The sequence below is a fragment of the Monodelphis domestica genome, chromosome 1 (genome assembly GCF_027887165.1).
Source record: "Monodelphis domestica isolate mMonDom1 chromosome 1, mMonDom1.pri, whole genome shotgun sequence".
NCBI lineage: Eukaryota > Metazoa > Chordata > Mammalia > Didelphimorphia > Didelphidae > Monodelphis > Monodelphis domestica.
Window position 1 is genome coordinate 537,438,328 of NC_077227.1, and position 72,089 is coordinate 537,510,416.

The 72,089-nt window shown below is 38.3% G+C and overlaps 1 protein-coding gene and 1 long non-coding RNA gene across 2 annotated transcripts; one reads left to right on the top strand and one right to left on the bottom strand.

Annotated features, from left to right (window-relative positions):
• Positions 1-5,648: 5,648 nt before the first annotated feature.
• RRM2 (ribonucleotide reductase regulatory subunit M2) lies at positions 5,649-14,726 on the bottom strand. Its single transcript, XM_007476140.3, has 10 exons — positions 14,505-14,726; positions 13,999-14,073; positions 13,441-13,599; positions 12,734-12,850; positions 12,266-12,399; positions 11,180-11,274; positions 10,291-10,424; positions 6,637-6,741; positions 6,426-6,539; positions 5,649-6,332 (listed from the first exon to the last, which is right to left on the bottom strand). Exons 1-10 carry the CDS (start codon positions 14,601-14,603, stop codon positions 6,180-6,182), a joined length of 1,185 nt encoding a protein of 394 aa, XP_007476202.1. The 5' UTR covers positions 14,604-14,726; the 3' UTR covers positions 5,649-6,179.
• Positions 14,727-14,838: 112 nt separating this feature from the next.
• Positions 14,839-32,459, top strand: LOC130456511 (uncharacterized). Its single transcript, XR_008915497.1, has 2 exons — positions 14,839-15,163; positions 26,656-32,459. It is a non-coding gene; the product is annotated as an uncharacterized LOC130456511 (long non-coding RNA).
• Positions 32,460-72,089: the final 39,630 nt, after the last annotated feature.

Genomic DNA, 72,089 nt, shown 5'->3' on the forward strand with positions numbered 1-72,089 from the left:
CATTTTTTTTTAAGTACATAGATTCCAAGAGGGTGGAAGAGATAAGTAAATTACTAGGGTCTCTAAAATGATTCCAAGCTGATTTCAAGTTTTCAAAGCACTTCCCTTTTTGCAGATAGAGTTCCTTGGCCTCAGTTTCCTATCAGTTAAGTTAGGAAGTAGTGGAATCTGTAAGGTCCCAATCCTTAGATATTCATGATTACATAGCTAGTAAGTGGCATTGCTTATACTAGAACTTAGACTTTCTGAGATGTAGTTTAGGGACCCTTCTCCTGTAACACCCAGACACTTAAACTCTCCACAAACATGTTAATATTAAAAATATTTTATTGTATTGACATGTAGATTCCAAATAGGAGCCTTTGATTAATAAGTAATTTAATTAAAAGGTAAAGGTTGTAGGGTCACAATTTGGAACAACTCACCATGTGTGTTGCCATACATAGCTCAGTGGAAAGAGTGCTGGACCTGGAGTCAGGATATATCTTTGATACTTATTAGCTATAGGTCCACAGGAAAGCAGACGTCAATAAAATGGATGGGTTGGACTGGATGGCCTTAAGGTTGTGAAATTAGAATCTGCTACCCTAAAAACTATGATTCACAGCAAAACTAAGATCCCCAGCAAAAACTACAATTCCCAGAACCCCACTCATTTCCTGTCCTTATGTGCTGACATAGAGAGGATATAAATTGGGTGGTTTCCTGTCTAGCCCTCTTTCCTTCCTGTGGCAGCTTTGGTGGAGGAGGCATTTTGAGCAGGCAGAAAATTTAGTCATGTAGTTCTATTTTGTCACATAATAAACTTTATAAAAATAATACTTGAAGTATTGAATATTAATTTAACTCTTACAAGGTCCCTTCCAGTTCTAAATCTATTATCACAAATCACACATAACATATCATCATTACTTCAGGAATCTTGAGAAAATCCCAAGGATCCTGAATTTTCTTTTTCTATTTCTTGATGCTACAATACTATGCGCTGATAACCACAAAGTTCCCTTCCTACTTCACAAGGTAATAATAATTTTAAAAATACTCAAAACAAGATTTTTTTAAGCCTTGAAGTGACTGGGTTGTTTCTTTTCAGTTTCTTTTCCAACAAACCTTTGCCCCTCAGTGGAATCTAGCCTACGATCCCATTTTGAGTGCTCTCAGGCACAGCAACAAGGGGTCTTTGCTTTCCAATTTGTATGACAAAACTCAGACACAATGAAATCTTAGCTGAACTGAGTTTTCAAGGTGCCAAATCAGCCTTTCTCCTGTTAAGAAAACTTTTTCCCTTTGACCCCATGGTGTTCCTTCATATAGATCTCTCTTCACAAAATGACCCAAACCTCAGGGCTATGCAAACATGGAAATATCAATCAACATCTTCAGGGAACATTTACTGGCTTGAAGGAACCTCAAAATTTAGTCAAATCCCCTCTTTTACTGAAGATTACAGAGGGGAAGTAGCTTGTCCCAAGATCAGTCAGTAAATGGTAGAGCCTAAAATGAAAAGACAAGTTTTCTGATTTCACTATAGTACTTTCTACACCAATTGTCCTTTATTAGAATTTTGTAACTTTAGACATTTTTCAATTCTGTAAAATGGGAAATCTCTGGACTATCTACTTCACTGATTTATAATTGTGTTGTCAGCTTTGTGAACCCTTAAAGTCCCATAAAAATAGTTTGACCTAAAATGAAAATCCCAGGCCCCTGACCCAAGAAGGACTCTAAATTTAGATGATTACTCCAAGGTCCTTTCCAGTTCTGAATTCTCTATATGGTAATATAAATTTAATAGAAGAGGTAGAATAAAGGTACCAAGTCTGTGTGCAAATAATTAACTCTTTTTCCAGAACTCCATAAGTTTCCAATGTTAGTAGGATCTATATTTATTATAGTATATATATCCTACTATATTATAGTAGGAAATATATATCTTTACTTGTACAGTACATCTAATGAAATAAGACACAAATACAGTATTTCAAGTCTGATCAGGATCAATGTAAGTGAAAATGAGTTCAGTAGCATTTTTGGACTTATCTCAGATCAAGCAGACAGGTTACTTGAATTAGTCTCCTGGTACAGTGGACCTGGCACAAAACGGAAATGGGGAAATATCCAAAATCCAGTCTCTTTATGCTCTCATTTGCTTGCAAGGTTCTAAGACTTCAGATCTAACCAAGTTACCTAGCATTAACCAGATCTGTGTCTAAGTCAGGGTTTCAGAACCCATAAAGGGTTTTCCTTAAAAAGAGAAAACAAATATTGATTTTATTTGATAGAAATTGATATGCCTCGATGCTTAATTTAAATTTTGCATCCTTTGTATGAACCATGGAAATGCTATTACTAGTTACTATTTATGTTTAGAGATATGTGATCTGCCATGAACTCCAGTTCATTTCAATCCCCTTAAAGATAAGGAAGCCAGAGATGGGAAGGACTTAATAACAAGTGATTTACCAGAACATTTCTAGCCAACTTTGCTAAGACCTAGGCAGGACCAATTGACAAAGAACCTTGATTTAGAGACCAACTTTCCTAATGTAAAGAGAGGAAAAGAAGCACAGCCCATGAAGCACTAGGGTGACACAATGGTGTGAGGAGAGATTTTTGGGAAGGACATGAGGTAACAGTGTGGATATGCAGAGTTGAATGGAATGCTGTGAACCAGGAAAGGCAGGAGTCACCCTTAGAAACTGGGGGGCGAGAATCCTGGGAAAGCAACTGCCATCTAGGAGTTGGGTAAGGACTGAGCTAAAATCATCTCCAGATCCCAGCTCTGACCTCCTGTGGACTTGCAACTTATACCAGTGGAAAATCCAGCTATATCCTGAAGATCAATTAAATCCTTTACTCTGCTGCTACTCAGTGGAAACCTGAATCTCGAGGGGTTGGCCAGAACTCCTTAGTTTGTCTTAGAGGCGGCTTAGGCCCCACCAGGGTAGGCTTGGTCACACCCTGTATCTGACTCCATCACTATTTTGTTCTTATTCTAGAGACTATTTCCTTTGTGGGCTTAGCCTAGGATTGGATCAGATAGTAGGGGACATTAAGGTAGAGAGTATAGACAGAATAGCTTTGGCCTGGCTGAGTACTGAAGAGACTCTGAAGAATCAGATGGTGGGGAAAAGGTAGTTTATTAGTGTTAGGGAATACTCTCAGCTGACTTTCTTAATCCCATTCTCACCTTGTTACATTTAGAAGTGGTCAGATTCAGCTATGGAAAGTAATGAATGCTGGAGGGGATGTGACAAAGTGGGGACACTAATTCATTGCTGGTGGAGTTGTGAATTGATCCAGCCATTCTGGAGGGCAATTTGGAGCTATGCCCAAAGGGCGACAAAAGAATGTCTGCCCTTTGATCCAGCCATAGCACTGCTGGGTCTGTACCCCAAAGAGATAATAAGGAAAAAGACTTGTACAAGAATATTCATAGCTGTGCTCTTTGTGGTGGCCAAAAATTGGAAAAGGAGGGGATGCCCATCAATTGGGGAATGGCTGAACAAACTGTGGTATATGTTGGTGATGGAATACTATTGTGCTAAAAGGAATAATAAAGTGGAGGAATTCCATGGAGACTGGAACAACCTCCAGGAAGTGATGCAGAGCGAAAGGAGCAGAACCAGGAAAACATTGTACACAGAGATACACTGTGGTATAATCGAAGGTGATGGACTTCTCCATTAGGATCAATGCAATGTCCCTGAACAATCTGCAGGGATCTAAAAAATACTATCCACAAGCAGAGGATAAACTGGGAGTAAAAACACCAATGAAAAGCAACTGCTTGACTACAGGGGTTGAGGGGATATGAATGAGAGACTCTAAATGAACACTCTAATGCAAATACCAACAACAGGGAAATGAGTCAAGAACACATGTGATAACCAGTGGAATTGTGTGTCGGCTATGGGAGAAGGAAAGGCGGGGGGGGGCGGGGGGGGGGGGGAGAGGGGAGGAAAAGAAAATGATCTTTGTTTCCAGTGAATAATGTTTGGAAATGACCAAATAAAATGTTTAAAATTTTAAAAAAAAAAAGTGGTCAGATTAATTATCTACAGGCCTGAGCCAGAGAGCAGCCATTTTGACTCTCAGACCCCAAGATCATCTTGTCTGACTGGGTTTAATAAAATCCGTCAACCATTTATATCTGTCTTTACAAAGGATAGCATTGGCTGGGGAGTCAAAGATCTGACTTCATTCCCCATCCTATCATTTAATTTCTATACTTCAGTTTCCGCATCTGTAAAATAGGGATGTGTACCTACCTTCGGGGATTTAATGTCTGTAAAAACTAAAGAAATTCTAGTTACTACTTCCAGAAAACATATGGCTCAACACAACATTTGAGTGATTCAGCCAACCCAGGGTGCTTGGTTCTCGGCAATTGCTCACTTTATGTCATTTACCAGATTACCCTCTCCTCTCCTTTAGAAGGGGGGAGAAACTGTCCTTTCAAGCCCCTATCTGTGGGTTACAATACACTGGGGGTTTCTGCTGACTCTCAAGCATTCACCTCCAGTGTCCACTATCTGTCAGATAAAATACCAAACCCTAGTCATTCCATGTATAACAATTATTCCCAACCCCTCTCCTAGCAGTCTAGACCTAATGGCTGCCAAATCTGCTATCCACCCTTGTGCACTTTTAAAACTACTCAAATTCTAAAGGTGGCACATTCTCTTTACCCTATCATTTTTTTTTAAATGATCTTGTCATAAAACCAACTATCAGTTTCAAGGCAGGAAAGCAGTGAGGACTAGGTGATGGGGGTCAAGTGAATTGCCCAGGATGACACAGCTAGGAAGTGTCGGAGTCCAGATTTGAACCAGGACCTCCTGTCTCCCAGCCTGACTATCTACTAAGCCACCTAGCTGCCCCATATCCTATCAATTTCAAAGTTTGTTTTTTCTTATTCTAGCTAGAAAATATTTAACTTTAGCAATATTAATTTGGGTTCCATCATTTAAGATCCTAAGTGTTTCAATTCTTAAATCTTTTTAGTAGTCAATTAGCTAAATATATAAAATTAAGTTCATTATGGAAAGTATAGTCTAGATTTTGTTAAGATACATACATTTATTTATCACACACACAACTGATCTTTGGACATTTGTCTCCTCACTTGTATGACTTGAGATTATCTAGGTCCTTTTTGCCTAGATGTTACAATCTCAGTTTTTAAATCACTCAACACCTTTTTAATCTTATACTGAATTTTAAGATTTTATATTATTTGGCAACTAACTAGGCTTGTCTTAACACTAAATTAAAGAGAAGTCAACTGAACTTGCAACAGTTTCCAAGAGGGAATTTCCTAACAAAATTACAGATGTACCAGTAGCATCCTCTGGTAAAGTCCTGCTCAGATGCCTAACTAGGGAATAAGGGGAGCCTGGGTTCTTGAAGTGTATTACAAGAGAATAAATTGTAGATGCTACAAAGTTATAAAGGTATATAAGCAATTATCTATTTTCTAAGAACTTGCCTAAATAATGAAAGGCTCTTCATTCCATTGGCCATAGGATAAAGATTTTTTGCATCCATAAAGTGGTTATAATCTTGTATCATGAAGAACAGCCACAAGTAAAATCATATCCTTTATGTGGCCGTAGCCTGAAGTAATGACAACTTAATAACTCAGATTTCCACTTTTCAACAGTACAAATGTGGTTTTATTTTTATGTAAAGTGCCAGCTTTATGTACAAACTATTTAAAAAAGAATAAAGTAAACTTTTAAAACTTGCTTTGCAGCAAGCAGTGAGGCCTGCCATTCTCCAACTATGGATGGAACTGCCTAGAAAAAAAGGGTTCAATCTTGATGCATTAAACTAGCTTAAGGGGGAGGGGGGGGGGGTCCTTCCCCATTCTAAAGCCAAAACGGCTAAGACATTAAAGCTACAGAAAGCCACCTAAAATCAGTCTTTTTGCAAAAGCTTTAACACTTTCATTTTCAGATCTTTCACAAAAATCTGAGTAGCTTATGTCAAGTACCACGGCACCCCAAGCAACACCACTTGCAACTTTAAACAAGATTTTCTGAGGTAGCTACACAACAGTCTCAAATGCCAATAATGGCCATTTCTTAGTACAGTCATTTTACTGTGTAGCATTAAAAGTTCCAGATTTTCCTGGTGGGGCAAAAAAGTCAAATTATTGCAAGTCTTCAATTCATCTAGAAGTCTGCATCCAAGGTAAAAGAATTCTCAGTTGGACTTGACATCACTCCCATTCTCTGATATTCTCCTACTCTCTTCTCGAAGAAGTTAGTTTTTCCTTCCAAAGAGATATTCTCCATAAAATCAAATGGATTTTCTACTCTAAAAATCTGAAAGAGACAAAATTCAAATCAGTACAAATTCAGAACAACCTTCCTTGTGTACAATATTTAACACTATAAAAACTATTTAAAACATCTTACCTTGCTAAAACCTAGTTCCAACATAAGTCTGTCTGCTACAAATTCGATGTATTGCTTCATTAAAGTGCAATTCATTCCAATCAATTTTACAGGCAATGCTTCAGTCAAAAACTCCTATAAGGAAAAAAAAAACTTACGAGTTTTAAGGGCTATAACCTCAAAAAAATTTTTACATTTTGAAACAGAAGTTAAAAATGGTTGTATTACCCACCTGTTCTATTCTAACAGCATTGATGATAATTTCTTTCACTTTTTCCTCTGAAGGCTTGTGTACCAGGTGTTTGAACATTAAGCAGGCAAAATCACAATGTAAACCCTAGAAGAACATTTAAAGGGATATTAATAAAAATAATCATTAAGTCAACAAATTTTTCTTTCAGTCAAGATTTAGGGCATAAAAATTACTTTATTGCCTTTGTTATATTCTACTTAAGTACATTTTCCACAGAAGCCTACCTTGATACCTCCAGTGTATGAAATTGCCTCTGGGTGGGTTCTCTGGTAGTGCCAGTAATGAAACAAGTTTTGGGAGTGTCTACACAATCCTGGAAATGTTTTTGAGTATAAGTTTTGTAACAGACATCTATTTTCTGATCAATCCAGTTAATTCTAAAGGCATTCATTCATCATTAATACGAAATTAATTCTTTGGCCAAATAAAGCAACACATGAAACAAATCAAAATAAAATGGCTCAGTTCCCCATGGTTCCCTTCTGCTTTTGCAGAAGCAATAGCAAAATGGATTAACAGGGCCAACACTGCTAAAAACCAGTGTTTGGGCTATTAACATTAACTATTGGTAAGTACTCTTAACATGTGAGATTTTAGTTCACTGACCAAGTAGACTCAACTATGGGGAGAAATAAACAGATATTCTTATAATGCTTATGTACTAATAACTGGCATAGAGGACAAGGAAAGGTAGGGAAATTTCTATAAAAACACTAGTTCATCATAAAACTGGTTTTGATAAGGCCTCAAATCAAAAACCAATATACAGCTTAATACTCAGTAACTTTAATGAAAATGTGGACATGAAAGTAGCTATGGTGAAAATGGCTCAGGATCAGGCTGAGGCTTGATAAACCACCAGCTTCACAACTTTACTTTGCAAGAATCAGGAAGCATTTGCTGGACATGGCCACATTCAAACTCAAGTTTTCCTAACAGTGAAATTTCTTGACAAAATACTACTATGGATGACATTTCTAAATTGTCTTTATTCTTTTTAATCTGACTAAACAAAGGGAAAAAACAGGAAATGGATAAAGGGACATATATACAGGATATCACCATTACCTACGAAAGTATAACCAATGTAATGCATACACAAAGCAAAAGAAAATTTGAAATTGCCCCAGCCAACAAACACCTCATCTCCCAAGCAGAGCTTCAGTAGCCAAAGGCAACACTAGTTTAAAATAGAAACTGATTTCAGTCTAACTATACAAAGGAAAAAACAAGTGCATAAAGAATGCCTCTCATCCAATGATAGACTTTGATGGATAGCCCATAGATCTAGGTCATAAGCATATATATCCTAGACAAATAATGGATAATAAACTCAATCTAGACCTGAATGAGAAAAGGGAAAGCTAAAAGGCACTAGGGAGAAAATTGTGATTTGCTTTCAATGACCTTTTCTGAAATAAAAATCACGTATTTTAAACATCAAGTCTTCCAGGGATACAACTAAATATCACTAAATGCCACAATTTCAGAATAATCAAAATCAGGTCACATGTTTCTGGACATGAAACTCAAAGAGATCTTTGGACAGAATCCAAATCCCTCATAGGCTATAAACTCTAACAGCTGGGACTGGTTATTGGGGGGTTTTCTTTTGAGAAGAATGGTTCTTTTTACACTTTCAAATGCACAGTGCTTAACATATGGTAGGCACTTAAATGTTTTTGTTAGGTGCAAAGGGGTGAGATGACTTGCTTAAGATCACAAGTTATAAGTGGCAGAGCTGAGCTGGAGTTTAGACCTAGGTGCTCTGCCTGGCAAATCCAGGGTTCTTTTCCCCTGATACCTGTTGCCTCTAATCAAAGGGCAAATGATTGTAACTAGCTCAAGGTTATGTTCAGAGGTAGAGGCAGGTTTTGAGCCCAGGCCCTTTGATTCCAAGTTGAGTGTTCTCACTAAAAATATTAAATAGATGACCATAAAATGAAGAGAAGAGTCTTGTACTTAAACACTTTAGGGCTACTAACATGAGTTCCACAAATGCCTTTCTCCCCACTGTAGTAGGTGGACAACAGCATCATTCAGAAGCTCATATCGATTTTCAAGAAAACTGACCTAAAGATGTCATAACAATATTTCACTCATTTAAGAAATGCAAAGATTGCATTTTTCAGGGTAGTAAGGTTTTTTTCATATTTCTTGCAAACAAAGCAAAATGAAAGTCATCACATTTATTTAACTGCTCCCAGAGCTCTATCCTTGACTACCAAAAAAAAAAAATCATCTAAGTTTAAGAGTTGCATCAAACCACACCTTGCAAATGCTGGGTAGTTCAGTGGATTGAGAGCCAGGCTTATAGACAGTAGGTCCTAGGTTTAAATCCAGCCTCAGACATTCCTAGCTGTGTGACCTTAACTTACATTGCCTAGCCCTTACTGCTCTTCTGCATAGTAGGCACTCAATAAATCCTTGCTTGTTATTGTTATCAGATAGACATACTTAGTATCAATTCTAAGACAGAAGGCATAGGTTAAAAAACACAATTGACCTCACCCACTGAAAGTTCATAGAGAAACAATTTCTCATGGACTTAGGGTCACAGCTGCTATATTGGAAAAAAAAAATCACTTAAAACTTAATCATCTTATTTAATATCTCATCATTCAATTCAAGAAGCAACTAGGGCAACTAGATGGCTCAGTGCAATGAGAACCAGGCCTAGAGATAGGAGGTTCTGGGTTCAAATGTGAACTCGGTCACTTCCTAGCTGTGTGATGCCCTAATTGCCTAGACTTTACTACTCTTCTGCTTTGGAAATAATACTTAGTAGCAATTCTAAAGTTAATTGCTTGGTTTTTTTTTTAAAGAAAAAAGTTTCATTCTACCATTGCCAAATCTAAATGTATTCATTAGATATACTAGGACCAATCAAGGCTATGTTAACCATTCAATAATACTGAAAAGAAAATTCTTCAAGAATCTGTAAAATATCAAGTTCAATGTCTTTAGTTGGGAACCTGGATTAGCAGGGGAAAGAGCATAAAAATCATATTGTAGCCTCAGTCAATTCAATTTAGCAAGCATTTATTGAGTGCCTATTGTGTGTAAGGAATTCCATGAACATCTTAACTACATAATCTGAATTTTAAAGCAGCCACATTGATTAGCTCCTTACTGTTCAACAAGACTACTTTTTAATGTCTTAAAAACAAAAAATTTTAAAAAAAAATTTTTAAACACAGAACCCTGGCCCTTTCTTTCTCTTTCCCTACCAATAATTTACATTGTACCATTAGTGTCAACATAGAAGACTACTTCTGTATAGAATTCTAAGATCCACTGGATTTGGGGTAATTATTCCAAGTCAGAACTTGCTGATATTACATTACAATCTATATTCAGAGTATCACTGAAGGAAGGCCACATAGTATGGAAGAAACCTGGAGGAACCTTAAGTCCTGGCTTCAGATCCTGCCTCTCATACTTTATACTTCAGATGAGCTTGAGCAAGTCACAACTTCCCTTGGCCTCTACAGAATTTGAGTTTGGACTGGATGGTTTTCCATCACTTCAGAGCTCTTCATCTGTGATTCTACCACTCTCCAAGATCTTGAGTCACATATCAAATTTACAAATATACAAGTTGAATTATCTGTAATTTGTTTGTACATTTACCTCATCTCTGCTAATAAGTTCATTTGAAAAAGTTAATCCAGGCATTAAACCTCGTTTCTTGAGCCAGAATATGGATGCAAAAGAACCAGAAAAGAAGATTCCTTCAACTGCTGCAAAAGCTACGACACGTTCACCTGTTTAAAAAGGTAAATTAAGCTTTCCATTAATATCTAATGTATCTAAATCTCAAGCAGAACAAGATTTTTAAAAAATCCTTTGTTGCTTTTATGCCAGTGGATCAAGACTTTAAGAATCATGAAGACGCTTAAATCTGGCCTCAGACATTTCCTAGCTGTGTGACCCTAGGCAAGTCACTTAATTCCCATTGCCTAGCTCTTACCACTCTTCTGCCTTGGAAGCAATACATTGTATTGATTCTAAAATGGAAGGTAAGGTTTTATTTTTTAATTTAAAAAATTTTTAAAAAGAAAAAATCATGAGGAATACTATCTAGTCAAGGTAACAATTCAATATAAACTGGCACATTAATATTAGAATCAATAAAAACTCATGAAAACATAAAAATAGTGATGTTAACAGCTCTCCTGAAACTACAAACATGTCACATTTTTCAAGCAGCTAAAGATAATGGGAAGTCTAGCTTTCAAGGGCCAAGGCACCTACCATTGCCAACAGCTGTTTCTTCACTGAAATCTAGACAAACTCCTAACATGACTTAAATGTCTGAAATGGGGACTGGCAGTCAAGAAATTCTAACTCAAATCAACATAAATTGTCCAGTTATGCCTCAGTTTCGCCATTTGCAACAAAGTATTAGAATCATATGAGAATTATATTATATAAGAATTTTCCACCTCATAGGGTTTTTTAAATTCCTCTAAACTATAAAGTGTTCTATGTAATTATCAAGTTCCCCAAATGTATTTACCATATGTTGCTTCATTGTCCCCAATCCATCGTAAGGCCCAGTCAGCTTTCTTTTTAACACAAGGTAGTGTTTCAATGGCATTGAAGAGAAATTCCCTAGGAAATATGCATAAAATTAGCAATTAAGCTCATTTTTTTTCAAATTACAAGCTTTGAGTAAGAGGGACAACAAATGGCATTAGCCTCACAAATAATAAATTTTAATATGCTAAGACAGCAATAGCATCAGCTAGCATTTATATAGGACTTTTAAGGTTTGCAAAGCATGTTATAAATATTACCTTATTTTGTTCATACACTAATCCTGTAATATTTATAAAGCATTAGCAGCATCTGGCACATAGTAGATATTCTCTTTTTACTTAGATAAGGAAACTGAGACAGAAATTGTCTAGGGTCATAATGTCTGAATCTGGATTTGAACTCAGGTCCTTTCAGCTCCAGCACTCTACCCACTATTCTACCTGCCTGACTCCAGCTATGAGACAAGGGAAAAGTGTACTGTAGTGAATAGTGTGCTGTCCATTTGTAGCTGAGAATACCTGGGTTCAAGGTCTGGTTCTGATTTATATAGGTCACAATTTCTCAGGGTTCTCTATACAAATAAAATCACAGATCCAGTCCCTAATTCTATTGAGAGGCAACATGACAGCTTAGCAAGTAATCTCAGGAAAAGTTTTTTAAAGAAATGATTGAACTAGTAATCAGATTTAAATCTCAGCTCTGCTATTAACTAGGCATTATCTTAAGGAAATTACTGTTTCATTTGTAAAATGAGAAAAATTGATCTATTATTCATAGACTAGATTTTCTTTAAGATCCCCTTAAATCTCTAAAAGTGATTGAACCTGTTTTAAAATAGATGTCTAATAAAAGCAAATACAGAAAGAAAAGAAACATATTTGGCCTTTTGCTCTCTCATAACCTAGAACTAATGAGCTTTTGCATATTATTAATTCCTAGGCACCTGCTCATTCCAGTTTAAAATATTAAAATCCTTATGTCTGTCCACCATACATTTAAATACAGTTATGATATTATTAAGTCCTAAAAACCAAATACATGCATAGAGCTAGTAAATACCAACCTTTCTTTAGGGTCCTTAATATAAGTGTCAATAAGAAGACTATACATTTCAGAATGTATGTTTTCCATTGCAATTTGGAAGCCATAGAAGCATCGGGCTTCTGTTACCTGTACTTCTTGGCTAAACCGCTCCACCTAGTGGAAAAACATCAAGATTAAACATCAAGCAAGCTGCAACCTATCCAGATACTAACTTGAGTATTTGACTTCCAGTTATTTAGAGATGAGTCATGGGATCAAGATGAGATTCCTCTTATTTTGGCTAGATAAATGCAACCAGTTTTAAGCCCAAAGGTATCTAAATAAGTTAAAAGTCCAAACCCACCTCAATCAAAAATGCTCAGACTGCATATAGAAAATATTTTGCCATTTTCACTCTACTTTCTAAGGAAATTAGGGCAACATAACTAAAATTGATAAGGTCTTTCTACTATGGATTTTTAAGCTAAGATACTTCCCATAAACTTACCAAATTTTCATTTACTATGCCATCACTTGCTGCAAAGAAAGCTAACACGTGAGATATGAAGTATTTCTCCTCAGACTTCAAAGTTTCCCAGTGCTGAATATCCTTAGAAAGATCCACCTAAAGTTCCAAAAATTTAGTTTCAACATAAAAAAGAACTTCTCTTAGGGAAAATCAGTAAGATTTTTTTCTTTTTTCCTGAGATGCATTAGTTATAACACCTAACTTCCATTCATGGCAGAACATGCCTTATCACTTATTATAAGACCAGACTAGGCAGGTGGGGGCATATCTAGACTTGTGATTTAATCAGCATAGGTGGGGCCTGGCTGGTGTGGAAACTCACTCCAAAGACCAAGCAAGATCAGGGTCCCTCTCTTGTCATTTATAAATGCTAGAAGGGCTGATGGGTCATTAAGTAACTTGCTTTCCTGTCACCCAAAAAGTTTTTCAGAGGCAGGACTGGAACCCAAACTTCCTGCCTCAATCCTAGCCTTTTACCATGCTACAGTCAAATACAACATATTTTCTAGGTAATTTAGGACTTTTAGGGCCATAGGTAAGTTAAATAAGGCCATCCCTACCCCAAAGAAATCCAAAACACTAAGTAGGAAAAATTTCACAATAGCTATAATGGGATAAAATGAATTCAAGACTCCACTTCTAACACTCCTGACAACCAGCTTCTGCAGGTTCTAGGAAAGTCTCACCTCCTCAGCTGTCCAGAAGGAGGCCTCTGCTTTCTTATACATGTGCCAAATGTCATGGTACTCAATGGGGAAGATGACAAAGCGCCTGGGATTCTCCCTCAGGAGTGGTTCATCTTCCTTGCTGGGGCTGGCTGGCTCATTTGGTGCTTTGGCTTTTATCTGGACAAGAGTTAAAAGAAAGGGAAAAGTTTCATGAAAAAGCTTCTACTAGAAGGTGAGGAGATGGGAAAAGGGCAGTATGGAAGAAAGAGGGAGGGATGGAAGGAGGAAGGGACAAATTTGAATGGGGATAAGACAAGAGAATAGAGGGAGTATCAAGGCGGGAAAAGAGAGGGAGGAGAAGAGGCGGGGGGAAAGTAAGGAGGTGGGGCAGCGAGGGAAGCAGGGATTGGGTGAAGAGGAAACAGCTGGTCAGAGACAAAGAGGCATTTGGCGCCAAGACCAAATTCCACCGGCTTCAGATTCTACTCACCCCACACCCTTCCCCTTCCCGCAGAGCTGCTTCTCCCCACTCTCCCCAACCCCCACCTCATCTAGCAAGGGCCAAGGACAACTCACCGGCTCCGTGGGTTCCTGAAAAATCTTTCTTGCTGTCTTACTGGCCAGAACTCTAGTGCTATTCAGGGACGGAGGCTGGAAAAGAAGCAAGCACAAGTGAGCCCCGTGAACGAGGGGTGAAAGATGGGGTGTTTGGCCCCGCTCCCTCACTTCGCCTTCTCCTAGGCCTTGGGGCCCTCCAGGGCAGGCCTGACTTTGTGCAGAAGCTCATATTGCATGCATACACACACTGCATTCTGTCAGACCCATACTTCAATAAGCAACTATTAAGGTCCTATTATATGCCAGGCCTTGTGCTAAGTGCTGGGGAAACAAGAAAGGCCAAAGCTAGTCCTTGAATTCCAGGAGTTTAGCCACACACACCCACTTCATTCATTCCATAAACATTTGTTAAAGGCCTAGGGCGTGCCAGGCCCTGAGCTAAGGACACAGAAAAAGAGGCAGAAGAGTCCTTGGCCCCAAGGAACTCACACACATGCCACTGGCGCGCCACACTACTCACGCACCGTGTTCTCCTTATCTGTAAGCTGGAGTGACTTTAGGGGGGAAAGGCGAAGTTGCTGCTGGTCGGTCACGGGGGAGAGCGGAGTGCGAGAGGGCAGCATGGCGGCGGCGGGAAGGCAGACAGGTGAGGCGCGAGCAGGCAGCAGAAGACGAGTGGGAGGGAGCAGCTGGAAAGACGTCTGATCTGACAGGTACAAGCTGAAGCATTCAAAGTGGCCAGCCTACCCGTGGAACCGGCTTTATATCCTCTTCGAACTTGGCGCCATATCCCCTCGCACACCAATCAACGGAGAAGGGCTGACCCGTTCGCCATCCTCTCATTGGAACTAGAGCTGACGTAGCCCCACCCCCTCTAGATACCATTGGTGGAAGAGTCGCGCGGGAGATTCGAGAGCTGAATGGGGCCGCGCGCGCTTTCCCGGGTCTGTGGACTGACCGGGAGAACTTCCTGCTACGCATCTCTGCGGCCCAGGGACCGACGTCAGAGAAGCCGGGGCATTTAATTGTGCCCAAGAACTGCCGGACTATACAAGGGACCAACCCTGAAAATCGCTGCCTTCTTTGGGCGGAAACCAATGCCCTCCAACAATCCGAGTGACCTGTGCCCCTTTCTACTTCCATATACTGGCAATAAAAGTCTAAACTATATTAGAATTTCCTGGTAAGTAACGACGGGAGGGGAAAGAATAAAAGTGAGATTTTTTTTTCTCCAAAAGTTAACATTTAAAAATCCAAGTGGTGCTTGCGTATGTCTGGAGAAACTTCCGTTTCCGATTGAGGAATTTTCCGTGAATTGCAGTTGCAGAATAAACCATTACTTAGGAAATAGTAAACTTTTCTAACATTATTGAAGTATTGTAAATCTGAATCCTGTGGACTAGGATTAGAAACCTCAGGGATCATCTTTACTTTCTGCATGGCTTGAAGCAAGTTACTCTCTCTTTCTAGATTAATCCTGTTTTTTTATGAATCACGAACTAGTAAAGTGTAAGGGGGTCATTTCTAAATTCCCGCCAGGTTCTAAATCCTACTAACCTGCTTCTTGTAGACAGTTCATCCCCACCCCCACCCCCTTTCAAAGCTTTTTCCCTGTCTTGCTAAAGTAACAAAAGATTTCTACACGGAACTTCTGAAAATGCCAGTAAACCGTGCCAAGTGATACGGAATAAGAATGTGATTTTGAAATTATTTTAAAGTCAGCGTCATCTTGCATAGAACCCTTGGGATGCCCTTGCTAATCCACAAAATTCAAATTAGTCTTGGAAATCTAGAGCGGGAAAGTCTCTTAGATTTATAGAATTAAGAGTAGGAAAGGAATTACTTCTCCCTTCTACCCATATACTTCTCTGAAATAAATCAGTAGATGCAGTTTGAAAATGTAATGTCTATTGTATTTGTCAGACTAAAGTTGCCTTTTGAATTGTATACTCTGGTCTTCATATTAAAGAAGAAAAAACACATTATTTGAAGCCAGCAAACGCTCTTGAAGATAATTCCTGAGAATTGTTAAAATTCTTCTTCTTCGTGTATTTAATAGAGTACCATTCACGAAGCCATACAAAATAGACAGCAATTTGTATTTTTTTACCCCTACCAAGGACAAAGGGTGTGGTTGGGAAGGAAGGAAAGGCATGCTTTGTTTTTTCAAGTGGTTTTTATGATTCATAGAACAGTCAGTACATTTTCACTTTGCAAGCTGAAAAACCCTAGTTAGGAGAAGAATAACATAGAAGCCAAAACTATAAGGAACTCCACATAGGAAAGAAAAAATAGATAAACTAATTTAACCGAAAGACTTCCCAAGAACAAGCATTCTCAGCATTGGCCTAGAAATACACATGGTTGTTTTCTTTGTTTTGTTTTGTTTTTTTAAGGGCTACTCAGATAACATCTTTTAAAGAATCACCTTTACCACCCTCCCCCTTTTGATTCTGGAAAAGAGGGCATCATTAGAATTAAATTGAAGAATCTAATGGGAGTAAAAGGATTAGAAAGAAGAGATCAGATTAGAAACTTTGCTAAAAGCATTGAAGCTGACACTTGCTCTCACTTCTCCCATCCCCTTTAAAAAAATTCTCCACTTAACAATGTTTTATGTAGCCATTGTAAACCCCAAACCACTTAAGCTATAGAATCACCCTGTTTTATCTTAACATGTATAGTATATATAGTTTATCTTATTTAGAAAACCATTTATACTTACACATTTTATTCTCACAACAATCATTATTATCATATTTCAGATTAAGAAATTAAAGTTCTGAGAATTTGAATGATTCCTTCAGTCACTAGAATCAACAAATAGTAGAGCCCTTAGATTCTTCAATCTTCCTTTCTAATCTCATTCCATTATCCTAATAATACAACATTCTGTCTCCATCCATTCCCTACTTCCTAATCCTGGCTCTGTGAAGATTCCCACCTTCCTCATCTACCTTTGAGGTAAACCTTTCTACAGTCTTTAATGCTGAGACCTTTGGTTCCCTCTAGCTAATGGGTAATAATAGAGTACTTGCTTCAGCAGCATATATACTAATAGGTAATAATAATAGCTAGTATTTATATAAAGTTTATTATGTACCAGGCACAATGCTAAGTGCTTTTACAATTATTATCTCATTCAATCCTCACAATAACCCTGGGAGGTAGATATTATTATTCTCATTTGACAAATGAAGAAACTGAATCAGACAGAAGTCATACAGCTAAGACATGTCTGAGACCAGATTTTAAATCAGGTCTTCTAGACTCCAGGCCAGCCACCTAGTGACCCCTATATGGCATATATTGCCCAATTATAATCTTAATGTATCCATATCAAAACATTTTTGAGCATACTTATTGTATCCATTTCCCCTCCAATGGAATACAAGTTTCTTAGGTCAGAGGCTTTTGTTTTTTATGTTTGTATGCCTAGAACTTAGCACAGTTACTGACACATAGTAGTAGGCACTCTACTCAATATTTATTAAATCATTCAAAGATGAAATGAGACTACTGACTACTTATAAACTTTCCCTTAGGAGACTGATTTTTCAAATTTGCACAATAACCACCTCTGTTAGACAGGTCCAGAAGAAAAAGGTTAAGAAAAGTTTCTCTCAAGCTTCTGTTATTCATCATCAACTATCTTCTGGACAATTCATTGTTTATGAACCATGAAAATCTAGAACTCACTTTGGAGAATATGAGACTCCTTATCTTACTCCTTCCCTAAATTTACTCCTCCCCTTAACTTCCAAATTTCTATTAAAGGTGCCACAGTGTTTAGTGATTCACAACCACCAAATTATTCCCAACTCTTCCCATTTCCTCATCTCCTATTTCCAATCAGTTGCCAAATCTCCTTGATAATATTTCTTCATCATCCCTCATATCCTTCTATCTCCCCACTCACATCATAAATAATTCAGACCTTCTACATCACTTCTGGCTGCCTAGTTGGTAAATCTGGCTCAAGTATCTCTAGAAGACATAGTTGCTGTTGTTTAGTCTTTTTCAGCTGGGTCTGACTCAGTGACGCCATTTGGGATTTTCTTGACACAGATACTAGAATACTTTTCCCTTTCCTTCTCCAGCTTTTTTTGCAGATGAGGAAACTAAAGTAAACAGGGTTAAGTGGTTTGCCCAAGGTCACATGGGTCTTGAGTTCCAAATATCAAATTATATATTTATATGAATTTTATAAAGTTTATGTATATAAAATTATAACCTCAAAGAGTTGCACAGGGCACTAAGAGGTTAAGTGATGACTTAGCTGGGAGCACACAACTATCTAAGGTCAAAAATGGACTTGGGTTTTTCTGGCTCTAAAGTCCAAAGTCCTAAATTCACTAGGCCACAATGCATCAATGATTTCATTATATACATATATATAAATTAAATAAATTTAAGTGGTGGGAAACTACACACAAAAAGGTCCTGAAAAACAATGGGGGTAGGGATGTGGGGAGGAACAAAATTAGGAAGGAGAGAGTAGTGTACCATGTATAAATAGGGACATGATTTTGAAGTCAGGAAGGGAGGGATAAGAGCTGGAATTATAACTCATCAATAAGAACAAGGGAATGGGAGGGCCATAAAGAGTTATTATAGGAATAATTGGATATTCCAGGGCAAAGAGGCCTTAAGCATGATGGAAGTTCCAAAATGAGACAGACGGGTAGGAATATGGTTTTGAAATCCAGAAGCCAAATTATGGGGCTGAGAGGGGGATGAAGGGCAGCGACAAAGTGGAGACTCCAGGAGAAACTCATATCTAGTCCAATCCTCTTGCTTTTTTACACATGAAGAAACTAAGGTCCAGACAAGTGGCTTGCCTGAGATCATATATGTATAAAGTATAGATGTTAGATCTTAACTCAGGTCCTCTGACTCAACATTCAGTGTTTTTTACACAGGCAGTTAAAGGGTACAATGATTAGTGTTGGCCCTGCAGTCAAGAAAACGAGTCAAAATATGGCCTCAGACACTAGCCATATGACCCCTGAGAAGTCATCTAACTGCCTCAGTTTCCTCAACTGTAAGATTTTAAAAAATAGGGCTATTGTGAGGATCAAATGAGATATTTGTAAAGCATTTAGTACAGTGCTTGGCTCTTACTAATTTAATAAATGCTTTCTTCCTATACACTGTACTGTAACACCAAACTATTATTAGGCACTTATCAAGTAAAAATTACTGCTCTGAGTGTGGAGGAGCTACAAAGTTTAGATAAGATACAGTCTCTGTCTTCAAAGAAATTATAGTTACATTGGTAACTATTCAATTCAATTCAAGCATTTATTAAACTCCAGACCAAACTTTTCAAAACAGTTCCTGCCCTTAAAGTTTATTATATTATACTGGCGGGAAACAGCAGGTACATAGTTGAGTCAATACAACGTATATGAAAATTAAATACAAAGTAATAGGAAAGGGGGAAGAAAACACTGACAACTGGGAGAATCCATAAAGGACAACTGTAAGAGAAGGCATTTGAGATGAGCATTAAAAGGAACAAGAGACTCCAAGAGGCATGTTCCATCTCTCTTCTCCATGCCTCTGGTCCATCTGTGTCCCACTCTCCCCACTGACATTCAACAGTCCCTAGCTTCCTTCATGACTCAACTTGAAAACCATTTTTTTTTTAATAGGCCTTTCCCAGTCCCCTCAGGTGCTGGACTCTTTTCCTCCTGTCTAAGGCAATTTTTCATTTACTTTTTATGTATCTTATATGGAACTAAATCATTGATGCCTTGTGGCTTAGTGGATAGAGTTGACTTTGGAGCCAGAAACACCTGAATTCACTTTTGACCTCATAGAGTTGTGTGACCCCAGCCAAGTCGCTTAACCTCTCAGTGCCCTGTATAGCTCTCTAAGATTATAAATCACAGAAGTGCCAACCTGTATTGATAGATGAATTTTCCTCATCTAGAAGTTCCCTATCTATACCAGTGAAATCATGGGTCTAGTTCCTGTCTCTCTACACTCACTTTTTTATCTTGTTGATTCTCTCACTAGAATGTAAGCATAATGACAGACACTGTTTTTGCCTTCTTTATATCACCTAGCACTTAACCCAGTAAGTAACATACTAGTTAACATACATAACCTAGTAAGCACATAATTAAGTGCTTATTAATTCATTGATAGCATCATTAAGATCAGAGAGCTAGAAAGCATATAAGATGCCACTTAATCCAACCTTCTCATTTTATAGATGAAGAAAAAGAAGCTCAGTTTAGTTAAGTGACTTTCCTATGTGATATATAGCCTATGGGAAGGCATGGATTCCTCCAACTCCAAGCTCTGGGTACCTTCCAAAATTTGTTATTATTGAACAGTTGTTTCAGTTGTATCTGACTCTTTTTTACCTTATATGGAGTTTTCTTGATCAAGATACTAGAATGGTTTGTCATTTCCTTCAGATAATGTTATAGACAGGAAAACTGAGGCAAATAAGATTAAATAACTTGCACATGACTAGGAAGTGTCTGAGACTGGATTTGAACCCAAGTCTTCCTGACTCAAGTCTTGGCACTGTCCACTGTGTTACTTAGCTTCCCCTCCAAAAATATCTTGTATTTATTTTACATATAGTTCTAGAAACTGAAAATTTAAGATGTCTTAGGGACATTCATGGTAAATCAAGTAGTCTATTGGTGATATAAGACTGGAGCTCCTGAGAGAGGCAAAGTCTGAATATGTAGAATCGTCTGCATAGATGAACTCATGGAAGCTGATGAGGTTAAGAGAGGAAGCAAACAGACTGACAAGGGAAAAGAGAAGAAAAGCTAAAAGACCTGGGGAAAGGAGGGAGTCTGGCACGTAATTTGTCTAATAATAATAGCATGTTTATAAAGGACTTTAAAGCTTACAGGATGCTTTGCCAAATCAAATCAAATTAAATTCCTATTCAGGTATGAGTTGAATTATATAAACTTAGAATTCCCTTCCAGTTTTCAGAATCTATGATTTTATAAGGGTGGAATTTAGCAGAATTTGTCATCTTTGATACCATCATATTCCAGATGAAGAAATCCTGATATGAGGACATTCAATCAAATTGATTTTGTCCTTAAGAATATGAGGTGGTGGTTGTTCTATTATGTATCGGTCAATCAATCAATCAACAAACATTTATCATAGGAAAAAGAATTTGTCATAGGAGAGTCATCTGTAATCAGTCATCAGAGGGTAGGCCAGGACATTCTCTGAGTAAGAAAAACTACAATGAACTCTTCTGTGAGTGAGAAGTAAATAAGTAGAGATTTTTTTAAAGCCCCAGACATAGACAGATTGAAGGAAAAATATTTGCTACTCCACTGTTATACCATTTATCATCCACCATGAGGTGACTATCCAAAGACATCATCCTATTAAGAAAGAAAAAACAAGAATTTATTAATCACTTTTACTATGGCACTGTACTGAGCATTTTATACTCACAAAAACCCTGAGAGGTAGGTGTTATCATTAGCACCTGTTTTATAACTGAGGAAACTGAAATAGATTATGTGACTTGTCCAAAGTCACACAGCTAAGTACATATCTAAAGTCACATTTGAATTCAAGTCTTCCTTACTCCAGGCCCAAGATTCCATCCACTGTATCAGCTGGTAGCCCAGCTGAGCAGAGGAGCTAGATCATGAAGCTATCTTCACATTCCAAGTCTATTTATCTTTCCACTTTATCACCATTTGAATTCCCCTGACAAACACAGATTGCAGCCCTTTTACAATCCAGTGATTGATCTTCAAGGTTTCTGTGGCCAAAAAATTAATTAGGCTACTTGGGTACTAGTAGGCAACTTACTGACAAGCTTCTCAGAGTATAACTGAGAGTAAACTTCAAGTGATAGATATATAGTTGGTTACCAGCCCATACTCAAAGCCTTTTCAGCTTCCTAGGACTTGCACATGTAGCTTCCAGAATTTAGGGTCCCCTCCATATTACAATGAGTTTTCATAGTAGGACTTCCATAGAAGCATTCTTTTATACCACAAAGTAATGTTGGAATAAAAAATTAGGATGGAAGAGAAGGAAACACTGTACTCAGAAACTAGGCCAGATCTGCACTGAGATAATTTTGAGCAAATGTTGTCTCATTGTCACAGCCCATGAGAAATTGAATTTGGATAGCAGAGACGTTCAAGAAAAGTTGAGAAGGCTATTGACGGTGAAAGGCACTATCTGTAAGCATATGATGGATGGCCAATGAATGAGCAGTATCCAAAGAATTTTTTCCATTGATATCTATGTTGTAGGCAGCTAAGTGGCTCAGTTAATAGAAAGCCAGACTTAGAGTTGGGAATCTTGGGTTCAAATCTGACCACAGACACTTCCAAGCAAGTCATTAAACCCCCATTGCTAGCCTGTACCATTCTTCTGCCTTAGAACCAATACTTAGTATCTATTCTAAGGCAGAAAGTAAGGGTTAAAAAAAAAGACATCAAGTATCACTTGGCAACTGAGGAGAACTTAAGGCATATGAGGTTAAATGGCAGTGGCAAAGAAATGAGAGCAAAATTAGAAAAGCCAGAAAATGATATTGGTTCTAAAAATCTCAGTTACAGTAGAGATATAGGCTCTCCAGGGAAGTTCATAACATTGCTTCTCTAATTAGGTCCCAAAACATAAGAACAGCACTGCTTTGAAGGGGTGTAAGAGATGGAGGAGTAAGAGAAGGACTAGGATGAACTTGGAAACCTTAAAATCCGTAGCCTCCTTTACTTTTGTCTTGCAAACCCCAAGCTCCTCATTTGAATCCTGCTCTCCCATATAGTGAGTGCCATGAAGAATTTGACTTGTTAGAGTTCTGCATATTTGTGCCAGTTTTTCAGTCATCAATCAAGATATATACAGTTCATCAATTTATTTTTTAAACCTTTATTTTCTGTCTTAGTAAGTACTTGAAGACTTCCACTCAGTTGCCCAGTTCATCAACTTAAAAAAAAAAAACAAAAAAAACTCAACTCCCATTATTATGACTTCCTTTCTTAGAAGGAACTCTCTAATCATCTTCCCCCTCTTAGAATCCTTGTCTACCTTCAGACCTTAGCTTAGGTGGCTCTTCCTCTGTGAAGTCTTTCTAGATCTCCACCTGAAGCCCATGTCCCCTATTTCCATTGTTCATTAGTTCTCTCTCCTTTCAATTGCGTTATATTATATTAATTTGGGTATATGTTGAATTTTACCCTTTCCTAGAAACTGGTAGAATATAAGCTCCTTGAGGCCAGGGACTATTTGGTTTTTACATTATACTCCCAATTCTTGGTGGCAGGGTTTATATCTAGAAATAAGGAATAAATCTGATTTCATTGGTATAGGAAAATTCAAGGGAGGGACTCTCTACCAATGTAAGGTGAACCTCTGCAGTCTTAGAAAATTAACTAGAACACCATGCATAAGGTTATGAGATTTACCCAAGATCACACAGCAAGTAAATGTCCAATATTGGATTTAAATTCAGGTCTTTCAGAGTCCCCATCCAGCTGTCTATACAGGATGCCACTTAGCTTCTTATGTGTCTCTCAGATACTCCCTGCTATCTGCCACATTAAAAGCTACTCTGAATCTGGCCAATCAGCAAATTCAGAATCCTAATAATTGTATTATTACTAAGTCCACAGCTCTCTGTCATCCACAAGAAGAATATATGCAACTTCTCAGACAATTTGACAGTTACTAGACCATCAGCAAATGACCTGATCTCCAAGAAAACAGAGACCATCTCTCATCCTCTCCAGGACCTGGCATAGAACTCTGTATACAGCAGAAGCATACTAGATACTTTCCATATTTGCATTTGAAGGATCAGATTTTCCCTAGTTCTATTAGCTTGGGGGAAAAAAGTTGATATCCCACTCCAATTTTTCAATTTCAATATTAATAAGTTGCTTCTTGACAGTGGGTCATAGCTCAGTGTCAAATAATGTTACTAATGACTTCATTTGAATGGCTTTTCTTTGATAAGTAGAGCTGTCTGTTAATTTATTGGGGAAATTTCCAGGCTGTTAAAGAAAAAAAACCAAACTAGTCAATAATGATGTACTGGACCCCTAGATAAATAATGTCTAAATATATAATGGTATAATTAGTGATGGAAAAGAAAGAACAAGGTTATGGGCCTGGGTGAAATATAGCCAGAAAGATGATGAAAGTGTCTGTGCTAATCTCACTACCCACACATTTCAGGTAAGTAATTGCTGTAGGAAGCAGAGAAGCCTGAGCTATATAAATCAGCCTCACAAAGACATAATGATGAAAAATTATTAAAACTGAGATGCTTTAAGCTGACTCCATCTCTACCACCTTTTGTGATGGTCTTTTTCTTTTAGCTCAGTAATTTTTCACTCTCTTAGCTTATCTAAATTTATTCATTTAAAGTACATTCATTTTCTGTGTTTCTAATTTCCAATGCTTTTCCATCTCTCCATTTCCCCCCCTTTCCATTTAGCTTGTCAGGTGAAGCTTGCTTCAAAAAGAAAACTTGGCAAAGTAGATGGATAATACAGACATGTAAACAGCTTGAGCCAAAACCAGCCTAGGCAGAAAGAGAAGTGGCTCCACAACCCAAGCCTACCTGAAGGTTTTCTTTATTTGCTTTCCAATAAGCCAGAGGCTAGAGTTGTTGGTAGCTGGATTTTATTGTAACTATAAACATTTGTTTTTCTGTAGTACTTGGTGATTTCCAAAATGCTTTCCTCATAACTACTCTATGAAGCAGGCAGTGCAACTATTCTCATCCACATTTTATTGACCCCTGACTCATCATGGGGTAAGGTGGACCCATCCGTTTTTGAAGGTATACCAGTACAGTACAAGAAGGTCCTACCAAAATGGAATGGCCCTCAGTTTGGGCCTGGCAATAACCTGTGTCCCTGACATCAAAGAACCATCATAAATTATTCAAGAGTGTCATCATAGGAAGGTTGACCAAGAAGGGTTGAACTGATTTTGGCCACACTAACTCATTAAGTCATTTTCTAAAGATAAAGGTTCTTAACCTGTTTTAAAATATTTTTTTTTATTTTTTTTTTGAAGGCAGCTGGGGGCTCAGTGGATTGAGAGCCATGTCTGGAGATGGGAAGTCTTGAGTTCAAAATAGGCTTCAGACATTTCCTAGCTGTGTGACCCTTTGCAAGTAACTAAACTCCCATTATCTCTTATCACTCTTCTGCCTTAGAACCAATACTTAGTATTGATTCTAAGATGGAAACTATAGGTTTAATTTTTAAAATTTTGATAATTATATTTCATTATAGTTGGTTTCTTTTATAATCTTACATGTTTCATTTATGCATTTAAAAGCATTATTCTGAGAAAGAGTCCAAAGATTTTACAATACTGAACAAAGGGTATCATGACATAGTGAAGGGAATAAAAATTACCAACCCCTTGATTCCAGAGATTAGAATCAATCAGTATTAGACAAAGGAAGTCATTAATCGAGGATAATGATTAACAGAATTATAGTAACTATATTTTATAAAGTTAATAAGCAAACTGAATGTAATATATTTAGCTATTTCTCTGTAACTTTCTATAAGCCAGCATTTTGCAATAGAGGATGGCCCCACCCAAATAGAATGCCTGTGCACCATAAGCAGAAGGGTGTGACTCATTTGTGGGAAGGCGAGCATCCTCTAAGTGGAAAGATCAAAGGCTCATCTTTTGATCTTCTTCAGTGAAAGGCCTCTAGGTCATGGCCTCTGAGCAGGTGCTTTAAATGGAACTGCCATACAGGGCATATCCCTTTACTATTATTTGTCTTACTGCCCAGGGCATGTCAGGAGCAACAGGGGTGGTCTTGGACCATGCGACCTGTCCTTTTGAGATCTGATATGACATAACATTAGGGCATATAAGCAAGGGAAAACTCCCAATCAATTATTTTGGGTGGGAGGAAGCCTAATGATCCAGCCTTGCTGAGTGATACCAGTCTCTCTCAATAACCTGTGACTGGCTTAGAGTTTGCCTCTTTGTTTATTTCAGATTGACTGAAAAATATTTGTCACAGAGCAAGGTTAAGAAACTCTCTTCCAAAGTGCAGCAGAACTGTGGCCCTCTATGTTACTCACACAGGTGAAATCGTGGTTCTTTTAGCTAGAGCTTAAGGACCTGGACTTCTAAAAAATGGATGAGGAAACTGGAAAGTAGAATTGATCTTCTCACAGTCACCAGATCATCAGGAGCAAGCTAGAGATCTGGTCCTCCAACTAATCTAGTTTGCACTGCTTGTCCTTTAGGGCTGGATAGCTCCCAGAGACTAGGTCTCTGAGGCATAGCACAATCAATACTCCCATGTGTATCTCAGAATTACTATACATTGCTTCACATGTTAAAAAAAAAAAAATCAAGTAGGACTGGAGCTGGGGCAGAATAATTGTCTTCCTGTCCAGAGTCATTCCTTCATAGTACAATACCCTGGCTAGAGATCTGCTACAATAGACAAAAATAGATGGGTAAGAAAGGAGAACATTCCCTGGGTGAATTAAGAGATGATTAAATAGCTTGGTTCAATGAAGCCTCTGATACTTTTCTGCCTAATTACATGTCATGCAGAAGCTTCTTCTTGTCCAATAGTTATATTTTGGGGTTGATATAAAGCCTTAACTAATGAGTCTAATTTGAGATCATTTTTTTTCCTCCTGATTTGATGTCTACCAGGCACCCTGTGGTGAAAATGGCTTACTAATCATGTGTAAAAGTGAGGATTCAGGACTTCCGATCAAGATGGCGGCTTAGAGAAAGCTAAAGTTCAGATCTCCGGAAAACCCTTCCCGACCGATCTCAAACTATAAGCTCCTAAGGCGCCGAAATTCAAGACGATCAACAGCATAGACCCTGGGAACCCTCCTCCTGGACCTGGACCCAGATCAAAAGGTACGGCCCCACTCAAAAGCCAGAACCCGAGATCACTCAGACCTAAGGGGTAGGAGCGCAGAGTCCAAGGCTCAGGGAAGCCGCAGCCCCGCCCTGCTCAGAGAGCAGGGTCGTCTGAACAACAACCCTCAGGGCCTTCTATCCGAGTCCCAGTGAAAGTCACTGCCCTCGGAGCTCCCCCGGCAGAGAGCAGGGTCGAAACAACAGCAACCCTCAGGGCTGGCAAGACAGCCTCATGGGCTGGATCCTGCTATCCAAGTCTCAGTGAAAGTCCCTGCCCTCGGAGCTCCGGGAAGCCGCAGCCCATCCCCTGGCAGGCTGACGAAACAGCCTCACGGCCAGCTATTCTGAAGGCAACTTCCGGAAAGCAACCCGACCCAGAGAGCCGGGGGAGAGTGTGGCCTCCTGGTCCGACCCTTCTATTCCAGTTCCAGTGAGGAATATTCAGTTTAACCCAGGGAAAGCTCATAGAACCGACAATCTGCCCAGGACTAAAGCCTCTGAACACCAGACAGAGATAAGAAAAACTAATCCTCCACATTCAGAGATGGCAAACTCCACAGAAGCACAGAAGCCCCAAAATACCAAGAAAAATAAGAAGAAAGGGGCGACTTTGGACACATTCTATGGAGCCAAAATACAAAATACAGAGCAGGTAGAAGATGATATACAAGAAAATGCTCCAAAACCTTCCAAAGGAAATGGAAACTCTCCACAAACACATGAAGAATTTGAATCAGAAATGACCAAAAAGATGGAAGCCTTCTGGGAGAAAAAGTTGGAAATAATGCAAAAGAAATTCACGCATCTACAAAACCTGTGTGACCAAACTGAAAAGGAAAACCAGGCTTTAAAGGCCAGAATCAGGCAGCTGGAAGACAACGATCGTGTAAAAGAGCAAGAATTAATAAAGCAAAGCCAAAACACCAAGAAATTAGAAGAGAACATAAAATATCTCACCGACAAGATGACAATCTGGAAAATAGAGGGAGAAGAGATAATTTAAGAATAATTGGACTCCCAGAAAAGCCAGAAATAAATACCAAACTGGACATGGTGATACAAGATATAATCAAAGAAAATTGCCCAGAGATTCTAGAACAAGGGGGCAATACAGCCACTGACAGAACTCACAGAACACCTTCTACACTAAACCCCCAAAAGACAACTCCCAGGAATGTAATTGCCAAATTCCAAAGCTATCAAACAAAAGAAAAGTGAGGATTCACTTTTGCAAACCAGCATTTGCCCAGAAGACACTAGCAAGCCAAATAAAAGCAAGACTGACAAGTTTCTATCTTCCTCCCTTCTTTGCCATGATAACTTAAAGGTTGCTTGCTTGTCAAGATTAACAAGATAGTGGCAGCTAGGTAGTACAGTGGATAGAGCTCCAGGCCTGGAGTCGAGAAGACCTAGGTTCAAATCTAGCCTTAGATACTTCCTAGCTGTGTGACCATGGGCAAGTCACAGCTCCAATTACCTATCCCTTACCACTCTTCTATCTTAGAATCCGTACTTTGTTATCAATTCTAGGACAGAAGGTAAGGGTTAAAAATGTTAACAGGGCAGCTTCCTTACATGAAATAAACTGAAATAACTCAAGTCTATTTGAATATAGCCATCATAATTTTCCTGTGAAGTTCCAGGCCCAAGAAAAAGGAAGACTTACAGCTCTATAAGTGCTCAAAGAGGGCCAGTGTAATATGGAGGGGAGTATTTAATGTAAGTTTTCTGAAATGCAATGATTCAGGGTTCTATATCTGGCATATAATCACTGTGTGACCTTCAGTAAACCATTTAATCTCTCTGAGTTTCTGCCTATTGGCAGCTAGGTGGCCCAGTGGACAGCACTGGGCCTGGAGTCAGGAAGATTCATCTTTCTAAGTTCAAATCTGGCCTCCAACACTTACTAACTGTGTGATCCTGGGCAAGTCACCTAACCCTGTTTGCCCTGGTTTACTCATATGCAAAATGAGCTGGAGAGGAAATGACAAAGCACTTCAATATCTCCACCAAGAAAACTCCAAATGAGGTCATGAATGTGACTGAAAAATGACTGAACAATAAGTCTTCAAGTCTTCAGCTGTCACTTCTGTTTTCAGCTCCCTTCCCTTCACATGGACTAGAGGTGAGCAAGTCTGAAAAAAGGATATTTCCAGCTTCATGAGTTGGGAAGTTCTGGAGGATCCAAGTCAGATGCCAGCTATCCAAGTGGGAACAGAGTTCCACAGGAGTATGCTTGTCAGAAGAGAAGATGACTGGGGGCAGCTGGGTAGCTCAGTGGATTGAGAACCAGGCCTAGAGACGGGAAGTCCTAGGTTCAAATCTGGCCTCAGCCACTTCCTAGCTGTGTGACCCTGGGCAAGTCACTTGACCCCCATTGCCTAGCCCTTACCACTCTTGTGCCTTGGAGCCAATACACAGTATTGACTCCAAGACAGAAGGTAAGGGTTTAAAAGGAAAAAAAAAAGAAGAAGAGAAGATGACTCCTGCCAGGATTGGCCTGAGCCTGAAAGATTAAAGAGAACGATGCCCTTGTTGGCCAGATATTAAAACCTCAGAAGTTACTTGGATGGTGTGGGTCCAAGGTTAAAGTAAATATAACTGTTTTGGTAGCCTGAGAAAGTTGTTTTACCTAATACTCATACTTTATACCTTTTCTGTAAGGAACACTATTACCTGCATTTTGGGGAACTCCTAGATATGAGAAATACCTAAGCTTTGCTTTGGGGATTTCCCTGGACTTTGAGAGAAAAGCCTGACCACTTTTTTTGGACTCAGGCCAAGGACCAGGCTAGCTAAGTTTGGAAAGATTTCTCACCTGAAGATTAGTTGCTGAATTGGGGGGAAGGGGTGTCATAGCAACTCATTAAACTATCTGCTAAGATAGGAAGCAGTTGCCATCTACATCATCAGAGAGAATACCCACAATAATGGAATTAGAAATCCATTACATAAAGAAGTTAAAAAGAAAAAACAAAAACAAACCAATATCTCCTCATCCGCCCATCAGCATTTTATAAATAGTTTGTTTTAAGAAATGTCAAACCCTTTGTGACCCAATTTGGGGTTTTCTTGACAAAGATACTGGAGGGGTTTGTTATTTCCTTTTCTAGCTCATTTTACAGATGAGGAAACTGAGGTAAACAAGGTTAAGTGACTTGCCCAGGGTCACACAGCTAGTAAGTGTTTGAGGCCATATTTGAACTCAAGATGATGAATCTTCCTGCCTCTGGGCCCCAAACTCTCCACTGAGCCACCTATCTACCCTAGATCACTTAATGGAAGTACATGCTCTTCCTACTTCATCCTTGTAGCTGCCATTACTTTTGGAGTCAGGAGGTACACAAAGCGAGAGAGAAATACCCATTGAGAGTTGCTCTCTCATCCTAGCAAGTACATGTCCCTCAGTTCAAAGGCAATATGAATGTCTGGCTCCATGAGAAGTACCCCTTTCTGACAAAAGTCCCGACCTGATCATTTTATTGAGTGGATTGGGGGAACTCACTTGTCTGAGTCCTCCTAACCAACTCCACCTCTACCCAGAACTGACCTTATTCATCCTGAGAGCAATTCAGGGCAGTCCCTATTCTCATCTTAGAATCAGAAAGACATGGCTCAAATACTTATTAACTGTGTGACTCTGGGCAAGTCATTTAACCTCTCTCATCTGTAAAATGGGGTTAATGAGAGTACCTAATTCTCAAGGATCTTATGAGAATCAAATGAGAACATGTGTAAAATACTTTGTAAACCTTAAAGTTCAGTGAAAATATTAACCATTATTATCCCTTAGCATCCCAAGCACAGTGCTTTTCACAGAATAGAATCATAAAATATTAACCTGAGAGGGACCTTAGAAATTACCCAACCCTCTCATTTTACACAAGAGGAAATGGAGGAATAAAACAAGTGAAGCAATATGCCCAAGGTTGAGCAGCTAGTTAGAAGCAGATGCACAAGTAGAATCCTGTTCAGCTGACTCTCAGACCATGCTTCCTCTCAACAAAGTTTTGCCCAAAAAGTGGGTGGGAGGAATAGACTGGAATAGCTAGGTGGCTCAGTGGATAGAGAAGTCAGGTCTGGAACTGAGAAGTCTTGAGTAAAAATCTGATCTCAGATACTTCCTAACTCTGTGACCCTGGGTAAGTTACTTAACCCCAATTACCTAACTCTTTATCACTCTTTTGCCTTGAAACTGATATGTGTTATTGATTCTAAAACAGAAGATAAGGGTTTTTTAATTAAAAAAAAAAAAAACCTCAGGAGCCAGGTGCTTTTATTATCCTCATTTTGAAGACGAGGAAACTAAAAGTAAACAAAATGACTCACTCAGAATCACAAAGCTATTGTCTAAGGTCAAATTTGAACTTAGGGCTCTGTGAGATTTAAAATGGTTGAGGTCTTAAACTGTAGTGATTAAAATAGTGGAAGATATAAATTGTGATAGATATAAGAGAGGGTGAGTAAATTTGACCGCAGAAATATGTTTCACTACAGTGTCTTGGGTTTTAAAATCAAATATAAGGTGGTCACCAGGGAAATGTTCCCAATTATTCAAATACCCAAGTCAATTGGGCTTTATAGAGATTTTAATTAACAATACAATGAGTAATCAAAGAGAGAGAGAGTAAGAAAGTAATAAGTATGAAGGGCCTCAAGCCAATATGGCCTAGACCTTAAAAGAGAAATCAGTCAGTTTTTTAACACTCACCACAAGATCTGACTAAACAAGGATACTAGTGACACCAGGCCAGCGTCCTTCCTCAAAGAGTCTTCCAGCCAGAGATTGTTTCAAAGGGCCTCTCTCAAGAGCCTCCAGAGCTACCCCAGAGGGACAGAGCCCCTCAGAGGAGCTCCTCAAGGAGCTCTCCTTCAGAATGAGAGTCAGAAATCGAGAACCCTTGCTCTTCTCTGAGCTCTTATTTTTAAGGGCAAAATCTTCTCTGTCACCTCCCCTAAGTCCTTACATCTACCAAATTACTGTAGATGTTTCTAAAGGACCGCCCATTTTGAATTCACAGCTGAGTAGTTTTAATCTCTTTAGTAAGTCAGGAAAAAATGCTGCTGTGTCGACAAATTTCATTAAGAAAAAACCTCTGAATAAGTTATCACCCTTTTAGGTTTACGTAGTTTACAAGTTGCCCCACCTTTATAGGTACTTAGTATCCCAATGTATCAATTCTAAAACAGTCATGACTCAAAGAACTTCCTGTCCCTTCCATAAGCATGGATCAAAGCACATTCATTGTTCTCAAGGAGCTCTCTGTCCTAAAGCAGTCCTAAGTAGGGTGGAGTAGGGATATTCCCAAGGCAAGGAGCCCTCACATTCAAGTAGAATTCTCACTATCTGCTAGGAAATTTTTTTAAGTAGAAGATTCCCCCATGGGGGAAACCCCTAACATTCATAAGTCTGAGAAATTTTGAGGTTTACAGCTCCCTGTCTCTGGAACCAATTCCCTATCTATTATACCACCTACCTAGAATAATAATAATAATACTTATATAGTTCTTTAAGGTTTGCCAACTCTCTACATATAATTATTTGTGACTTCATCAAAGAATAAATTAATGAATATGGTGTAAAATAATGGTCTCAAAATGGTTATTCTTTTTTGCATATCTCTATTTGATATTGATGGTTCATTTTAAAATGATTGTTTCCATAGGTATGTCCCTAAAGTTAAGTAATTCAGCTTATAGCTCACCATTTGTTTAGAATAATACCAAATATTTCTATTCCAAAATGATTGAGGGTCTAGATCCATACTCCTTAGACTTGCACTGCCAGAACACATGTAGGACCTCTCCTAAATCAACCCAGCCACATTATTTTATAAAACTGGCTTTGGAGAGACTTTCCAGCATGAAAATTGCTCAGCAAAGCAATCAAAATAGGCAAAAAAGAATACCATCATGTTCAGAAATAGAGCCCTTAGTCCAGTTTGGAACAAAGGAAAGATCAGTGGCCTAAGTTAGAAGATCTAGGTTTTAGACCCAGCTCTGTTAAGTGTCTTTGGTTGAGAAACTAAACTCTCTGAAACTCAATTTCCTTAACCAAAATGGGGTGGGAGGAAAGAAGGAAGGAAGGAAGCAAGCAAGGCAGGAAGGACTGGGGCCTCCATCCTAATCCAAAGTGGTACTGCCTTTTCCCTCCCTTACTTAAGCTATCTCCCAAAAGGAAAGATAGAAAGAAAAAAAATTAAAACAATTGCCATATGCCAAGCACTAGGGGTACAAATAGAAAAAATGATACAGTTCCTATTTTCAAAGAGCTCACCCTGTATTTGAGGGAGACAGCACATAAGATAAGTATGACAATACTGCAGATAAAAAGACCCCAAAATCCTAGGGGCATTGAACAGGGCAAATGGGGTGGTGCTCTGAATACATCAACAAGCCAGATGACAGTGCTCAGCAGTTCTGGAGGGTGTAGAGGCACATCAAGAGGTCAAACTCAGTAGTCATCTATTTCACTAAAAGTATTAGAGTTGGTGACTCCCAGACCATCCAAGCAAGGTGAGCAGCTTTTTTGCCCTTCTCAGCTGTCCTGGACAGCTGAGGGGGCAAAGGGAAGGCTAAGGAGAAAAAATAGTTCTGGTGTCCATTGGTCTATGGGATCAATATGAAATCAGAAATATGATATATTTTTTATGTTTAAATAATAGTAAACTTTCTCATTAACATCTTATTGGAAACAAAAAAAAAGGTTTAAAAAAATAAAAGGATCTGAATCTATTAAAAACCTCTTATGCTTACCCCCAAGAGTCAGAAAGGCCATGATTTCAAAGCTATTATCTGGTCACCTAGTAATACCTTAAGGAAATGTTGTCTGTAAGAATATCCTAGATAGACTCCCCAAAAGGCTTATCTCAGCTTCTTTCTGAAACTGGTGGCAGGAGGCCTGGAGAGATTAAGAATTTTTGGAAGAATTCCAGTAATATTCATCTTAGTCACTAAACATTTATTTTTAATTAAAGGATCATGTTCCATAGGTCACATCTATAAGAACCAAAATAGATCATAGGGTTATAGGATGTATAGATCCCATTTTACAGAGAAGGAAGTTAAGGGAGGGCAGCTAGGTGACTCATTGGATTGAGAGCCAGGACTGGAGACAGGAAGTCTTGAGTTCAAATATGGACTCAGAAATTTCCTAGCTGTGTGACCCCAGGCAAGTCATTTAACTCCAGTGACCTACCCCTTACTGCTTTCTTCCTCCAAACCAATACTGTAGTATCAGTTCCAAGAGAGTAGGTAATGGTTTAAAAAAAGAGAGAGAGAAGAAAGTTGAGGGGAAGTGAATTGTCCAAAGTCACGTAAGTATGTAGTGATATACCTGGACCAACAACTCTTAACCTCTTGACTCTAAATTTAACTCACTTTTCTCTTTACTATGATATGGCCAAGGTTATATAAGTTGTAAGTGGACATGCCAGAACACAAACTCAGGTCTTCAGATTTCATGTTCAATGTTCTTTGCCATTGTAATTTTCCAGTAAAAAAGAAATCAGTGTAATATAGTGGGAAATGTCCTTGCTATGTGGACTTAGGAAATGTCACTAAGCTGCTGAGCCTTAATTTTCATATCTGAAAAAATGGGCAAGATGAGCTCCTTAATCTAGATGATGACTTCCCATTTTATATAGTGTTATAGGGAGCCGTATTGGATAAGTAAAGCACCAAAGGGGGGAGGAGGGGAATGCAGGAGGAAAGGGAAGAAGTTCCTAGGAGTGCTGCTTATTGAAGTCTTGGGCCTTGGGCCTAAACATAGGGCTTCAATGACTTTTGAACTTATAAAATTATTCAGCTATAGAACCTATAGTGATGAGTATAGACTGAATATAGTGGTCTTCTTCCCAGCCTGGATTCACCCCAAATTTATGTCATCTAATCTCCACTGCATATGGCAATATATCTGCCCATCCTTTCACTGACCATCCCATTCTTATCAGTAACCATTTCAAATCTCTTCACTCCTTAAGTTCCAAAGGTCCTCCACCCCACACTTGAATTCATCCTTTGCCTTTCTAGGGGAAAAAAAAAAGCCTATTGTGAATTCCCTCTTCTCTCCTTCTAGAAAACTCAGAACCCTTCTTTATCTTTACTCAATATCTCCTTCTTTATTCCTTTGTCTGAGAAAGAACTGGTTCTTCTTGACCCAGTCCACTCCTACTCACAACACCATTCTGTCCTGTCTCACACTGACCTCAAGCTCTGTCTCTGTCTGTTTATCTGTTTCTCTGTCTCTCTCTGTTTCTGTGTGTGTGTGTGTGTGCACGTGCATGAGTGCGAATAGGTGTCTTTCTGTCTCTCCCTCTATCTCCCCCCACCTTTGCCTTCTCTCTCTGTAAACCCCAAACTATCATCCTACTATATGTCTTTTCTCTTTCTCACCAATTTCTATTTTTTTTAAAGCTTCCAATTCCTGATACCCCCTCCTTACCATTCACTCATTTCTTAACCCTTATAATTTTACTTCTGAAGCTACCATTTTACTGAAAATGCTCTGAAGTTACCAGATGGCCTTTTCTTAGTCTTCAGCCTCCCTTTCTATCACTTTTGATACTGATCAGCCCTGTGTTTTGGCTTATTCTAGTATCCCAGTCATTTATTAAATATTTATCCATTTAACAGATATAAAACAGCCCAACATATTAAATATTAAATAGTGGATCCTATAGCCTGCTTTAGAGACTAGTTATGGGGAGTAGAGTTAAATCACATTAGACCATGAATACACAGCACCTTTGTTCTTTGTTTTACTGTTCTTTCCCCACACCTTATGAGCTTATGGGAAGGGTAAACTCTTGGCCACTGAGGGAGGTTCTCAGAGCCTATGCAAGCCCCAGGAGGGCTTCTATCTCTCTAAGAAAAAAACTGGAAGGCAGCTATGAGATAAATCAAACAGATAGGGGTGGACCTAAAAGTTGCACAAAATAAAAGGAATTCTCTCCTTTTCCCTGTCAGTGATAATGCCCAAAGATTCAAAAGATGGATCTGGGCAATAGATAACATGATGCTTCTCCAGAACACACTGCCTTAGAATTCCTGGGAAGCCAGGAAAGCTTACCAGAACATGATAGTGATGGGATCTTCCTTATGCAAAAGAAGAAAAACATCTCTGAGAATTGCTGTCCTGCTTCACATTCCTCCCCTAATAACTGCATTGAATAGTAGTAGCACTGCTATCTCTAGACAGTGGAGACCTCAGTTAGCCATGAAGTGCATCCTTAAATAAATTTCATCCAGTTTTATAAGTTTTGTTAAATAAGTTCCTTCCCAAGTGTGAATGCTGATTTATCACTAAATCATAGAATCACTCATTTGGAGAGGCATTTATCAGCAAATATAGGGTGTGAGAATTTAATCAATTTTCCACTTCCTTTTAAGGATTCTTTCATATCCTACAAACCTAGAAGAATAGCACTAATTCAGATTGGTATCAGGAGTGGCCTAATTCATCCCCATCCCCATCCCCATCTCCTATATACTCTCTTACCCCTTGGTTTCCATGACATTTTTCTTTCCAGGTTCTACAGTCCTATCTTTCTGACTGCTCCTGCTCAGTCTTTGCTGGATCATCATCTATCCCTGCCATTGGTGTGGGTCTCCCAGGGTTTCATCCTGGGCCTTCTTTCTTGACATTTCTCATTCAGATATTTCATCAGCTCTGACAGTTTCAAGTATTGTCTCTAAATAAATGTCTTCCTGGTCTATACTTCCAGCCATGATCTCTCTCTTGAACTCAATCACTCACCATCAATCCTTGCTTGGTATTCATATGTGCCTCTTAAACTCAAAATGCCTAAGGCAGCACTTGTTATCCTCTCCCTAATTCTATACCTCCTCCAAACTTCCTTTTTTCCATTGAGGGAACCACCATCCTCATAGGTTTTCAAGTTCATATCTTAGGTGTCGTTTTCCTCTTCTTATGTCCTTCATATCCAAACGTATGCCAAATCTCATCAATTGTACCTCCACATCTTTTTTATCTGTACACTTTTCATTCAAACAGCCATTTCTTATGCTCAAATATGCATCATCTCTTGTCCATGCTATAATAGTCTCCTAATTAGTCCTTCTATTTCCAATCTTTTTCCTCTCCAATCTATTCTCTACACAACTACCAAAATAACCTTAATATATCATTCCTCCAGCTCAAAAAATCCTTAGTGCCTATGTAATAAAATAGATTGTTTTTAGTTTTGCCTTTAAGACTTTCAGTCTCCCACCTATATTCCCACTATTATTTCAGAGCCATCCTCTTTCTTGAACTCTACAGTTCAACTCAGAAGGACTAGTAACTACTTCCTGAACTCAGTGGTCCATCTCAGGATATTGATTCACTGGGCCTGGAATTCACTTGTTCTTCTGTCTATCTGAGTCTAACTCTACTCAAGTACCAACATATATAGCCTTCCCCTTCTCCCCCCACTGTTAGCACCTTCATCCTTCTCAGTTTCCCTTATACTATACATAAATAGTACTCTTCCAGTCCCTCATCATAATAATGTAAAGGGAGCTCAAAGATTATAACAGCTAAATATAAACTCTTTCATATTCTACAATGCTAGAAATGTTTCGTATGTGATACCAGCAACAGACTGACTCTAAGAACCAGACTAGCTAACTACATAATGGCTCATTACCAGACAGGATAAATTCATTGGTTAATTTTAGAAGACTTTCCCCCTCTTTCTTTTTTACAACAGTAGCCTGATGGGAAAGGGAGGAAGGGAGGATATATTTAGAAACAAAAATGAAGCAAAACAAAATATACCAATAAAAAAATTTTTAAAGAAAAAATATTTAATCCAATTGAATTAAGATGGGTTCAAGCCACAGATCTGACATTATTGTTGACACCTCTTGGGTTCTTACCTCTCTGAACTTCAATGTTCCCATCTGTACAATAAGAATAATACTATTGGCACCACCTACCTTATAATAGGAAAGTACTTGGTACACTTTATAATAAGAGAGTCATTACCATTTCAATTATATTACAAATACAAGTAAATAGGGCTACATTTACATTTATTGTGTGTCCTCTATGGTATAAATAAATAAATTATAACATTTTCTTAGAAATTATTTAGGTATTGAGATGAAACATTCTATGGGGACTAATGAAGATTCTTGAAGCCAGAACCTGAGAATTTTTTAAAAGCAAGAATGGAATAGTAAAAAAGTTCAACTGGCTCTCCACGCCCTCCCAAAAAATTTTTCACATAACACACTTTTAAGTTTAATCTGTATAATTAACATTGCTCCCTTATCTTCTTAAGTATAGACAATCAACAAAACAACATAATCAAGCCCTGATTTGGAGTGTTTGCTGATTTCAGTTTAAATATTCACATTGAAAATTTAATAATCAGTTCTCAGGAGCCCCAATGAATTGTCTCTAGCACATGGTGGAACTATACCAGTGAAATCACAAGTTCAGACCCTATTATTTATAATCAGATGTTAAACGATCTTTTTTCCAAACAATGTTATGATATGGAAAACATACAGAAGGAGAAGGAGGAGAAGGGAAGGAGGAAGAGGCAGGGAGGAGGAAAAGAAGAAGAAAAAAGGAGGAGAAAGAGAAGGAAAAGAACCCATCGAAAATATTTTATCTTAACCCTAGAAGTTAAAAAAAAAAAAGACCATGATTTGAAGGAGAATACCCAATCACATGTTACTTCAAGTCAAGGTTACTAGCTACAACTTTAGGGTGACTCAGATAGACTCTCTCCTAGAAAGGCTTATCTTAGCTCTTTCCCAACTCTGGTGGTGTAAGGACTAGTGAGATTAGGTACATTTAATTAGAGTTCCAGTAATATTTATCTTAGTCACTTTTTTTAAAATTGAAGAATCATGTTCCTTGGGCTGTGTTCTCAAGATATGTGGTGGAACTTAGAAGTCACAGAATTTAGAATTGGAAGGGATCTCAGAGGTTATCTGGTTCAACTTCCACATTTCATAAAGAGGGAAAACTAAAACTCAAGGACAGAAGATGACTTAACCAAAATGACACATTTAGCAAGCAGAAGACCCAAGACTCAAACTTTAACATCTTGTCTACTAGAAGATATCATTCTCTTTCCACTTCTAGCAGATAGAGCACCAGGTAGTTACTTACTAACTGTGTGACTCTGGGTCACAGAAGTCAACCTCTATGTTTGCTTCACTTTCTTAATTTGTTAAAAAAAAAATGAAGATAATTAATAGTGTCTACCTTACCAGACTGTTTTGAGGATCAAATGAGAATGATTATAAAGTACTTAGCACAGTGTCTGGCTCTTAGTACTATATAGATATTAGCTACCTAGCTAACTCTAACTACTATTGAAATCGAATCTTCCTTTGTACCATGACTTGTCCCAAGTCCCATTAGTAAATGGAAGAATCAAAGCTTCCATTTCAGCATCCCTGACACAAAATTTAATGTTCTTTGAACTCAATTTAATTCAATGAGTACATAGGAAACATCTAATTATGTGTCATAATTTGTGGTAGCTAGATGTTGGGGAAACAGAGACAAAAACAAAACAACCTCTGCCTTCAAGGAGCTCATATTCTATGATGAGATTATAATATGTAATTCTAGAGATAGGTATAAAATACACACAAAGTAATACAAAGTAATTTCTGTGAAGAGAAAAAGCTAACAACAAAAGGCCTCACAAATGAGGTGGCATCTGGCCTGTGCTTTGAAGGAAGCCAAGAATTACAAGAGTTACACATGAGGAGAGAGTACAGTTAGTTTTTTTCATTTGTAAAATGAACAGAATTGGCAACCTGATCCCTAAGGAAAGCAATCTCCAGATTGCTAGAGAAAGCTCCATCAGGTGAATAAGCCCCCCAACATAAAGAGAGTGGGTTTTACTGCATTTGGAAGATGTTTAGTACATTTAAAAATAAATATATAGCTGTCACTCCCCAATGCCTGTACCATCCATCCTATTCTCATGTTCCAGCCACTGATAGAACCCTTTCTTGCAATACAGTTTTATTTGGCAAAATAAACACATTGGTCATGTTCCTTATTCTACACCAATAGTCCACCACTTCTCTGCCAAAAAGAAGTAGGTATATATGACTATTAAATCCTCCAGAATCAAGATGTCTTTCTGATGTCGTTCAATTTTTCTTACCTTAACATCACTGTGGTTATTGAAAGACTAATAGCATATTATCTATTATTATAAAATCTAGTGATTTACTATGGAGAGAAACCATGAAACACCAGGACTTTCAAAATTGGAAACAATAGAGAGCTGTATAGTGAGCATAATCATACCACAGCATGTTGGCAGCAAGGCCTTATATGCCAAGAATAATGTAAAAGATATCCACTAGCCTATATATGACAGTATTTAACGGCAGTACTTTTGTGGTAGCAAAAAACTAGAAACAAAGTAGGTGTCTATCCATTGGTAAATGACTGAACTAATAACTAATAACTAACATGAATATAATGAGGAATTCAGAGAAACATGGGCAGATTCCTCTGAACTGAATTAAAGTAAATAGAACCAAGAAAACAATATTACACATTGACCACAACAATGTAAACCAAAGACCAACAGAAAGAAGTTGAATGCTGTTTAATTGCATTGTCCAGTTTTGACTCCAGAGAAGAGAGGAGGAACTGAATTTCCTGCCTTTTGGTAGAAAGGTGGGAGATTTGGGGTATGGAATAGTGCATGCATTGTCAAATATAGTCAATATGTCCACTGGTTTTACCTAACTAGCTTTTACTTCATGCAGTGGGGTGGAAAGAGGGCTGCAGAGCATGCAAACTGTTTGTCAATGATTCAATCTCCACAAGGAAACTGAGAAGCCTCTTCCAGAAAGGCCTAAGGACATGTAATGGAAGGGCCCTGCATGCACAGATTTTCTGTAACTGGTTCTGATCTATTCACTACATAGTGAAGAGGAGTCTTTTGAACTAGTTATGGAGCCAGAACTGGGGTACATTGAAAAGGTACTGACTAGCCAAAGCGAATCTCTTGGTCTTCATTTTCCTGCCAGCTGCTATTCTTGTGAGAGAGACATGCCATAAGCCCTCAGTGGGAAAAGAGACCTTAGACCTTTATCTCCCCATCTCTGTTGTGTCGTCTTTCCTGTTTTTACACAAGAATACTAGAAAAGACTACAACCTGGTTAGCTTGGAAAGGACAGAAGAGGGAGCCACCAGGAGTGTAGGAGCTCTCTAGATTCCATGCCAGATGGTAATCATCAAAGCTCCTAACAATCTGTTCCACCCAACATAGATTGAGAGTAGCCAAGAGGGAAAACCACTGCTGTTCATCCATCCATTGCTATGGTGAATTTGCACATGAATTTTGTGGAGCAAATGCTACGTAGAAGCTGCTTTAAGTCTGAGCTATTTCTCCTCAGAAACCAAGGTAGTATAGGGAAGAGTGTGCACCCAGGTGTTAGGGGGAATATTTTATAATTTCTATTCTGGTTATGTCTTCAATCAATCAATCAATCAATAAACATTTATTAAGTGCCCACTATATGCCAGGCTCAATTAAGTATCCATTTATAAAAAGCTAATTTATGTTAGCTGGCTAAATGAAACTTGGGGGCTAATCACTGGTGATTAACACTGGGACAAACCACAATGTGGCTTAGAAAGCATAGTATTGGGGGCAGCTGGGTAGCTCAGTGGATTGAGAACCAGGCCTAAAGATGGGAGGTCCTGGGTTCAAATTTGACCTCAGACACTTCCCATCTGTGTGACCCTGGGTAAGTCACTTGACCCCCATTGCCTAGCCCTTATCACTCTTCTGCCTTGGAGCCAATACACAGTATTGACTCTAAGATGGACAGTAAGGGTTAAAAAATAAATAAAAAAGAAAGCATAGTATTGAAGAAGAATCACCTATGGATCCTAAGAACCCAAAGGAGAAGATGCAGTCAGCCTCTGAAGACTGAGTACAGAGTCTAGCTATGTTTGTTTCTTTGTTCTTAAATAAGTTTTTATTGTTGTCACTTGTTTCTTGCATCATCTTCATTATTCCTGGTATCCTAGCATTCCTGATACATTGAAGAAGTTTAAAAACATGTGTAATATGTAACGTCTATGAGCTTTTTACCTCAGTGAAAAGTGTTGATTGGGGATATTTTCTCACATTTCTTCACTCAAGTCATGGTTGCTCTAAAGTTGATTTATAATTTTCTTAAATTTGTTTCTAATTATAAGTTCTATTAATCATAATTAGTAAATATAAATTTACTTATAATTGTAATTAATATTCTTGATTATCATTTTGTTAAATTCACTTGATTTTTTGGTGTGTCATTCATTTTTTTTTAATTTACATAATTGTCTTTATTGTATATACTATTTTCTTGGTTCAGCTTTCTTCACTCTACCTCAGTTCATATGGATCTTTCCATTCTTTTCTGTCTATCACACACATCATTTTTTTATAGCATGATTACATTTCATTACATTCATGTATCATAATTTGTTTAACCATTTCCCAAATGATGGACAACTATTTTGTTTGCAGTTCTTTGTTATCACAAAAAGTGCTAATATAAATATTTTGATGGATATGAGGACTTCTTATCCATGGCTTCCTTGGCTTATAAAATTTGTTACAAGGATATGCTCGCTTGAGGGGAAGGTGAATAGACAAAGGAATAAATCCAGATGACTGATAGAAAAAGAAAAAGCATCAATAAAACTTTTAAAATAAAACAAATATCACCCAGAAGGTATATAATCAGAAAATCACTTGAAGGGGGCACATAGAGAGGTGAGAGATTAGAGAGCCCTCTTTGGAAAAGGAAACTGTGACCGCAAACTTATTATGGTATATCTCTAATAAAATTTAAGACTCAAACCTGTTTTTTCAAATCATAAACTTTAAGATGCACTTGTCACTAATGGTCACTAGAGAGAGCTATGGGACTTTAAATACAGATACCAATGATACAGTCTAAAAGTATTTTCCCAGAATATGAGAGAGAGAGAGAGAGAGAGAGAGAGAGAGAGAGAGAGAGAGAGAGAGAGAGAGAGAGAGAGAAGAGAGAGAGAGAGATGAAACTAGGAAAAAATGAAACTAGGAAATTGTGAAAGGGAATTTTTTATTCCCTTTGTCTATTTTAAGTTAATCAATCAGCACCTTGAAGTACCCCTACTTAACACTTAGTAAGTCACTAATGAAGAGAATTCACACTTACTTAGTCATTAACACTTAGTCTTAAGAGACCACAAGCATTGCCCCTACCCCCCACAAACTAGGCAAATTGAGAGACTTTGATTGGTTCCTGAGTTGTGATAGACCAGCCCACAGTGAAAGGAAGGAGAAACCAGAGAGACAGGAAGTGATGTGGAGAAAACTGCTTATAAAAGCCAGCTGAGGGCATTCTGATTGCTTCTACTGCATTGGTGTCTCTGCATTAGAGGGTCCTCTGTGTTGGAGGGATTCTTCTGCCTTGGACTTCTACGTTGGAGATGATTTTGCACTGGTAAGACTTGCTGAAAAGACTCTGACTCCTGGTTGGAGATCAGGACCTGAGGGAGCCTTTGTCAGTGTTGAGCTGGATTTCTTCAGATCAGCACTTATAGGATATTTAGCTAGGCAATATTTTCTACCTCCTTCCTACATTTCCCTCTTTACTACCCTACTGTAGTAAAGCTACTAGTCAGCCTTGACTTAAGAGTTAATTTTATAAACTGCAACCACAACAACTTTTTTTTGACCATTATTATCTTTTTTATCAACCCAAATTTTTAACTATTACATTTGGCCACCTTGGGCTAGAAACTATATTTTCAGAGTCACAAACCATGACCTTTTTGGTTTATAAAAGATACTGAAGCTCTTTCTCCACCCCTTCACAAGCAGAAGGCTACTTCTGGAGTGAGAAGAACTTAGGTTCAATTTCCAGTTCTGTTATTTGCTGCCAATATAATCCTAAACAATTATGTCATCCCTCTGGGCATCTGTAAAATAGAGATAATAATATTTATACTGCCTATACTTCATGAAATTATTGTGAGCAAAGTACTTTGTAAATATTAAAATGCTATAAAAATAGAAGTTATTACTCACTTTGATAAGGGCAAAAGAAAAAACTGACCTTTCTTTCTACAACTCAACCAGGCCAGCCTTTTTATGGATTCTGCCCTCTTCATCTTCCTTTTAAACTCTCTGTAGCATGAAACAATTTAAAGTCAAAGAAAAACAGAAAGACAGGAGAAACAGAGATGGACAGACACTGTGAAACAGATAGACAAACACGACATTCTACAAGTTTGTTTTCTCTCTGTGTCTCTCTCAAACTGTCTCAAAGAACAATTCAAGTCTCTTGGCCTTGCCCACCATCTGGTGTGACCCTACCTAACTGTTTAATTTCATATTATTATTTCCCACACACAATATTCCCACCAAAGATTCTCTGACTTCTAGGTGTATCCCCCAAACTTGACTATAGCAAATACCTAGAACATGCTTCTTTTCCTTCATCAATTGTTGAATTTCTTCCTAGTCTACTCAGTATTCTAGCCAATCTCAAATATCACATACTCCAAGACAGCAAATTATTATGACTTTTTATTTTTTCACTTAGCATAACTACTTTATTTAACTCCTATGAAGCTATTTGGTTTTGGTTTTTAATAGGTTGATTACCATAAATATTAGTTGAAATAATTAACAACTTTAGCAAAGTTGCAGGATATAAAATGAATCTCAATTATTTCTATATTAGCAACAAAGCCTAGCAGCAAGAGATAGAAAAAGAAATTCCATTTAATTTAATGATAAATATAAAATACTTGGAAATCTACCTGCCAGGACAAACCCAGGAACTATACAAACACATTTACAAAACACTTTTCACACAAATAGTCAGATCTAAACAATTGGAAAAATATTAATCTGCATGGGTAGGCTGAGAAAATATAATAAAAATGACAATTCTACCTAAATTTATCCACTTATTCAATGCAATATTAATCAAACTGCCCCCCCCCCAATTTATAGAACTAGAAATAATAATGACACAATTCATCTCAAGGTCAAGAATATCAATGGAAAAAATGTGAAGGATGATGGCCTACCAGTACTAAATCATCAAAACAATGTAGTAGTGGCTAAGAAATAAAGTAGTGGATCAGTGGAAAAGCACAGAACCTAGTAATAAATAACTATAGTAAGTAAGTTAGTGTCTGATAAATCAAAAGATCTAAGCTTTTGGGACAAAAACTCAGTGTTTGATGAAATACTTTACAGTTAGAAAAACTGGAAAACAGTATGTCAGAGATTAGGTATAGATCATCAGTCTCATACTGCATACACCAATGCTACACGATTGGAGCAGCTAATTAGCACAGTAGAGAGAGAGAACCAGGCCTGGAGTTGGGAGGACCTGAGTTCAAATCTAGATTCAGACACTTCTTAGCTGTGTGACCCTGGGCAAATTCTTTAACCCCAATTGCCTAGCCCTTACCAAACTAAGACAAGAAGATAAGGTTGTTGTCTTTTTATTTAGTTTTAAAACATGGGTACTTGATATAGACAAAAGGGTGAGACAGCTGGGTGATGCAGTGGATAAAGTGCTGGACCTGAAGTCAGGAAGGCACATTTTCCTGAGTTTAAATCTGGCCTCAGAAAGTTACTAGCTATGTGACCCTGGGTAACTCACTTAACCCCATTTGCTGATTTAAAAAAGAAAAAAGATATAAAGGGTAATACCATAAGAAAATTAGAGGAGCACAAAATAGTTTACCTCTTAGATCTATGGATAAGGGAAGAATTTATGACCAAACAAAAGATAAAGAGCATTCTAGGATATAAAATGAATAATTCTGATTGTATTAAATTTAAAAATTTTGAACAAACAAAATCAATGCAACCAAGATTCAACAGAAAGCAGTTACAGCAAGTATCTATGATAAAGGTCTCATTTCTCAGATATATAGAGAATTGATATTCTCAGGATATATAGAGAATTCTTAAAAATATAGGTCATTATCCAATTGATGAATGACCAAAATCTATGAGCAAGTAGTTTTCAGATGAAGAAATCAAAGCTATCTATAGTCAGATGAAAGAATGCTCTAAATCACTTGATTTAGAGAATTGCAAATTGAAACAACTCTGAGGTACCACCTCACACATTTCACATTGGTCAACATTACAGAAAAGGAAAATTATAATGTTGGAGGGGATTTGGGAAAATTGGGGCACTGTTGATGGAGTTGTAATCTGATCCAACAATTCTGGAGAGCAATTTGGAACTATCCCAAAGGGCTCTAAAACCCTTTGATCCAGAAATGTAACTAAGTCTGTATCCCAAAGGGATTTTGTTTTTAAAAGGAAAAAGAATCTATTTATACAAAAATATTTATTAAAGTTCTTTTTGTGGTAGAAGAGAATTGGAAATTGAGGGATTATCCATCAGTTGGGAAATGGCTGAACAAGTTATAGTAATGGAATACTAGTGTGCCATAAGAAATGACAAGCAGAATGAGTTCAGAAAAACCTGTGAAGACTTATGAACTGATGCAATGTGAAAGGAGCAAAACCAGAAGAACATTATATGTGAATGACTGAAGTATTCTCAGCAATACAGTGATCCAAGACAATCCCAGAGACTTATGATGAAAGATACCATCTGCCTCCAGAGAAAGAACTGATAGAGTCTGAATGCAGAACAAAACATACTATACTTCACTTTCTTCTTTTTGTTTTTTGTTTGTGATCTTTTCCACAAAGAGAGATGGGGTGGCAGAGAGTTAAGGAAGGAGAGAATTTGGAATTTAAAAAAAAATTTTTAAGAATGTTAAAATTGTTTTTATGTGTAATTGGGGGAAAATAAAAATTTTAAAATAATAGATTGTTATTAATATCTCATTTTAATATCACCTAGACTTCTCCCCTTGTCATTCTTATTCTCTCTCAGAGAGTCATATTTGTTATTAAGTCATTTTTCAGTCATATCCAACTCTTGGGTTTTTCTGGGCAGAAACACTAGAAATGGTTTGCCATTTATTTCTCCAGATTGTTTCACAGATGAGGAAACTGAAGGAAACAGGGTTAAGTGACCTGCCCAGGGTCACACATCTAGTAAGTGTTTGAGGCCAGATTTGAACTCAGGAGGATGTCTTCCTGACTCCTGGCCCAACACCTCATCCACAGAAAAAACATCCATACATTATTTTTTAAATGGACTTATATGCAATGCTTAACACACAGACTTCCTTACCACCTGAGCAAAGGAGTGGTGGTGGGGTGGGGGTGGGGAAATCTTCTTACATCTTTGGGACCAACTTATTCATTGCTATTTTTCAACATATATTTTTTATCATTTGAGGGTTGGTTTTTTTACCCATGTTGTTGCAGTCATATTGTTTTCTTGCTCCTGTTTACTCCACATAGTATTTTACTTGCATCTTCCACTTGTCATGCAATATTTCATATTATAGTTATGAGTATTAATGTCTCATCCCTCAACTGGACCCCATGAGAATAGTGACTAGGTCTTACCTGAACTTTGTATCTCTAGCCTAGTGAGAGAGCACAGCACATACCATAATGCTCTGCACCCAATAGGTAGAGTAGAAAAAATGCTGATTTTGGAGTCAGAGGACCCAGGTTTGAATTCCATTTCTGATGCTACCCAGGCAACCTAGGGAAAAGTCACTGGGGACAATACATAAGGCTTTTCCATATTGATTGGATCTCACAGAGCTTGCCCTTTTCTCTGTTGGGTTATGCCTTCTAGAAACAAAGAAGAACTTCACCCTCACCCTTAAAACACACACACACACACACACACACACACACACACACACACACACGTCTTTAGAAGAAAGATTTTAACAGAGGATTTTATATCAGAAATGATGAGAAATGTAATTATTAAGATGGTGAGAGGTCTGGGAACTACTTTGTTAAAGAAACTGATGAGTAGATGGTAGAATGAGGAAAGTTAGAAATGTAGTAGATGTGTGGTGTTGGATAAATGATTTTACCTTTGCCTCAGTCTCATCTATAAAATAACAGCACCTACATCCCAGTTTTGTGAGGATCAAATAAGATAATGGATGTAAAATGTTTTGTAAACCTTAAAGCATTAACTATTATTATTATTAACTGAGAAAAGTGTCCACTGCTTTAAAATATCTGAAGCCCTATGCCAGGAGCCATCAAAGCCGCACTGTTTGACATGATCACACATGAAAACTGGAGGCTGCAAAGCAACCCCCAGGAAAGATGGAAACTTCCACTCAACCCCTGTCTGTGTGACTTCTCTCACTAACATCCCTTTTTATTGGAATTGTTCCCCAGGAGAAAATAGAGTCTAAAATGCCTACAATGTTGAAATCAACGTCCCACTCTATCTCTCCATAATATTGCCAAAAAAATTAAACCAAAAGATTCCTATGTCCCACTTAGGGTCCCACCTTTTCCTAGATTAAACTTCTAACAAAACTGCAGTTAGATTCTCCACCCCCACTACAAGCCAGGGATGACAGGTATATTAATTACCTCTCAGGCAGAGACTGGCACGTTATACTTCACTGATTTGTTCTGCTAACTAAAGCCGAGGCAATCTGTCTTAGAAACCTTAATGAAATATTACTAAAATGAAAGCCTGATATTAAAAAATATCTAAAAACTGGATTATGTTTTTCCTACCCTTTGACCCCTCAACTTGGCAACAGTGTTTTTGTTGATTATCTCCTAAGAAATCCTGATTGATTATCTAAGTTGATTAAAGTAACAATAATTATTCTTAGCTTATCTGCAAGTCTGAGAACCTCACCAGTTAATGAAGAACTGACCTCTAGTTACACTACCTGTGACAAGAAAACGTTTATCTTCTATAAAAGCTTCATGTTTGTCATCATAATCTATAGCAACAGAGTATGTATGATAATCATAGAATGTTAATTAAACGATTTGTTAAAAGTTAATGTATGACTTATCCAGCTATCTGTAAGGAAACATGTATGTTGAAAAATGAATCTTGGTGTCAAATACCTGTGTAACCAGAATGTATAAAAATAAAAATCAAACCAGCAAAGGTGGAGCAGTTCCTTGTGACGCCTGACTGCAGGTTGAAACTTTTGACTGTCTACCCATCATTTACACTGATGCTGTCACACCCAGCCAAAGAACCCCCAATGGTAGCCCTATAATGTAGAAGAAGGGTAAAATCTGTTCTGTGTGGCTCTAGAGTATAAAACTAGGACCAAACTATGATGTTTTGCTGGATGGTAGGTTAGAGGGAGATTTCAGTTCAGTACAAGTGCTGGAGGTTGGTCAGAGGAATCCCCTAATTAACTGATGAGTTTATATGATAATGACCACGGTACTGGGAGCGAACAAAACTCACTGGAGAAGAGAATTGTTTTATTTCATTATGGACTATCATGAGCAGGTGTGTGTGTGTGTGTGTGTGTGTGTGTGTGTGTGTGTGTGTGTGTGTGTATAAGACAAACAGATTTGAAAAAAGGGTTTATTTGGGTTTTGTTGTTGGGTTTTTTTGCATTTTTGTGAGACAAAACAATAGCTTCTCTGTATTCAAAATACATTTAGGAGCTACCATATTACCCATGTCTATAGAGACTTAGACACAAATTATATCTGTATCCTGAGATTTCAGGAGGAAAATTTGGATGGGGACAAAATAAGCCAGAATATGATTTGGGGAAAGGCCAACAAGGAACTGCTACCCAAACTGCACCTGGTCTATGTGAACCCAGAGTTTGGGTCATGAGTTACACAAGAATAAACTTGATAACTACTGGAGCTGTCCAGCAATGAGGAAGACTGTTCCATGAAGTAGTGAGCAGCTTTTTAATACCAGAACAGTAGAGAAGTTCAAGCAGAGATTGGTGTGACCATCTGTCAGGAGCGTTGTAGAGGAAATGAATGAAATATGTGTGCTAAGGTCCATCTACTAAGGCTCCTACCATTGTAGGGAAAATATTCTGTAAAGGGTTATAGGAATGGTGATGGTCATCTCTATTGGTCAGGCCTCTGGAAATCAAAAGTACCAAGTACCATTATCTCTTTTGTTGTATATAAATGTGAAGATTCAGGCCCTCGTGCCTCATGGTCAGAATGTATTCTATCTCCATCTTTCCCATCTGAAATTCTTTTCTTTCAAGATCCACCTAGGTACCGCATCTTTTATGAAGCTTTCTAGGATTCCTCCAGTTAAAAGAGATCTCTCCCTCACATTTTCCTGGAGTACTTTGTCTGACTTCTTTGCCCTCTCATATTCTGTCTTATATCATCCATGTTTGTGCATTTATGAATTTTCCTCCTACTATAATGCAAGTCCCTTAAAAGCAGGGACTGTTTCATTTTATATCTTTACAATTCTTCTCCCAAACCCCAGGAATGAACACTAAAAAAAAAGTTTAAAAAAGTAAGAGCATAGTAAATGATTGTTGAATCAAATTAATTCATCTTTTAATTTGACTACAAACTTTAAAAACTCAACCAAGAAGGGAAAGAACTACTTGCTACTCAGCAATAAACTTTTACCCTTGGATCATGTTTGAGCTATTCTCATGGAACTTTTTCTCCAGCATTAAGCCAGAAACAGTCTACTATGCCATCAAATAATAATTAATAACTCCAAAGAAGAAGCAGGCCAGAGTCCTTTTATCCCACAATGCAGGCAGTCTCATATGGAGACATTATAGGATCATAGATGTAAAACTAAAAGGGACCTTCTGTTGTTGCTCAGTCATTTTTAAATCACGTCTGACTCTTCATAACCCTTTTGAGGTTTTCTTGGCAAAGACATTAGAGTGATTTACCACTTTCTTCTCCAGATTATTTTTAAAGACGAGGAAACTGAAGCAAACAGTGTTAAGTGACTTGCCCAAGATCACACAGCTAGAAAGTGTCTTAGGTCAGATTTGATACAGGTCTTCCTGCCTCCCGGCCTGGCATTGTATCCACTGAGCCACTTACCTGCCCATGAAAAGGATCTTAGAATCCAGTATCCAACTGGAGAGTCCAAATGGTCAGAGAGTCTTTTTACAAAGGAGGCTCAGTAAGGTGAAAAGACTTGCTCCCAAATCACACAGGCATAATGTCAGAATCAGCCTTGAGCAGAGGGCCCTGTGATGAATAAAGCAAGGACTCCAGCCAAGAAACCTCTTCCAAGATGGGGGCCTCTCTGGAGGCTAGTTCCTACAGAAAGCCAGGAAAGGAGTCAGCCTTTTCACTTACCCATGTGGTAGTCCTAAAGGAAGGTCCAAGAACTGCCTCAATAATGTCAGGGTCTCAGGTCCATGAAGCTAATCCTTTACCAGCCTCCAACTCGAACTACAACTACAACTCAAAGTCCAAACTCCAAAGAACAACCTCTCACAGAAAGTTACAACTGCTTTTAAAGACACGTCTTTGCGTCATAAAGTGTGCCTTCCTCCACTTTATGTGAATCAATTGCAGTCTTAGAATTTTCTTAGGACTGCCCAGGGAGCAGTCAGTAGTTTCTGATTTGTCACCCACTTTTAGCTTATGTGGGTTATATACCTCCCCCCACTCAAGTGTAATACTCTTCTGGTGATTATTCTAAAAGTGGGCAGGGAAGGGTTAATCCCATCTTCACAAATGTGAGCAATTATTTCTCTGCTCCCCAATCTTCCCTGGATATGAATTCATTCTTCCCAGAGAAAATAACAATTAATATTTATATAGTTTTGGAAAGTTTACAAAATTAACTCCTTCCATCTCACAGTAAGTGAAGTAGGTGTTATTATCCCCATTTCATAGATGAAGATACTGAGGGTTAGAGAAGTTGAGAGACACAGCTAGTGTCAGAGGCAGATTTTTAATTGAGTTCTTTCCTAACTATAAAGTAGAAAACTTTCTTCTAAACTGCCCTTCCTTTCTTAAAAATTAGTCTAATATAAAGACCTAGGAAGGACTTTTATGGGCTATCTAGAGCCTAAGTGTTGGGAGAGTCAGAATTCAAGGAAAGGAGTTGGGTCATGCACTGAGCAGGAGAAGTTTGTTCTCCAGGGAGCTGTAACCAGAGGATTCCAGGAGACTCAAAGCTCAATTTTCTCATAAACAAAAGAGTTAGAACATTTGAAGTCTCAGGTTCTGACTCTCCCTTGGTAACTAATCAAATTGCTTAAGTTCTCTCATCTGTAAAATGAGGGCATAATACATGTTCTTACTTCATAGGGTTGCTCTACCAACAAGATGCAGACGAAAGCTTTTGTAAATCATGTAGTACCATGCAAATATTATAGGTCATGGAAAAATGTCCCTTTGATGTGCTCAGCATTATACCAGCTACAAAGGGATTATAGAAGACTTGGGCCAGACCTTTGAGCAGTTTATAAGCCAGCTGAGGAGTAAGACATATAAACATGGCTGGTCCTCATCAATATTTCAGTCAATCTCTTGATGTCCTACCCTTTCCACTCTGAACCCAGATGGATGATCCCTTCTCCAATGCACCCATCCAACCTCACCATCATCTTCAACATGCTGCCTTCTGACAGACCAAGGAGCTCACTGTGATTCTTCATTTTCCAATATTTCCTCTTCAATCAAAACTCCCTTTCCTTCTTACTCCTGGAGAAGCCAGACCTCAGCAGTTAAAAGGAAAGGAATTGATTGAGCCAATTCATACTAAGAGGAGATGACTTGCGTGTGAGAGCCTTGCTCCTTCTCAGGAGCAATTATATTTTTTTAAAGGCAACTTGTTAACCCAAGAGATTTTCTATTTGGTAGGATTTCAGCCATGGAAGGACTGTTATTGGAAGGCAATGGGACTCTCTTCACAGACACAGTGATACTATGGATTTCACAGTGGTCCTAGTATAAATTTTAGATTTACTCCACCCTGCTTAGTCTAACAAAACAGGAATGTCTACACCCCTACTTAAGGATTAAGTGTTGAGGATGACCTATGACAGATTTGTGCTAACAAATGACAAATCAGAAACAACTGACAGACCCCCGGGGCTATCTTAAGTCAAGCTTAAGCTACCATTGGTACATGTAGATGCAGGAAGTGATGCAAAAAAAAGTCTATATATTTCATGTAACTTCCTCTCTTGGGCTCTTTTCGTGGAGAGGTGACTCTGGCTCTTTTGACGGAGAGGTGGCTGGTGGCCGCGTGCTGGGCGTCTTGGCATCTTGGCATGGCTGCAACTATTGTCCGGGTTTGACAGTGCGCGTCCTTGATACAATACTGGGAGAAGCTTAGTAGCATAGTTCAGGTGAGGTGTCTTCCCTGAGCTCTCTTGGTATTTAGGCTCATTCCTTTTTTTCCTTTACCTTTCCTAAAAACATCATGCTCCTAGGAGGCCCCTCATCTCGGAGGACACCTCGTGGCTGAAAGGTCTCTGAACTCCCCTTGGCTCAGGCTAGGCCAGAGAAATCTTATACCCTTTTCTATCTCTCTTCTTCTTAATTCCTTCCCTCTATATTAATGAAATCACCATAAAATTCCCAAACTCCCTTGAGTATTTTTATTGGGATTTGAATTAATCCCTGACAACCAACTAAATTTATATTTCAGTCAAAAACCCTTAAATTTACCCCTTAAAATAGCCAGCACAGAGTCCGCACTAAGTTTCATGAAACACAACTCTTGAGTATGGCGCATTCTTTCCTAATATTCCTGTGGGGTAAGTATATACTTATTATTACCTTCATTTTATAGATAAGGAAACTGAGGCTCAAAAATGGGTGATGCAGTTAGCATGCATTAGAATCAAAATTGGAGTCTACACATCTCCAGGTGTGCACTCATTCTATTAAACCATGCTTCCTATTTGCTGCCTACTTGAGTTGGAGTCAAAAGTCCTAGGTTCAAGGGGGAAGCTAGGTGGCTCAATAGATGAGAGCCAGGCCTAGAGACAGGAGGTCCAGGGATCAAATCTGACCTCAGACACTTTCGAACCACATTCTGATTTTGTTGCTTATCACCTATGTGCTATGGATCAAGCCACAACCTTTCTGCTCCAATTTCTTCATCTTTAAGATGAGAATTGGACTTGATCTTAAAGGCCTTCTCTAGCAGTAAACCCTATAATACCAGCAATTGTAGCCTTGCCTCAGGTCCTCCTATGGCTAATAGTAGAACAAGAACTTGACACTGAATATTCTGCCTCTGAGGCCAGTGAACCTTCTCCTGCAGTGGCAGCAGTAACAACTGTAGCATTGCTAAACAGTCAGTTCCCTAAGCTTGGGGCCAGCTTGGGCTTGTCCCTAAGCAACAATTCCACCTCCTTTGTCCACCGCCCTCCACCCACCCATCCTGCCCTGCTGGCTAGCTGACACAAACCCAGTCTTAAAAGTGAGCCTTTGCCAACGCTAGCTGTCTCCTCTTTCTCTGGGAGGGGGAGAGGAAGCTGGCTTCCAGACAGTCTGGTGGGGACCCTGCCAAACCAGAGCCTTTCATCTCTGACCAGACTTTGGCCTCGGGATGCCCAGCCTGACCCAGTTCTCCTGCTAGGGGTAAAGCCATCCCCTGACCTGGATTTCTGCTCTCTTAGGAATCAATTAGCTTTAGCCAAAAGAAAAGGAATAGGACTTCCTAGGTAAAGGCTTGCCACGCTCCTCTACCCCCTTGCACACACACACCCCTAGAATGAAATTGGTCCCCAGCCCTAGCCTTCCTGGAAGACTAGTATCTGCTTTGCCTGGGGAGTAAGCTCTGCAGTTTGGAGTTTCCTGAAGGAACTCAGGATCTTTCTCTCCACTCATGTCACCACTGCTGCTCTTAGCAATGTTTTTTCAGTACAGATCCCAGGGTAGACTTAAGGCATGTAATCAATGGCTGTGGATTTACCTGTAGTCAAGGCTCCTTCTTATCAACAGAATGTGAACCTTGTGATCTCAGTAACCTTTGGGGCGCTTTTGTTCAGCCAAGAAAGTTCTGATTGCTTGTGGGAAGGAAAATCAAGGGCTAGAACAAAGAGGTCATACATAACATGAGAGATTAAGAGCTGGGAGGATGTAAGAGTGATCTAATCCAATGTTCGTGTTTTATGTGTAACATAGATACCGAGTTAAACAGTACATTTGGTTCTATGGAAACCATGTGGAAGAGAGATTGAGAGATAGATCTGGAATGTCTCACTGGAGAGCCAGCATTGGGGAGATTCTTAAGCAGCTGTGACTGTGTGTGGTGATCACACTCTTGATCTCCTATCTTCAAAGAAAGAATCCTAACAAGCATTTATTGAGTGCCTACTATGTGCTGGACTAAATACTATACAAACCTCTCATTTAATCCTCAAAACAATCCTGGAAGGTACATATTACTATTATCCTCATTTTATAGATAACAAATTCGAGGCTGAAAAAGGTTAAGTGACTTCTCAAGGGTCACACAGCTGACTTTAGATTTGAACTCAGATCTTCCTGACTCCAGCTACAGAATTCTATCCACTGTACCAACTAGCAGCCTCTAAGGCTTAGAATTATTTGCAATATAAATATGATATTTTTAATGGTTCATTTTCTCTGGCCACTCAGAGAGAATTTGGGGTTCTGACCAGAAAGGTAACAGTTAGCTAGTTTCATCTTGGCCAGTTTAACTTCTCTTCCCTTCTATCCTCATTATATAAATTCAGGCAATAGAATACATAACAGTTAAAGAGGTTCAGAAACCTGGGAGTGAGATGAAATCTCAGTTCAAGCAAGGAGAGAAGAATCTCACCAAGAAGTCTGCTCTCAGCAGTCACTAAGGGAGCAGATGCTGGGAAGATAGGGTCATGTAAGAGTGTACAAGCTTTCGACACATGTCTGGGATTCTGGGAGAGCCTCCTTGAAAGGTTCATACCTCCTTTTCTCTTCTTGCCAACTCTTTCTTCATTCTCTACCTCTCCCTTCTATCTCAGAAGTCTTTTAGACAGTCTAGAGCAGTGATGATGAGCCTATGGCACACATGCCAAAGATGGCACACAAAGTATTCTCTGTGGGCACACCCCTACCATCCCCCTCCCCAGAGTTCATTACTAGAAAGGCAGAGGGACTAGGGAAGAGCTACCTCTCTCCACAGTGCCTGATATTTTTCCCATCCCTCTGCCCAACAGCCCAATGAGAGCACATTGGGGGTGGGTGGGTAAGGTGGGCAGCTCACAGGTGGCAGAACTGGAGGGGAGGGGCAGCTGGGTAGCTCAGTGGATTGAGAGCCAGGCCTAGAGACAGGAAGTCCTAGGTTCAAATCTGGCCTCTGACACTTCCCAGCTGTGTGACCCTAGGTAAGTCACTTGACCCCCATTGCCTAGCCCTTACCACTCTTCTGCCTTGGGGCCAATTATACAGTATTGATTCCAAGATGGAAGGTAAGGGTTTATTTAAAAAAAAAAAAGGTATGAGATAATACTTGTGAAATGCTTGTTAAAATTTTAAACACAATATAAATGCTAGCTATTTTTATTATCATTTATTTCATAAACTCTCCTCAAAGAAACTAAACTTGAGAGTGCCATAGAGTAATACTACAAACTGTAGAAGGACTTTGTGGGAAAGAGGGACTCATCAAAATGTCAAAGGATTGACCAGATGGTGATCTCAGGTTAGTTTTCTTGAAAAAAGCAATTGCCTTCCCCTGGGCCCTGAACTGTCCAAATAAGTCACTCTAATTGTGGGTGATGGCAAGATCCATATAGATTTACAAAGATAATGCTGCTTGGGAACTATGTGAGTAATTAATCCCCTTCTTCCTCTAGGACATCCAATATCCTAACCTTTAAAAGATACACCTTGGCTCCTATTGTGTGCTTTTGTATCAATTCTCTGACTGCTGCCATCTCTGGGGTTAAAAAAGTTGAGTCTCAGAAAGATAGTTTCAAATTCATGCTTGGACACATATAATGCTAAGGTGCTCTTGCCTCAAGACAATCATAATTTTATGGAAGAAGGACACAGCATAAATATACTGACTTCCTTTTCCATCTCACCCCTTGTGGAATGCAGATCTATCTATTCTGCTGCTGGTCTGATTTGTGGATGGGGAAAAATGGCCAGAGAAGCCTAATCTGACTATTTCTTTTTACAAATCAAGGAATAGTGTGGCTCTCCTGAACAGAGTTCATCCTTCTGAGTGCTGGCCAACAAATCATGCTGGGAATAGTCCCAGCCCTGGGAAATCAATGAGGAATTATCAATTGTCTTCTGAACAAGGCACCGATTTGTACCCATTTTCCACAGGAGAAAATTGTGTTGAAAGTATTCAAGGGGGCAGCTAGATGGCTCAGGGGACAGAGAGCCAGGCCTATAGGTCCTGGGTTCAAATTTGGCCTCAGACACTTCCTAACTATATAACTCTGGACAAATCACTTAACCCCATTGCCTAACTCTTACTGCTCTTCTGCCTTAGGATCAATACACAATATGGATTCCAAGACAGAAGGAAAGGGTTTTAAAAAAAGAAAGTGATCTGTCTCCTTCTTAGGATCATTGAGATTGTAGTATTTTAAAACAGCTTCTGGTTTTAAAGTCCAGTGATTATGAACCTAGGGCATGGGTGCCAAAGATGGCACACAGAGTGCTTTCTGTGGGCACATGTGCTGACCCTCTCCCCAGTTCATTACTAGAAAGGCAATGACTTCGGTAGAGTTGCTCCCCTCCCTCTCTCCACCAAGCCTGAGAACATTTTTCCCATTCCCCCACCTCTCTGCCCAGCAGCTAAAGGGGGCCACAGCGGGGTAAGGTGGGTGGCTCACAGGTGGCAGAGTTGGAGGGGAGCAAAGAGCTTGGACCACTCCCCTTTCCCCCTCTACACTTTTGGAGAACATTCCTCACTTCACCCACCCTTCTGCCCAGCAGCCCAATGGCAGCACTTTCTCCCTCCCCTGTGTGGGGTAAAGGGGGGGGTGGCACTAGGTCAGGGGGGCCAGGGTCTGGCTCTCCATCTCTAAAAGATTTTGCCATCATGCTCTAGTCTTTCTTGCAACCAGCCGTCTTCTATGCTAAGTGTATCTCTTCCTCCAATCCTACTCTTTCTGCAACACTATGGTTCAGTGGCAAAAGTGCTATATCTGTAGTTAGAGAACCTGAGTTCTAGTCCTGTCTCTGTCTATTGCTCGCTGCACCATCTTGGACACATTATTTAACATGTCTTGTCCTAAGCTTGCTCATCTGTAAAATAAGGGGACAGGAGTGACCCCTGGTTTCTCTTCCAGCTCTAAATCTATGACCTAATTATCCTCTGATCTATAAGGATAAGTGCTAAGGGATAGGGAAAAATTCATAGATTGTCTTTAAGAGGAAAGGAGGAGAATTTGGGATTTAACTGTTTTTAACTGTCATTCCTGATTCTGACTTTCCACTGAGCTAGAAGGAGGATATTTGCTCTGGCACTCTCCGGGAAGAACTAATCTTGTAGAAAGATTAGAGATTCCTGGGTTGGAGAATTTGCCTTGGCGTAGACTGCCTTTTCCCTGGAGTACAGAGATTCATCTGTCTGAGAGCTACCCATCAGAGATCCAGTTGGCTAAGGTAATCCCAAGGATTTGTCACCTGGGACTCTGGGTTACCTAGGAAGATCTTAAATTCAAATCTGGCCTCAGAAACTTCCTAGTTGTATAACCCTTGGTAAGTCAATTAACTCCAATTACTTAGCCCTAACCACTCTTCTACCACAGAATTGATAGTACCCATTTTAAGACAAAAGGTTTTTTGTCTTAAAAAGGTTTTGTCTTAAAAGGGTTTAAAACAAAATATACTGGTGTGGTTTGCCATTTCCTTCTCCAGCTCATTTTACAGATGAGGAACTGAGGAAAACAAGATGAAGTGACTTACCCAAGGTCACACAGCTAGTAAATAACTGAGGCCAGATCTGAATTCAGGAAGATGAGTCTTCCTGGTTTCAGGCCCATCACTCAGTCCTCTGTGCTGCCTAGCTGCATCATTTTCATCATCATCATCATCATCATCATCATCATCATCAGTGAGCTTTGTCTTCATATATAAGTGATGGGGAACTGAAGTGTATACCTGAGAAGACTGAGAGCTCACTTTAACCTTGATATTCCAGGGTCAGAGGTGGCCTCTTACAAAACCATTATGGACTCAGTCCCTTTTTCATGTGCGAGTTCAAAAGCTCCCAATAAAAGTCTCTTGCTTTTAGGCATTCTAAATCATGTGGAAAGTGCCCTTTAAATACCAGGACAGCCACAATGGACTAAAACAATTATATGGCCCAACAGAAATGTGGGCTGTTGGATCATCATCCAGTTCTAAAGTCTATTGGAAAACAAGCAGCAATTTCTTTCAGAGTCTTAGAGTGCTGAGCTTGAAATTGTTGTTGTAACATTGCAAGGAGGATCAATCACCATGACAACCCAAGTTTTGGTCCTCTGGCCAGAGAAGTTTAGCAGCTGCTGGAAATGTGTGGAGCTCTCTTAACTCAGATAAGAATTTCATCAATTCCCCAACCAAAGAGAAAGGATTCCTGTCAAAGATGCACCTACAAGAGGGCTTGGACTAAGTCAAGCTATTAAAAGCAGCCCTTTTCCTGACATAAAGTCATGTCCAGTTGACAGAAGATTGAAAGTCATGAAGAAGGAACAGATCTGGCATTGAGACATGAGGAAACACTGGTGCTTTGTTTGGCTCAGTTGAAGTTCTTTAGTAGGTAACTCAAGTAAACATGTACTTCATGAATTCCACAGTGTTCATTCATTCACTTACAGACACACATATTTATTGAACACCAGGCAATGTGTTCTGGTAGACTGAATCCTCCCTGCTCTGGAAGTCAGGAGGTCTGGGTTCTAGTCCTACTTCTTTCGCCAACTTACTGTGTGATCTTGGACAAATCACTTCTTCCTGAGTCCATTTTCTTTTTCATTTGAATAACAGGGGAATAAGAGACTATTAGTGCTAGAAGGTATTTTAGAGATAATCACATCCAGTTCCCTCATCTGTAAAAAGAGAAAATTAAAGCCAGATCATAGAACATAAAGCATCATCATGGATGTTTAAAATTTGACAGGACCTTGGAACATAAAACAGAAGGCATGAAAGCAGAACTTTAACATTTTAAAAATAGTTGCTTATTTAGATTTTATTACATATTTATTAAGTAATATTAATATTTTTATAATTTTAAATATTTGTTTAACAAGCATTTATTACCTCTTCCTCCCACTTTCCCCCAAATAAATAATAAACAAAAAAAAATTAAACCCTTATATTTGCACAGTCCAACAAAACAAATTCTCATGTGAATCATATCCAAAAATGTATATCTTACTCTGCATTTTAAGTCCATCAGTTCTATGAAAATGGAATCTACCTTAATTCCTCTGGAATCATATTTTATCATTCCATTCATCAGACTTCTAAAGCTAGAAAAGACATGACACCAACTATTAGAGTTGAAAGTCTTACAATGTAGAATGTTGAATCTAGAAGAGACCTTAGACCATAAAATTCAAGAGTTAATAAGGGGACTTGGAAATTATCTACTCCAACCTTCTCATTCAATAAGAGGAGACATTGAGAAAATTATGTGTTTATTTTATATTTTCAGAACAAACTTGAATTTGTCTTGAATATTTTTCTATTTGCTTTTAAATTTAAATTTGTAATGATTTTGTTTTTATGACACTTTCATTTTCAACATCTCTCTCCATCTTCCTTCTTGGAAAGAGAAGATTTCTTATATGTGTTGTTTCATGTGGCACTGGAGATAATAAACTTAATCCCTGAATAACTGAAGAAATTTTATCAAATGATTGCAACGGAATACTATTGTGCTATAAGGAATGATGAACAAGATACTTTCAGAAAAACCTGGAAAGACTTATATGAAATTATGCAAAGTGAAAAGAGCAGAATCAGGAAAACATTGTACACAGTAACAGCAATATTGTATGATGATCAACTGTGAATAACTTAGTTATTCTCAGCAATACAACAGTCCAAAATGATCTTCAAGGGCTTATGATGAAAGATACCATCTGCCCCTACAGAAAGAACTTATGGAGTCTGAATTCAGACTGAAACAAACCATTCCTCACATTATTTTCTTCATGTGTCTTTTTAGTGTATCTTCTTTTACAAGAAGGATATGGAAATTTTAAAAAATAATGATAACACTAAAGAATTAATGCTGTAGTATCATAAAAAAAAAGTCTAGTGTCTTCCCCCTATTTATTATTTCCTATTTATCCTGTATAAAGTTTGGTTTTTATATGTTTGTTTACATGTTGTCTTCCCCTTAGGTCTTAAGCTCCTTGAAATCAGGACTATCTTTTGCCTCTTTTTTATCCCCAGTACTTAATATAGTATCTGACACATAGAGGGTCTTAATAAATTTTTATTAATTGACTGAAAAAAAACTTAATCCCTGGAGGCAGGAGATACCCTCCTCTTCATTGACCCAACAGCAAATATCTCCAGGTCTCCAGAACATCATTGAAATGCCTCTTCTTCTCTGCTGGCAAATATTTTTAATAGTTATCTGTCTCAATCACTATTTAGTATGAATGAATACAGATGAGATAATATTTTTCTGTGAGACTAATTGAAAAATAGGATAACTGATGGCTAAAATTAGTACATGTGATTTCTTTATACAATAAAACTAATGTAACAAAGATTAGAAGGAAAGCAGTAAGTTGGAAAAAATTCATAAGACAGTTTCTCAGAGAAAGGAATCATCTAAAATGTCTAGAGAATTTTGTCATATATGTAAGACTATGAGCCATTCCCCGTCTGATAGTCAAAAGATATGAACAGTTTCTAGGTGAATAAATTAAAGCTATATATAAGTACATGAAAAAATACTCTAAATCATTATTGTTTGGAGAAATGCAAACAGAAACAACTCTAAGCTATCATCTCATACCTATAAACTGACTAAAATGATAAAAGAGAAAAGTGACAAATGTTGGAGAGGATGTGGAAAAATAGAGACACTAATACATTGTTGGTGGAACTGTGACCTGAACCAACTTTTCTGAAGAGCAATCTGGATTTATACTCAGAGAGTTATAAAACTGTGCTTACCTTTTGCCCCATCAATACCACTACTGGGTTTATTTCCTAAGGTGATCAAGGAAAAAGGAAAAGAAACTGTATGTCCTAAAATATTTATAACAGCTCTTTTTGTGGTGTCAAAGAATCGGAAACTGAAGAGATGTCCACCAATTAGGGAATGGCTGAACAAGTTGTGTTATATGATTGTAATAGAACACTACTGTGCTATAAGAAATGACAAACAAAATGATCACCAAAAAAAAAAGCAATCTGGATAGATTTATATGAAGTGATGCAAAGTGAAGTGAACAGAACCAAGAGAATGATGTACACAGTAACAATAATGTATAAAAATCAACTATGGCTGACTTAATTGTTATCAACAAGGAAAGGATACAGGATAACTCCAAGGGACTCAGGACAAAAAAGGTTATTCACTGCCATAGAAGGAGCAAGTGGAGTTCAAATGCAGATTGAAACATATCATTCTTCCCTTTATTTCCTTTACAAATTTTTCTCGAGTGTATACAATACACATCTAGTTTCACAATATGACAAAAAGGGAAATATGTTTTATATGATAATATATATACAATCTATATTATATTATATGCTTTCTTGGGAAGAGAAGAGAGGTGGGGGGCAGAAAGAATGAGATTTTTGCACATAGCTAATGTAAGAATTTGGTTCTTTTGGATAAGCATATTTATTATAATGTATTATATATAAGAAATTATATATGTTATAGATATATAATCAGAATAGATGGTAATTTTTAAAATATACAAAGAGTATCATGAAGAAAAATATTACTATTGAAAAGAGTAATAAGCAGTAGATACACCAGGAAATTATGATTTTTTCCACTTCTTATTTTCAAGCTCCACATAAAGAGGAATTTCAGAAAGCCAGGGTATTGAATTATGTATTAGAACCCTTTCACCTTGGGCTTTATGATCTTTCCCGGGGCCTCTCTTGGGAAAACACTTTATGTGTGGTGGAAGGCAGGAATAAGTTACTGAAAAACTTGGATGGTTAATATTAACTGACATTTCTTTCATAAATAAACAGCATTTTACCAGTTCCTTGGATGTATCTCACAAGTCCATCAGCTGAACATACCATTTGGGAAACTTTTGCTTGGCACATGCATTCCATCTCCCTAATAATGAGATGAATCATACAGTTTCAGAGTTGGATGGGACTTTAGATCATCTAATATAAGTCCTTCATTTTATAAAAGAGTTAACCAAGGCCCAGAGAAGGGAAGAGATTTGCTTAAGATCTCATAATTTCAAGATCCCACTACCTCTGATATGAGCACTGGAGGAATGGTTGATTGTTGTCTTTGGTACTCACAGAGGACCAACTTGACATCAGTAGTGAGTGATGTCTTTTGACTCCTACATAAATTTAAGTGAGGCAGAGTTGCCCAAAGTCTTCGGTCTTAATCTCTCTTCCAGAATCATGGAAGTCGTGGCAAGACAAAAGTCAGGATGACTAGCAATGACTTGGGTTGTAGTGAATGACCTTGACTTCTTTGATGTCTATGCTCTAAGCACTCCACAATAACTACTTCTTCTGCCTTCATAGCCATTAGAACAAATTGTTCTCATCTGCCCATTCCACCAGGGGAAGTCTTCATGTATTTGGAATAGACATCCCCCTACCTCATCAATGGGTTTGAGACCTGATGGTTACCCTCACCCTGGTAGAGCCCACCTACTTAGATGGTTTTACCAGAGTATGGCCACTGTGAATGCTACAGCTCATTGGAGTTGAGAGCTGGGTGGCAAGTGGACACCAAAGGAATCAAGTAGCCCTGAAAAGGACTCGGCAAATCCTCACACTAGAAGAGCTAATCTTCTCTGAGTTCCCTGATTGGATGGATAGATAAAGTATTTAAGTGCCATTCTGTGGTAGATAGTATTCTCAGAGCTAGAGATGTAAGTACAAAAGTGAAAAATCCTTGCCCTAAAGGAGTAAGGCAGCTAGAGGGATAGAGCATTAGACTTAGTGACAGAAGGACTCAAGTTCAAAGTCAGCCTCCAACACTTACTAGCTATGTGACCATGGGCAAGTCACTTCTGTTGGCCTTAATCCAAAAGAGAAGAAAATGGAAAACCAATTCACTATTCTTGCCAGGAAAACTCTATGGACAGTGACAGAGAAGGGAAATTTTTGTCTGAGGAATCACGGGATATATGATCAGAACCATAAGGCAACCAGTTCCCTGGCTTTCCTTCAACAGCTAACTAAAATTCCTTCTTCGACAGAAAGCTTAATGCTAGTGCTTTATTTCTATGGATTCATTCCAATTGTCCTTTATATAGCTTGTTTTAATATATGTGTTTGCATATTGTCTACTACCTTAGAGTGTAAGTTCTTTAACAGCAGAGATTGTCTTTTGTCTTTCTTTGTATCTCTTGCCCTTAGCATGGTGCCTAGTAAATAGTAAACATTTAATAAGTGCTTATTGATTAACCATCTGAATTGATACATCCCATTAAATTGCAGGTAGATGGCATAGTGGATAGAATGCTGGAGTTCGAATCAGAAAGACTCCTTGAGTTCAAATGGAGCAAGCCACTTAACCCTGTTTGCCTCAGTTTCTTATCAATATTTTCTCTGTCCAAGACCTTAGGCAGCTCACAGCACAACCCAGAACATGCCTTCCCCAGGAAAACGGGTAACACAGGAAAACACGCAGGCAGAAGCCATTCATGTGTTTCATATTTCTTGTATTTACTAATTCATGTCTTTGTATCCATCACATCTTAAGCAATTTGTGTGGTGGAGAAAAAAAAATGTGTCCCTCATAGATAATCATGCTGATACTGTACATTGAGTCCCTTTGTGGGAAGGGACCTTATTGCTCACTTTTGAGGAAAATCAACACATGACGTATACCTCAGTTTTGTTTTAGAGGTTTCCCTGGAATAGAGGAATAGTCAAAAAGGATTTGTTTCTCTTGGAGGATATCTTTTAGCAGGTTTTATCCACAGGATGGAACCCCAATTCAAGTGAACCCAGAGTCTTTTGGTGGGGGACTGTTGCGACCATGGGCAATATATCCATGAATTATTAGTTCAGGACCATACATTTTCAACAACCTTCCCCAACCAAGTACTAAGGACCCACCATGGACAAAGTGGTGGATATTTTGAGAGATATCAAATTGAATAAGACCTAAAATTGAAGAACAAATTGTTTCAGGAAGAAAAGAGATTAAGCCAAGAAAGGCAACATAATATAGAAGAACATCTAAATACTTGAATAACTTTGAGTGAGCTCCATCACCTTCCTTGGACAAAGTTTCCTTGTAAAATGAAGAGTTACACTAAGTAATATTGTACTTCCTTTCTAAGTCTAAAACCAGATGATCTTTTGAGTCAATGAATAAATGTGATATCTAGAGCTAGAGGTACCTGGGTTTGAGAATAGATGTGTGACTTTGGAGTTTTCATATTACCTCTCTAAAGTCTCAATTTCCTTATTTGAAAAATGGAGACAATAATACCAGCACTACCTCCCTCATAGGGATTTTCTGAGGATAGACTTAAAAAATGTTTTTAAAGAAAGCATTTTGTGATATGTCTATTTCTGAGTCAACTTTATAATATCATACAAGGTAGAATATGATAAGTGGTTTAAGAAATATACAAAGATTTATGGATGTTCAGAGGAGAGAGATCACTTTCAGCTAAGTAAATTGGAGAAGACTTTATGGAAGAGATGGCATTTAAAATTGGTCTTTGAGGCTAGTGCAAATATCAATAATATGGAAATAGGTCTTGATCAATGACACATGTAAAAAAATTGCGCATTGGCTATGGGAGGAGGGTGGGAGAAGGAGAGGAAAATAACATGAATCTTGTAATCATGGGAAAATATTCTTAATTAATTTAATTTAATTTTCCATATAAATTTTTAAATAAGTTTTAAAAAAATAAAGTTCACCTGTGAGAGAAAAAATAAAACTGGTCTTTGAGGGATGGATGGATAGATTGAGATAAGCAGAGGAGTGGGGCAGACAGAATGATAAGAAGAAGGTTTGGAAGATGAAATTACAGAAGTAGGAAACAGTTTGATCAAAAGAGTAGGGGAAGGGGACATCTAGGTGGCACAGTGGACAGAGTGCCAGACCTGGAATCAGAAGGGCCTGTGTTCAAATTTGATTTCAAACACTTCCTAGCTGTGTGACCTTGGGCAAGTCACTTAACCCCCAATTATCCTTGCCCTCCCATCTTAGAGTTGTTACTAAGAAAGTAAGGGTTGTGGGGGGGGGGGGCTGTATAGAGGAAGAAAATTAAGGAGTGTGCCTGATGGAGAGATGGGTTGTAAAGCTAGATAAAAACTGAAAAGAGAGAGACAGAGACAGAGAGACAGACAGAGACAGAACTGACTTTCACTTCCACAAGGATAGGCTGGCCTCCAGCTGCCAAGAAAAATACTTCCCTTCAGACTTTGGGTCAGAAAATTGCTTAGAAGTAGGTCTCTTGAGGAATCTCAGACAATTACAAAAATACACCAATGCCTTAGACCTGGATGCTATTGTATTTCAATTTAATTTTCTTGTTGAAAAATCAGTCTTAATTTTGTAAGTTTTCCAACTGTACCTTGAAGTAGTCACATTTACCCTTTTCTCAATCACAAATTTCTATTTTTCAAGTAATGTTGTAGTTATGTGAGGCAACATGGTGTAGAGGGTAAGAATATAGTGATGCCTCACCTATCGCAGGAGTTACATTCCAGAGACTCCCTTGATAAGTGAAAATCCAAGAAGCAGCGAATCACATTGGCAAACTTGTGTAAGTGGTAGTGGCATACTGAATTTCCATTGTGCAAAGTATGGCATTCTTCTGCAAAATTCCCCAATATAGCAATACAGAATTAGATTTTTTTTTTTAAACCCGCAGTACAGTGAAGCTGTAATAAGTGAACCATGATATAGCAAGGGGCAACTGTTTTGCCCTTGGAACCAGAAGACCTGGGTTCTCAATCCATTTATACAAGCTAGTATTTGGATGTTCTTTTTTTTTTAATTTTATTTAAAAAATTTTCTCTCCTGGTTACATGATTCTTATTGTCTCCTTCTCCTCTTCCATCTCCCCTTCCAGAGTTTACAAGCAATTTCACTGAGTTATACATATATTATCACTCAAATCCTTTTCCCATATTATTCATTTTTGTCATAGAGTAATCTTTTAGAACCAAAACTCTAAATCACATACCCATTCAAATAAGTTATAAATCATATGTTTTCTTCTGGATTTCTATTCCCACAGCTCTTTCTCTCAATGTGGATAGCATTCTTTCTCATAAGTCCCTCAACATTGTCCTGGATCATTGCATTGCTTTTAATAGCAAAATCAATCACATTTGATCATCCCACAATGTTTCAGTTACTGTGTATAATGTTCTCCTGGTTCTGCTTATTTCACTCCACATCAGCTCATGGAAGTCTTTCCAGTTCTTATAGAAATCAAGCTGTTTATTATTCCTTATAGCACAATAATATTCCATCACCATCATATACCATAATTTTTTTAGTCATTCCCCAATCAAGGGACACCCCCATTCCAATTTTTGACACCACAAAAAGTATACCTATAAATATTTTCATACAAACAGAACCTTTCCCATTTCTTTTTTATCTCTTTGGGATATAAACCCAGCAGGGTATTGCTGAATCAAAGGACATGCAGTCTTTTAAAGCCCTTTGGGCATAGTTCCAAATTGCCTTCCAGAATGGTTGGATCAGTTCACAACTCCACCAGCAGTGTATTAGTGGGGTGACCTTTACTTTAGCATTTTACTTTATCTCTTTGACCCTCAGGGTTTTTTTTTCTGTCAAATAATTCAATAGGAGATGAGGCTAGATCACATTTGGGAAACTATGAGGTGTTTTCACTACTCCATTTTGTAAAAATCTTTTCAATTTCAATAAATCTCTGTTGATTTTTGTATATCACCTACATTTTGTACTATGAAAAAACTCATTTGTCTTCATATGCTTTTCTTTATTTATCATACTCATCATTTCATCAATATCCCATTATATTCAACTTGTTAAGCCATTTCCCTGTCAATAAAAAGCCCATTTTTTCACACTGGGTTGAAGATACAGGGGGCAGCTGGATAGCTCAGTGGATTGAGAACCAGGCCTAGAGATGGGAAGTCCTAGGATCAAATCTAGCCTTAGATACTTCCCAGCTGTGTGACCCTGGGCAAGTTACTTAACCAGCACTGCCTAGCTCTTACCACTCTTCTGCTTTGGAACCAATACACAGTATTGATTCCAAGACCGAAGGTAAGAGTTTAAAAAAAAAATGAAGATACAATATGTCAGGGAATCATGGATTCATCAGATTTCACAAGATATCACAAGATTTCAAGTAGTGATCCATGATGTTTTTTGTTGTTGTTGTGGAGTTGTATTCATTTGGGTCTGACATTTCATGATCTTAAATAGGGGTTTTCCTAGCAAAAAAACTGGAAGGGTTTGCCATTTCCTTTTCTAACTCATTTTATAGATGAAGAAACTAAGGCAAACATGATTAAGTAATTTGCCCAGGGTCACATAGCTAGCAAATATCTGAGGCCAGATTGTATTTCAAGAAGATGAGTCTTCCTGATCCTAGATCTGGCACTCTACGGATAGAATACAGTGAACTCTATCACTTACCTACCCCAATAACCAATATAATAATGGAAAGATGAATGATAGGTATAAATAGACTGAAAGATATTAGCAATGATAACTTGTGTAAAAGAAGTGAAATGAAAAAAAAAAAGAAGTGGAATAAAAGCATTACTGAGGATATGCATGATTGGAAAAGGAGGTGGGCCAGCCAAAGAATGAAGAACAGATGACAGTGAGCAGCCTGCACTGCTAACCACAAAATATTAAAAAATAAAAAAGAGATAGAGGAAAACTTCCAAAATATCGGGCAGATCCCCACAGACAAGAATGTATCAGGATGAAAAGGCATGTATGGGCTGCAATCTGAACAGGTGAAGGGAGGGCTTACCTTAGTGAGCTCACCTCTATCATATCACCTAAAATGGCATAATAATCATACTTGTGCAAACACCCTCACAAGACTGGTGTCACCGAAAAGGGAATGGCTTTTGTTATATATGGAAGCCCAGTCTTGGAGAGAGCTGGATTTGTAGTGGGAAGTGCTGTGTGAGAATCCCAGCTCTGCCACTGACTAAAGGCAACTAGCCAGGGGACATGGTGGCCAATGCTAGACCTGGAGTCACAGAACCAAATTCCAAACCTGCCTAGCTTCATGACTGGGCAAAACATTCCCTTATCCAGTTTCCTAAGCTATAAAATGGAGATAACCATAGCATCTACCTCTCAAGAGTTGTGTGAAGATAAAATAATATGGCATATGTTGTGTGAAAAGCATTCTGTAAACTTTTAATTACTATGAAAATGCAGCTATTTTATTGTTGCTAAATATGTGATGTGAACCAAATCACCTCATTTCCCTTCCTCATCTATAAGGTGAGAACTCTAAGGGCCCTTCCAGTTCTTAATCTTTGATCCTTCAATATCTGTGCTATTACTATTTTCATGAAAAGGGGTTTGGCTCCTATTTCCAAATGTTAAACATTTCTGGACATCAGCTAATAGTTTCGGGGAAGTGGACTTGCTTATCTTCAAAGAGGCAATCACTAGACATTAGGCATGTTGAAAAAACAGATCATTTGCTCATTATAGAAAATTGCTAAGAAAATCAATTTGGAACTATATCATGTCTTATATACTTTCCCAAGCATACAAAGGCAGCTTATTTTACTTTATTATAATTTTTTAACCTTACCTTCCACCTTAGAACCAATATCATGTATTGCTTCAAAGGCAGAAGAGTGGTGAGGGTAGGCAATGGGAGTTAAGTGACCTGCACAGGGTCACACAGCTAGGAAGTATCTGAGTCCAGATTTGAACCCAGGATGTCCTATTTCTAGACCTGGCTCTCAATCCACTGACTACCTAGCTAAGGTACCTTATTTTTAAAGCAATCTTACATTCAGAAGGAACATAAGATCCAGACAACTGGATCTTATTCCCTTTGGTACATGGGGGGAAAATACCAATTCCCTTCTAAGTAATCTAGGTTTGTGATAGAATAAAAGGCATTACAGCTAAGATCCCAATGAAGTGCTCTTAAATCCATAAGTCTTATGAATTGTGAAATCATACAGCAATACTATCATGCAAAAAAAAATCAATCTCCTACATTTGCATTAGTTGCCTAATATCCTACTCTTAGTGTCTATTGCCATATTAGATGCCTATTAGCTATTGTTATGTGCCTAATTAAGTAATAGTTATGAAAACACAAAAGTGAGATAGTACCTGCCCTTATGAAGCTTCCATTCTACTGGGTGATGCTATATTTTGTTGGTGATTCAGGCATTTGTTAAGGGTAAAATTAGGGGTTATTGACTGAATATATTCTACTAGTGGTTGCCAGGGATTAATTCAATCCCAAAAAAATACTTATGTCAGTTTTGGATTTTTATGGTGGTTTAATTACAATAGAGTGAAGAAATTAAGAAGAGAGAGAAAGGAAAGAGAATTTAAACTGCTCCAGCCCAGACTGAGCCAGGCAGGAGTTCAGAGGCCTTGGCCAAGGGGCCTTCTCAATCTAGCTCGGCTACCAGCCACAAGGCCTTCTCCAAGATGAGGGGTCTCCTAGGAGGATAGCGCTTTAGGAGGTAAAGGAAAAAGGAATCAACTTAAACCACTCACCAAGCATGCTAAGAACACTGCCACGAGCAACCCACACTGCTGAGCCCAACATCTCTGTGAGAGAGAGTAAGAGCCAACGTGCCAGTGAGCATGAGAGAAAGTGACACAAAATATATAGACCATTCTTTACATCACTTCCTGCATCTGACATGTACCAATGGTAGCTTAAGCTTGACTTAGGACAGCCCGGGGAGTCTGGTAGTTGTTTTTTATTTGTCACTTGCTAGAATATGTCAGTCATAGGCCATCTTCCTCAACACTTAATCCTTAAGTAGGAGTGTATACATTCCTGGTTGCTAGAATTTCTAAAGACTAAGCAGAATGGAGAAAATCTAAAATTCACACATTTCAGTTTTGTTCTACTATTATTCATGACTCCATTTAGGTTTTCTTGGAAAAGCTACTAGAGCAGTCTACCATTTCCTCATCGAGCTCATTTTGCAGATAAGGAACTGAGGCCAACAGGATTAAGTGATTTGCACAAGGTCACACAACTAGTACATTTACAGAGAAGTAAATACAAAAATATAACCAAATATAAACAAGCATATATAAAGATAAATATAAAACCAATACATGGTAGTCGGGAGGTAGGTTCACTAATACCTGAAGAGAATTCTTCTTGAAGGAGATAGAATTTGAGCTGAGTCTTAAAGGGAGTTAAGGGTTCCAATAAGCAGAGGAGAGGAGGAAAAGCATTCCAGACATGGAAATGACAACCTATGCAAAGGCTCAGACAGAGAGAAAAACTGGAATTCTAAGTAGGCTAATTTGTCTGGAATGTGAGAGTGAATGATGGAAAAAGTAGGCTAGAACTAGATTATTAAGATTGCATGCCAAAAAAGAGAAGTTAGCTTTTTCCTGCTGACAATGGAAACCAATGAAGTTTCAATACCAGGAAAATGTGTTAAGAAAAGCAATTGGATAACTAGGAGGAAGGGAGAGAAACTAGATAGAGATAGATCAGTTAGAAAACTGATAATAATCAGGTTGAAATATAATGAGGTCTGGATGAGGGTGGTGCTCATTGGAGTAGAAAAAAGAAAATGAATTTGAGAGATTTTGAGGAGGTATAACCAGCAAGATTTAGCAACCAACCAGCTTTAAGGCATAAAGGGGAGTGGAGAATTTAGAATTAGTTTCAAAACTAGCTAAATGGAAGAATGATAATGTACTTAACAGAAATAGGGAAATTAAAAGGAAGGATGGATTTAGGTCAAATGATAATTCCATTTTGAACATTGGTATTATTTGAGATACTAATGGAACCTGCAAATGTGGATCTTTAGTACCCAGCTAGATGTAGGTCTGGAGCTCAGGAGAGATAAGAAGATAAAGAAGATTTAGGAAGTATTTGCAAAGACCATAGCTAGATCCTTTGGAGCTAGAGATATCAAGAAAGGATATACATGATTTTGCTTTTCTTTGATGATTCAGAAGGCATTCCAGCATCTAAATTCTAGTTGGGGGAAATTAGGAAGTCCAGTGGGAAA

What these genes read in the sequence shown, in the direction of transcription:
- RRM2 (XM_007476140.3), bottom strand. Translation starts at nt 14,603, where the DNA reads ATGCTGCCCTCTCGCACTCCGCTCTCCCCCGTGACCGACCAGCAGCAA. An exon ending in CCTTCTGGACAGCTGAGGAG is followed by an intron (nt 12,851 to 13,440) that starts GTGAGACTTTCC and finishes TTGGAACTTTAG; the next exon opens with GTGGATCTTTCTAAGGATAT. An exon ending in GGACAATGAAGCAACATATG is followed by an intron (nt 10,425 to 11,179) that starts GTAAATACATTT and finishes CTTTTTAAACAG; the next exon opens with GTGAACGTGTCGTAGCTTTT.